This window comes from Mesoplodon densirostris, chromosome 6 (assembly GCF_025265405.1).
Source record: "Mesoplodon densirostris isolate mMesDen1 chromosome 6, mMesDen1 primary haplotype, whole genome shotgun sequence".
Lineage (NCBI taxonomy): Eukaryota > Metazoa > Chordata > Mammalia > Artiodactyla > Ziphiidae > Mesoplodon > Mesoplodon densirostris.
The window spans coordinates 93,772,957-93,845,045 of record NC_082666.1 but is presented as its reverse complement, the minus strand read 5'-3'; positions in this window follow the sequence as shown (position 1 = coordinate 93,845,045).

Sequence of the window (72,089 nt, the reverse complement as noted above, 5' to 3'; positions counted from 1 at the left end):
ACTCAAAGTGTGTCTTTTAAATCTTCTCAAAGAATATTCTTTGGACTTACTAAATCACCTCAATTTTATATGTTTGCTGTTGTATTAAGTTCTGCTCATATCTTTATTTTTCTTTTATCTATGTTCTCAGGGTATATTGGGTTGATCTTCTGATGTCAATTAAAACACTTGGTTATTCATTTTAATAAATATTTTTACTTATAAAAATTGTAACTTTTGAAGATTCCAGCTTACTTGTAAGCTTCTAAGGGTCAGGTCCTCTACATTGTTGCTGTCCTAAGGCTTAGTTCACCTATAGCAATGTATATATTGACAGATTTTCCCCTCGACTTTCTGTGATTCCCTACATAGCACCTTTCATTGCAGACAAGCCATTTGAAATACCGTTAACTTATTTCACAGCCAATAAGTCTTTGAAATAATGTGTATGTTTTAGATAAATCTTCTTATATAATTAGGCAGAAAATCTGACCTGGCATAGTTTTCAAAACAGCATAATTTCACTCTTCTCAATGATTAATCTGTTGGATTACACAACCTTTGAGTATTTAGCTTTATCAATGACATGTACTTTAAAAATGTTTTAGAGATCGTACCAGACTTTGAAAACATCCTTGTTTCTTGTTTCAGTTCCAGTTTTATGTATATATCCTGCCTTGCACCTGATTATTCCAACATCTGATGGATGGCCTTGGGAATCTAATTCTGGTATTGATTGTTTTTGCTGATTGTCTCCCCTTGTAGCTGATCTCTTCATTATTGTGTAAATTTAGATCATGAGCTCATGTTTAGCTAAACAGCTGACCTTGTAAGAGGCTTAGGTGTGAACGCTCCTAAGTTTCAGCAGAAAGTCGGCAAAGATTTATTTGTGTCCCTCCAATGAGTTGCCCGCGACGACACCTATTTCTAGAAGTGTTGGTACAATACTCCCTCCAGAGGCAGGGGACTCAGACAGGGCTGCTTTGCGGCCCCTGATCTGGGGCTGGGGCAGTGGGCGGCCTGTGGCCCGGGCAGGAGCCTCTCCACGTGTGTCCCAGGGACTCATATGCCTGCGAACTTCGGTCACCTGCCAGGAAGCTACGATGCCCAGACCTATGGTTAGCTGTGTAGCGAAGTGTACTGCGCGGACAGCTTCCAAACACACTTCAAGTAAGAGGGCGGCCTGAGTGGAAAGGTGAGAGTTTGGGCAGCTCTTCAGACAAAGAAGGCGCCCTTTGGTCTGGGCCTAAATGCTTGTGACACCACACTGGGCCTGCTGGGCTCTGAGGGCCGTTCCCTGGGACCCCTGCTCCCCTGCCATTGTTCAGTCACAGCAGAGATGGCCACACCCACTCCCTCAGTGAGGGCAGTGTTCCAACCACACTCAGCCCCGCCCCCTCTCCGCAGGTTACCATGGACTACAGATGCTGAATTCTGAGGCCAGGGCGTTCCGAGAATGCCAAGGGCAGACCTGATGACCTTAAATGATTTCCTCTTGTGTCAGTTTTGGTAAACTTTAGGAGCTAGGAAATGGTCCCCTTTACAGAAATATTCAAATTTACTGGCATTTCATATATTCTCTGCTATAACTTTGTCCTGTCTCTTTCTGGATATTCTTTACTTACGTTTTTGTTTTCCTTAATCAAAGTGTGTCTTCTCAATCTTTTCAAAGAATATTCTTTGGACTTACTAAATCACCTCAATTTTATACGTTTGCTGTTGTATTAAGTTCTGCTCATATCTTTATTTATCTTTTATCTATGTTCTCAGGGTTTATTGGTTTGATCTTCTGATGTCAATTAAAACACTTGGTTATTCATTTTAATAAATCTTTTTACTTATAAATATTGGAACTTTTGAAGATTCCAGCTTACTTGTAAGCTTCTAAGGGTCAGGTCCTCTACATTGTTGCTGTCCTAAGGCTTAGTTCAACCTATAGCAATGTATATATTGACATATTTTCCCCTCGACTTTCTGTGATTCCCTACATAGCACCTTTCATTGCAGACAAGCCATTTGAAATACCCTTAACTTATTTCACAGCCAATAAGTCTTTGAAATAATGTGTATGTTTTAGAGAAATCTTCTTATATAATTAGGAAGAAAATCTCACCTGCCATAATTTTCAAAACAGCATAATTTCACTCTTCTCAATGATTAATCTGTTGTATTACACAACCTTTGAGTATTTAGCTTTATCAATGACATGTACTTTAAAAATGTTTTAGAGATCGTACCAGAATTTGAAAACACCCTTGTTTCTTGTTTCAGTTCCAGTGTTATGTATATATCCTGCCTTGCACCTGATTATTCCAACATCTGATGGATGGCCTTTGGAATCTAATTCTGGTATTGATTGTTTTTGCTGATTGTCTCCCCTTGTAGCTGATCACTTCATTATTGTGTAAATTTCGATAATGAGCTCATGTTTAGCTAAAGAGCTGACCTTGTAAGAGGCTTTGGTGTGAACGCTCCTAAGTTTCAGCAGAAAGTCGGCAAAGATTTATTTCTGTCCCTCCAATGAGTTGCCCGTGAGGACCCCATTTTCTAGAAGTGTTGGTCCAATACTCCTTCTAGAGGCAGGAGACTCAGACAGGGCTGATTTTCGGCCGCTGAACTGGGGCTGGGGCAGTGGGCGGCCTGTGGCCCCGGCAGGAGCCTCTCCGTGTGTGTCCCAGGGACCCATCTTGCTTCGAACTTCGGTCACCTGGCAGAAAGCTACGATGCCCAGTCCTATGGTTAGCTGTGCAGCGAGGTGTACTGTGCGGACAGCTTCCACACGCACTTCAAGAAAGAGGGTGGCCTGAGTGGAAAGGTGAGAGTTTGGGCAGCTGTTCAGGCAAAGAAGGCACCCTTTGGCCTGGGCCTAAATGCTTGTGAAACCACACTGGGCCTGCTGGGCTCTGAGTGCCCTTCCCTGGGACCCCTGCTCCCCTGCACTTTGTTCAGTCACAGCAGAGATGGCCACACCCACTCCCTCAGTGAGGGCAGTGTTCCAAACTCCCTCAGCCCCGCCCCACCTCCGCAGGTTACCATGGACTACAGATGCTGCATTCTGAGGCCAGGGCGTTCTCAGAATGACAAGGGCAGGCATGAGGACCTTAAATGATTTCCTCTTGTCTCAGTTTTGGTAAACTTTAGGAGCTAGGAAATGGTCCCCTTTACAGAAATATTCAAATTTACTGGCATTACATATATTCTTTGCTATAACATTGTCCTGACTCTTTCTATATATTCTTTACTTATGTTTTTGTTTTCCTTACTCAAAGTGTGTCTTTTAAATCTTTTCAAAGAATATTCTTTGGACTTACTAAATCACCTCAATTTTATATGTTTGCTGTTGTATTAAGTTCTGCTCATATCTTTATTTTTCTTTTATCTATGTTCTCAGGGTATATTGGTTTGATCTTCTGATGTCAATTAAAACACTTGGTTATTCATTTTAATAAATATTTTTACTTATAAAAATTGTAACTTTTGAAGATTCCAGCTTACTTGTAAGCTTCTAAGGGTCAGGTCCTCTACATTGTTGCTGTCCTAAGGCTTAGTTCACCTATAGCAATGTATATATTGACACATTTTCCCAACGACTTTCTGTGATTCCCTACAAAGCACCTTTCATTGCAGACAAGCCATTTGAAATACCGTTAACTTATTTCACAGCCAATAAGTCTTTGAAATAATGTGTATGTTTTAGATAAATCTTCTTATATAATTAGGCAGAAAATCTGACCTGGCATAGTTTTCAAAACAGCATAATTTCACTCTTCTCAATGATTAATCTGTTGTATTACACAACCTTTGAGTATTTAGCTTTATCAATGACATGTACTTTAAAAATGTTTTAGAGATCGTACCAGACTTTGAAAACATCCTTGTTTCTTGTTTCAGTTCCAGTTTTATGTATATATCCTGCCTTGCACCTGATTATTCCAACATCTGATGGATGGCCTTGGGAATCTAATTCTGGTATTGATTGTTTTTGCTGATTGTCTCCCCTTGTAGCTGATCTCTTCATTATTGTGTAAATTTAGATCATGAGCTCATGTTTAGCTAAACAGCTGACCTTGTAAGAGGCTTAGGTGTGAACGCTCCTAAGTTTCAGCAGAAAGTCGGCAAAGATTTATTTGTGTCCCTCCAATGAGTTGCCCGCGACGACACCTATTTCTAGAAGTGTTGGTACAATACTCCCTCCAGAGGCAGGGGACTCAGACAGGGCTGCTTTGCGGCCCCTGATCTGGGGCTGGGGCAGTGGGCGGCCTGTGGCCCGGGCAGGAGCCTCTCCACGTGTGTCCCAGGGACTCATATGCCTGCGAACTTCGGTCACCTGCCAGGAAGCTACGATGCCCAGACCTATGGTTAGCTGTGTAGCGAAGTGTACTGCGCGGACAGCTTCCAAACACACTTAAAGTAAGAGGGCGGCCTGAGTGGAAAGGTGAGAGTTTGGGCAGCTCTTCAGACAAAGAAGGCGCCCTTTGGTCTGGGCCTAAATGCTTGTGACACCACACTGGGCCTGCTGGGCTCTGAGGGCCCTTCCCTGGGACCCATGCTCCCCTGCCATTGTTCAGTCACAGCAGAGATGGCCACACCCACTCCCTCAGTGAGGGCAGTGTTCCAAGCACACTCAGCCCCGCCCCCTCTCCGCAGGTTACCATGGACTACAGATGCTGAATTCTGAGGCCAGGGCGTTCCGAGAATGCCAAGGGCAGACCTGATGACCTTAAATGATTTCCTCTTGTGTCAGTTTTGGTAAACTTTAGGAGCTAGGAAATGGTCCCCTTTACAGAAATATTCAAATTTACTGGCATTTCATATATTCTCTGCTATAACTTTGTCCTGTCTCTTTCTGGATATTCTTTACTTACGTTTTTGTTTTCCTTAATCAAAGTGTGTCTTCTCAATCTTTTCAAAGAATATTCTTTGGACTTAATAAATCACCTCAATTTTATACGTTTGCTGTTGTATTAAGTTCTGCTCATATCTTTATTTATCTTTTATCTATGTTCTCAGGGTTTATTGGTTTGATCTTCTTATGTCAATTAAAACACTTGGTTATTCATTTTAATAAATCTTTTTACTTATAAATATTGGAACTTTTGAAGATTCCAGCTTACTTGTAAGCTTCTAAGGGTCAGGTCCTCTACATTGTTGCTGTCCTAAGGCTTAGTTCAACCTATAGCAATGTATATATTGACATATTTTCCCCTCGACTTTCTGTGATTCCCTACATAGCACCTTTCATTGCAGACAAGCCATTTGAAATACCCTTAACTTATTTCACAGCCAATAAGTCTTTGAAATAATGTGTATGTTTTAGATAAATCTTCTTATATAATTAGGCAGAAAATCTGACCTGCCATAGTTTTCAAAACAGCATAATTTCACTCTTCTCAATGATTAATCTGTTGTATTACACAAACTTTGAGTATTTAGCTTTATCAATGACATGTACTTTAAAAAGGTTTTAGAGATCCTACCAGACTTTGAAAACATCCTGGTTTCTTATTTCAGTTCCAGTTTTATGTATATATCCTGCCTTGCACCTGATTATTCCAACATCTGATGGATGGCCTTGGAAATCTAATTCTGGTATTGATTGTTTTTGCGGATTGTCTCCCCTTTTAGCTGATCTCTTCATTATTGTGTAAATTTAGATCATGAGCTCATGTTTAGCTAAACAGATGACCTTGTAAGAGGCTTAGGTGTGAATGCTCCTAAGTTTCAGCAGAAAGTCGGCAAAGATTTATTTGTGTCCCTCCAATGAGTTGCCCGCGAGGACTCCGTTTTCTAGAAATGTTGGTCCAATACTCCCTCTAGAGGGGGGGGACTCAGACAGGGCTGGTCTGTGGCCTCAATCTGGGGCTGGGGTAGTGGGCGGCCTGTGGCCCGGGCAGGAGCCTCTCCGCGTGTGTCCCAGGGACCCATCTACCTGCGAACTTCGGTCACCTGACAGGAAGCTACGATGCCCAGACCTATGGTTAGCTGTGCATCGAGGTGTACTGCGTGGACTGGTTCCACACACACTTCAAGTAAGAGGGCGGCCTGAGTGGAAAGGTGAGAGTTTGGGCAGCTGTTCAGACAAAGAAGGCGCCCTTTGGCCTGGGCCTAAATGCTTTTGAAACCACACTGGGCCTGCTGGGCTCTGAGTGCCCTTCCCTGGGACCCCTGCTCCCCTGCACTTTGTTCAGTCACAGCAGAGATGGCCACACCCACTCCCTCAGTGAGGGCAGTGTTCCAAACTCCCTCAGCCCCGCCCCACCTCCGCAGGTTACCATGGACTACAGATGCTGCATTCTGAGGCCAGGGCGTTCTCAGAATGACAAGGGCAGGCATGAGGACCTTAAATGATTTCCTCTTGTCTCAGTTTTGGTAAACTTTAGGAGCTAGGAAATGGTCCCCTTTACAGAAATATTCAAATTTACTGGCATTACATATATTCTTTGCTATAACATTGTCCTGACTCTTTCTATATATTCTTTACTTATGTTTTTGTTTTCCTTACTCAAAGTGTGTCTTTTAAATCTTCTCAAAGAATATTCTTTGGACTTACTAAATCACCTCAATTTTATATGTTTGCTGTTGTATTAAGTTCTGCTCATATCTTTATTTTTCTTTTATCTATGTTCTCAGGGTATATTGGTTTGATCTTCTGATGTCAATTAAAACACTTGGTTATTCATTTTAATAAATATTTTTACTTATAAAAATTGTAACTTTTGAAGATTCCAGCTTACTTGTAAGCTTCTAAGGGTCAGGTCCTCTACATTGTTGCTGTCCTAAGGCTTAGTTCACCTATAGCAATGTATATATTGACAGATTTTCCCCTCGACTTTCTGTGATTCCCTACATAGCACCTTTCATTGCAGACAAGCCATTTGAAATACCGTTAACTTATTTCACAGCCAATAAGTCTTTGAAATAATGTGTATGTTTTAGATAAATCTTCTTATATAATTAGGCAGAAAATCTGACCTGGCATAGTTTTCAAAACAGCATAATTTCACTCTTCTCAATGATTAATCTGTTGGATTACACAACCTTTGAGTATTTAGCTTTATCAATGACATGTACTTTAAAAATGTTTTAGAGATCGTACCAGACTTTGAAAACATCCTTGTTTCTTGTTTCAGTTCCAGTTTTATGTATATATCCTGCCTTGCACCTGATTATTCCAACATCTGATGGATGGCCTTGGGAATCTAATTCTGGTATTGATTGTTTTTGCTGATTGTCTCCCCTTGTAGCTGATCTCTTCATTATTGTGTAAATTTAGATCATGAGCTCATGTTTAGCTAAACAGCTGACCTTGTAAGAGGCTTAGGTGTGAACGCTCCTAAGTTTCAGCAGAAAGTCGGCAAAGATTTATTTGTGTCCCTCCAATGAGTTGCCCGCGACGACACCTATTTCTAGAAGTGTTGGTACAATACTCCCTCCAGAGGCAGGGGACTCAGACAGGGCTGCTTTGCGGCCCCTGATCTGGGGCTGGGGCAGTGGGCGGCCTGTGGCCCGGGCAGGAGCCTCTCCACGTGTGTCCCAGGGACTCATATGCCTGCGAACTTCGGTCACCTGCCAGGAAGCTACGATGCCCAGACCTATGGTTAGCTGTGTAGCGAAGTGTACTGCGCGGACAGCTTCCAAACACACTTCAAGTAAGAGGGCGGCCTGAGTGGAAAGGTGAGAGTTTGGGCAGCTCTTCAGACAAAGAAGGCGCCCTTTGGTCTGGGCCTAAATGCTTGTGACACCACACTGGGCCTGCTGGGCTCTGAGGGCCCTTCCCTGGGACCCATGCTCCCCTGCCATTGTTCAGTCACAGCAGAGATGGCCACACCCACTCCCTCAGTGAGGGCAGTGTTCCAACCACACTCAGCCCCGCCCCTTCTCCGCAGGTTACCATGGACTACAGATGCTGAATTCTGAGGCCAGGGCGTTCCGAGAATGCCAAGGGAAGACCTGATGACCTTAAATGATTTCCTCTTGTGTCAGTTTTGGTAAACTTTAGGAGCTAGGAAATGGTCCCCTTTACAGAAATATTCAAATTTACTGGCATTTCATATATTCTCTGCTATAACTTTGTCCTGTCTCTTTCTGGATATTCTTTACTTACGTTTTTGTTTTCCTTAATCAAAGTGTGTCTTCTCAATCATTTCAAAGAATATTCTTTGGACTTAATAAATCACCTCAATTTTATACGTTTGCTGTTGTATTAAGTTCTGCTCATATCTTTATTTATCTTTTATCTATGTTCTCAGGGTTTATTGGTTTGATCTTCTGATGTCAATTAAAACACTTGGTTATTCATTTTAATAAATCTTTTTACTTATAAATATTGGAACTTTTGAAGATTCCAGCTTACTTGTAAGCTTCTAAGGGTCAGGTCCTCTACATTGTTGCTGTCCTAAGGCTTAGTTCAACCTATAGCAATGTATATATTGACATATTTTCCCCTCGACTTTCTGTGATTCCCTACATAGCACCTTTCATTGCAGACAAGCCATTTGAAATACCCTTAACTTATTTCACAGCCAATAAGTCTTTGAAATAATGTGTATGTTTTAGATAAATCTTCTTATATAATTAGGCAGAAAATCTGACCTGCCATAGTTTTCAAAACAGCATAATTTCACTCTTCTCAATGATTAATCTGTTGTATTACACAAACTTTGAGTATTTAGCTTTATCAATGACATGTACTTTAAAAAGGTTTTAGAGATCCTACCAGACTTTGAAAACATCCTGGTTTCTTATTTCAGTTCCAGTTTTATGTATATATCCTGCCTTGCACCTGATTATTCCAACATCTGATGGATGGCCTTGGAAATCTAATTCTGGTATTGATTGTTTTTGCGGATTGTCTCCCCTTTTAGCTGATCTCTTCATTATTGTGTAAATTTAGATCATGAGCTCATGTTTAGCTAAACAGATGACCTTGTAAGACGCTTAGGTGTGAATGCTCCTAAGTTTCAGCAGAAAGTCGGCAAAGATTTATTTGTGTCCCTCCAATGAGTTGCCCGCGAGGACTCCGTTTTCTAGAAATGTTGGTCCAATACTCCCTCTAGAGGGGGGGGACTCAGACAGGGCTGCTCTGTGGCCTCAATCTGGGGCTGGGGTAGTGGGCGGCCTGTGGCCCGGGCAGGAGCCTCTCCGCATGTGTCCCAGGGACCCATCTACCTGCGAACTTCGGTCACCTGACAGGAAGCTACGATGCCCAGACCTATGGTTAGCTGTGCATCGAGGTGTACTGCGTGGACTGGTTCCACACACACTTCAAGTAAGAGGGCGGCCTGAGTGGAAAGGTGAGAGTTTGGGCAGCTGTTCAGACAAAGAAGGCGCCCTTTGGCCTGGGCCTAAATGCTTGTGACACCCCACAGGGTCTGCCGGGCTCTGAGGGCCCTGCCCTCGACCCCAAGCTCCCCTGCCCTTTGTTCAGTCACAGCAGAGATGGCCACACCCAGTCCCTCAGTGAGGGCAGTGTTCCAACCTCCCTCAGCCCCGCCGCCTCTCCGCAGGTTACCATGGACTACAGTTGCTGCATTCTGAGGCCAGGGCTTTCTGAGAATGCCAAGGGCAGACATGATGACCTTAAATGACTTCCTCTTGTGTCAGTTTTGGTAAACTTTAGGAGCTAGGAAATGGTCCCCTTTACAGAAATGTTCAAATTTACTGTCATTTCATATATTCTCTGCTATAACATTGTCCTGACTCTTTCTGTATATTCTTTACTTATGTTTTTGTTTTCCTTAATCAAAGTGTGTCTTTTAAATCTTTTCAAAGAATATTCTTTGGACTTACCAAATCACCTTAATTTTATACTTTTCCTGTTGTATTAAGTTCTGCTCATATCTTTATTTATCTTTTATCTATGTTCTCAGGGTTTATTGGTTTGATCTTCTGATGTCAATTAAAACACTTGGTTATTCATTTTAATAAATCTTTTTACTTATAAAGATTTGAACTTTTGAAGATTCTAGCTTACTTGCAAGTTTCTAAGTGTCAGGTGCTCTACATTGTTGCTGTCCTAAGGCTTAGTTCAACATATAGCAATGTATATATTGACATATTTTCCCCTCGACTTTCTGTGATTCCCTACATAGCACCTTTCTTTGCAGACAAGCCATTTGAAATACCCATAACTTATTTCACAGCCAATAAGTCTTTGAAATAATGTGTAGGTTTTAGATAAATCTTCTTATATAATTAGGCAGAAAATCTGACCTGCCATAGTTTTCAAAACAGCATAATTTAACTCTTCTCAATGATTAATCTGTTGTATTACACAACCTTTGAGTATTTAGCTTTATCAATGACATGTACTTTAAAAATGTTTTAGAGATCGTACTAGACTTTGAAAACATCCTTGTTTCTTCTTTCAGTTCCAGTTTTATGTATATATCCTGCCTTGCACCTGATTGTTCCAACATCTGATGGATGGCCTTGGGAATCTAATTCTGGTATTGATTGTTTTTGCTGATTTTCTCCTCTTTTAGCTGATCTCTTCATTATTGTGTAAATTTCGATCACGAGCTCATGTTTAGCTAAACAGCTGAGCTTGTAAGAGGCTTAGGTGTGAACGCTACAAAGTTTCAGCAGAAAGTCGGCAAAGATTTATTTGTGTCCCTCCAATGAGTTGCCCGCGAGGACCCCGTTTTCTAGATGTGTTGGTCCAATACTCCCTCTACAGGCAGAGGACTCAGACAGGGCTGCTGTGTGGCCCCCAATCTGGGGCTGGGGTAGTGGGCGGCCTGTGGCCCAGGCAGGAGCCTCTCCACGTGTGTCCCAGGGACCCATCTGCCTGCGAACTTCGGTCACCTGGCAGGAATCTACGATGCCCAGACCTATGGTTAGCTGTGCAGCGAGGTGTACTGCGTGAACAGGTTCCACACACACTTCAAGTAAGAGGGCGGCCTGAGTGGTAAGATGAGTGTTTGGGCAGCTGTTCAGACAAAGAAGGCGCCCTTTGGCCTGGGCGTAAAAGCTTGTGACACCCCACTGGGCCTGCCGGGCACTGAGGGCCCTGCCCTCGGCCACATGCTCCCCTGGCCTTTTTCAGTCACAGCAGAGCTGGCCACACCCACTCCCTCAGTGAGGGCAGTGTTCCAACCTCGCTCATCCCCGCCCCCTCTCCGCAGGTTACCATGGACTACAGATGCTGCATTCTGAGGCCAGGGCGTTCCGAGCATGCCAAGGGCAGACATGATGACCTTAAATGATTTCCTCTTGTGTCAGTTTTGGTAAACTTTAGGAGCTAGGAAATGGTCCCCTTTACAGAAATGTTCAAATTTACTGGCATTTCATATATTCTCTGCTATAACTTTGTCCTGACTCTTTCTTTATATTCTGTACTTACGTTTTTGTTTTCCTTAATCAAAGTGTGTCTTTTCAATCTTTTCAAAGAATATTCTTTGGACTTACTAAATCACCCCAATTTTATACGTTTGCTGTTGTATTAAGTTCTGCTCATATCTTTATTTATCTTTTATCTATGTTCTCAGGGTTTATTTGTTTGATCTTCTGGTGTCAATTAAAATACTTGGTTATTCATATTAATAAATATTTTTACATATAAATACTTGAACTTTTGAAGATTCCATCTTACTTGTAAGTTACTAAAAGTCAGGTCCTCTATATTGTTGCTGTCTTAAGGCTTAGTTCAACCTATAGCAATGTATATATTGACATATTTTCCCCTCGACTTTCTGTGATTCCCTACAAAGCACCTTTCAATGCAGACAAGCCATTTGAAATACCCTTAACTTATTTCACAGCCAATAAGTCTTTGAAATAATGTGTATGTTTTATAGAAATCTTTTTATATAATTAAGCACAAATCTGACCTGCAATAATTTTCAAAACAGCATAATTTCACTCTTCTCAATGATTAATCTGTTGTATTACACAACCTTTGAGTATTTAGCTTTATCAATGACATGTACTTTAATAATGTTTTAGAGATCCTACCAGACTTTGAAAACATCCTTGTTTCTTGTTTCAGTTCCAGTTTTATGTATATATCCTGCGTTGCACCTGATTATTCCAACTTCTGATGGATGGCCTTGGGAATCTAATTCTGGTATTGATTGTTTTTGCTGATTGTCTCCCCTTGTAGCTGATCTCTTCATTATTGTGTAAATTTAGATCATGAGCTCATGTTTAGCTAAACAGCTGACCGTGTAAGAGGCTTAGGTGTGAATGCTCCTAAGTTTCAGCAGAAAGTCGGCAAAGATTAATTTGTGTCCCTCCAATGAGTTGCGCGCGAGGACTCCGTTTTCTAGAAGTGTTGTTTAAATACTCCCTCTAGAGGGAGGGGACTCAGACAGGGCTGCTGTGCGGCACCAATCTGGGGCTGGTGTAGTGGGCGGCCTGTGGCCCGGGCAGGAGCCTCTCCGCGTGTGTCCCAGGGACCGATCTACCTGCGAACATCGGTCACCTGGCAGGAAGCTACGATGCCCAGACCTATGGTTAGCTATGCAGCGAGGTGTACTGCGTGGAGAGGTTCCACACACACTTCAAGTAAGAGGGCGGCCTGAGTGGAAAGGTGAGAGTTTGGGCAGCTGTTCAGACAAAGAAGGCGCCCTTTGGCCTGGGCCTAAATGCTTGTGACACCCCACAGGGCCTGCTGGGATCTGACGGACCTGCCCTCGGCCCCATGCTCCCCTTCCCTTTGTTCAGTCACAGCAGAGTTGGCCACACCCACTCCCTCAGTGAGGGCAGTGTTCCAACCAGCCTCAGCCCCGCCCCATCTCCTCAGGTTACCATGGACTACAGTTGCTGCATTCTGAGGCCAGGGCGTTCCGAGAATCCCAAGGGCAGACATGATGACCTTAAATGACTTCCTCTTGTGTCAGTTTTGGTAAACTTTAGGAGCTAGGAAATGGTCCCCTTTACAGAAATGTTCAAATTTACTGGCATTTCATATATTCTCTGCTATAACATTGTCCTGATTCTTTCTGTATATTCTTCACTTATGTTTTTGTTTTCCTTAATCAAAGTGTGTCTTTTCAATCTTTTCAAAGAATATTCTTTGGACTTACTAAATCACCTCAATTTTATACGTTTGCTGTTGTATTAAGTTCTGCTCATATCTTTATTTATCTTTTGTCTATGTTCTCAGGGTTTATTGGTTTGATCTTCTGATGTCAATTAAAACACTTGGTTATTCATTTAATAAATCTTTTTACTTATAAAGATTTGAACTTTTGAAGATTCCAGCTTACTTGCAAGTTTCTAAGTGTCAGGTCCTCTACATTGTTGCTGTCCTAAGGCTTAGTTCTACGTATAGCAATGTATATATTGACATATTTTCCCCTCGACTTTCTGTGATACCCTACATAGCACCTTTCATTGCAGACAAGCCATTTGAAATACCCTAACTTATTTCACAGCCAATAAGTCTTTGAAATAATGTGTATGTTTTAGAGAAATCTTCTTATATAATTAGGAAGAAAATCTCACCTGCCATAATTTTCAAAACAGCATAATTTCACTCTTCTCAATGATTAATCTGTTGGATTACACAACCTTTGAGTATTTAGCTTTATCAATGACATGTACTTTAAAAATGTTTTAGAGATCGTACCAGAATTTGAAAACACCCTTGTTTCTTGTTTCAGTTCCAGTGTTATGTATATATCCTGCCTTGCACCTGATTATTCCAACATCTGATGGATGGCCTTGGGAATCTAATTCTGGTATTGATTGTTTTTGCTGATTGTCTCCCCTTGTAGCTGATCACTTCATTATTGTGTAAATTTCGATAATGAGCTCATGTTTAGCTAAAGAGCTGACCTTGTAAGAGGCTTAGGTGTGACCGCTTCTAAGTTTCAGCAGAAAGTCGGCAAAGATTTATTTCTGTCCCTCCAATGAGTTGCCCGTGAGGACCCCATTTTCTAGAAGTGTTGGTCCAATACTCCTTCTAGAGGCAGGAGACTCAGACAGGGCTGGTTTTCGGCCACTGAACTGGGGCTGGGGCATTGGGGGGCCTGTGGCCCGGGCAGGAGCCTCTCCGTGTGGGTCCCAGGGACCCATCTTCCTGCGAACTTCGGTCACCTGGCAGGAAGCTATGATGCCCAGTCCTATAGTTAGCTGTGCAGCGAGGTGTACTGTGCGGACAGCTTCCACACACACTTCAAGAAAGAGGGTGGCCTGAGTGGAAAGGTGAGAGTTTGGGCAGCTTTTCAGGCAAAGAAGGCACCCTTTGGCCTGGGCCTAAATGCTTGTGAAACCACACTGGGCCTGCTGGGCTCTGAGTGCCCTTTCCTGGGACCCCTGCTCCCCTGCACTTTGTTCAGTCACAGCAGAGATGGCCACACCCACTCCCTCAGTGAGGGCAGTGTTCCAAACTCCCTCAGCCCCGCCCCCCCTCCGCAGGTTACCATGGACTACAGATGCTGCATTCTGAGGCCAGGGCGTTCTCAGAATGACAAGGGCAGGCATGAGGACCTTAAATGATTTCCTCTTGTCTCAGTTTTGGTAAACTTTAGGAGCTAGGAAATGGTCCCCTTTACAGAAATATTCAAATTTACTGGCATTTCATATATTCTTTGCTATAACATTGTCCTGACTCTTTCTATATATTCTTTACTTATGTTTTTGTTTTCCTTACTCAAAGTGTGTCTTTTAAATCTTTTCAAAGAATATTCTTTGGACTTACTAAATCACCTCAATTTTATACGTTTGCTGTTGTATTAAGTTCTGCTCATATCTTTATTTTTCTTTTATCTATGTTCTCAGGGTTTATTGGTTTGATCTTCTGATGTCAATTAAAACACTTGGTTATTCATTTTAATAAATATTTTTACTTATAAAAATTGTAACTTTTGAAGATTCCAGCTTACTTGTAAGCTTCTAAGGGTCAGGTCCTCTACATTGTTGCTGTCCTAAGGCTTAGTTCACCTATAGCAATGTATATATTGACAGATTTTCCCCTCGACTTTCTGTGATTCCCTACATAGCACCTTTCATTGCAGACAAGCCATTTGAAATACCCTTAACTTATTTCACAGCCAATAACTCTTTGAAATAATGTGTATGTTTTAGATAAATCTTCTTATATAATTAGGCAGAAAATCTGACCTGCCATAGTTTTCGAAACAGCAAAATTTCACTCTTCTCAATGATTAATCTGTTGTATTACACAACCTTTGAGTATTTAGCTTTATCAATGACATGTACTTTAATAATGTTTTAGAGATCCTACCAGACTTTGAAAACATCCTTGTTTCTTGTTTCAGTTCCAGTTTTATGTATATATCCTGCGTTGCACCTGATTATTCCAACTTCTGATGGATGGCCTTGGGAATCTAATTCTGGTATTGATTGTTTTTGCTGATTGTCTCCCCTTGTAGCTGATCTCTTCATTATTGTGTAAATTTAGATCATGAGCTCATGTTTAGCTAAACAGCTGACCGTGTAAGAGGCTTAGGTGTGAATGCTCCTAAGTTTCAGCAGAAAGTCGGCAAAGATTAATTTGTGTCCCTCCAATGAGTTGCGCGCGAGGACTCCGTTTTCTAGAAGTGTTGTTTAAATACTCCCTCTAGAGGGAGGGGATTCAGACAGGGCTGCTGTGCGGCACCAATCTGGGGCTGGGGTAGTGGGCGGCCTGTGGCCCGGGCAGGAGCCTCTCCGCGTGTGTCCCAGGGACCGATCTACCTGCGAACATCGGTCACCTGGCAGGAAGCTACGATGCCCAGACCTATGGTTAGCTGTGCAGCGAGGTGTACTGCGTGGAGAGGTTCCACACACACTTCAAGTAAGAGGGCGGCCTGAGTGGAAAGGTGAGAGTTTGGGCAGCTGTTCAGACAAAGAAGGCGCCCTTTGGCCTGGGCCTAAATGCTTGTGACACCCCACAGGGCCTGCCGGGCTCTGACGGCCCTGCCCTCGGCCCCATGCTCCCCTTCCCTTTGTTCAGTCACAGAAGAGTTGGCCACACCCACTCCCTCAGTGAGGGCAGTGTTCCAACCTGCCTCAGCCCCGCCCCCTCTCCTCAGGTTACCATGGACTACAGTTGCTGCATTCTGAGGCCAGGGCGTTCCGAGAATGCCAAGGGCAGACATGATGACCTTAAATGACTTCCTCTTGTGTCAGTTTTGGTAAACTTTAGGAGGTAGGAAATGGTCCCCTTTACAGAAATGTTCAAATTTACTGGCATTTCATATATTCTCTGCTATAACATTGTCCTGATTCTTTCTGTATATTCTTCACTTATGTTTTTGTTTTCCTTAATCAAAGTGTGTCTTTTCAATCTTTTCAAAGATTATTCTTTGGACTTACTAAATCACCTCAATTTTATACGTTTGCTGTTGTATTAAGTTCTGCTCATATCTTTATTTATCTTTTATCTATGTTCTCAGGGTTTATTGGTTTGATCTTCTGATGTCAATTAAAACACTTGGTTATTCATTTTAATAAATCTTTTTACTTATAAAGATTTGAACTTTTGAAGATTCCAGCTTACTTGCAAGTTTCTAAGTGTCAGGTCCTCTACATTGTTGCTGTCCTAAGGCTTAGTTCTACGTATAGCAATGTATATATTGACATATTTTCCCCTCGACTTTCTGTGATTCCCTACATAGCACCTTTCATTGCAGACAAGCCATTTGAAATACCCTAACTTATTTCACAGCCAATAAGTCTTTGAAATAATGTGTATGTTTTAGAGAAATCTTCTTATATAATTAGGAAGAAAATCTCACCTGCCATAATTTTCAAAACAGCATAATTTCACTCTCCTCAATGATTAATCTGTTGTATTACACAACCTTTGAGTATTTAGCTTTATCAATGACATGTACTTTAAAAATGTTTTAGAGATCGTACCAGAATTTGAAAACACCCTTGTTTCTTGTTTCAGTTCCAGTGTTATGTATATATCCTGCCTTGCACCTGATTATTCCAACATCTGATGGATGGCCTTGGGAATCTAATTCTGGTATTGATTATTTTTGCTGATTGTCTCCCCTTGTAGCTGATCACTTCATTATTGTGTAAATTTCGATAATGAGCTCATGTTTAGCTAAAGAGCTGACCTTGTAAGAGGCTTAGGTGTGAACGCTCCTAAGTTTCAGCAGAAAGTCGGCAAAGATTTATTTCTGTCCCTCCAATGAGTTGCCCGTGAGGATCCCATTTTCTAGAAGTGTTGGTCCAATACTCCTTCTAGAGGCAGGAGACTCAGACAGGGCTGGTTTTCGGCCGCTGAACTGGGGCTGGGGCAGTGGGCGGCCTGTGGCCCGGGCAGGAGCCTCTCCGTGTGTGTCCCAGGGACCCATCTTCCTGCGAACTTCGGTCACCTGGCAGGAAGCTACGATGCCCAGTCCTATGGTTAGCTGTGCAGCGAGGTGTACTGCGTGGACAGCTTCCACACACACTTCAAGAAAGAGGGTGGCCTGAGTGGAAAGGTGAGAGTTTGGGCAGCTGTTCAGGCAAAGAAGGCACCCTTTGGCCTGGGCCTAAATGCTTGTGAAACCACACTGGGCCTGCTGGGCTCTGAGTGCCCTTCCCTGGGACCCCTGCTCCCCTGCACTTTGTTCAGTCACAGCAGAGATGGCCACACCCACTCCCTCAGTGAGGGCAGTGTTCCAAACTCCCTCAGTCCCGCCCCCCCTCCGCAGGTTACCATGGACTACAGATGCTGCATTCTGAGGCCAGGGCGTTCTCAGAATGACAAGGGCAGGCATGAGGACCTTAAATGATTTCCTCTTGTCTCAGTTTTGGTAAACTTTAGGAGCTAGGAAATGGTCCCCTTTACAGAAATATTCAAATTTACTGGCATTTCATATATTCTTTGCTATAACATTGTCCTGACTCTTTCTATATATTCTTTACTTATGTTTTTGTTTTCCTTACTCAAAGTGTGTCTTTTAAATCTTTTCAAAGAATATTCTTTGGACTTACTAAATCACCTCAATTTTATACGTTTGCTGTTGTATTAAGTTCTGCTCATATCTTTATTTTTCTTTTATCTATGTTCTCAGGGTATATTGGTTTGATCTTCTGATGTCAATTAAAACACTTGGTTATTCATTTTAATAAATATTTTTACTTATAAAAATTGTAACTTTTGAAGATTCCAGCTTACTTGTAAGCTTCTAAGGGTCAGGTTCTCTACATTGTTGCTGTCCTAAGGCTTAGTTCACCTATAGCAATGTATATATTGACACATTTTCCCCTCGACTTTCTGTGATTCCCTACATAGCACCTTTCATTGCAGACAAGCCATTTGAAATACCCTTAACTTATTTCACAGCCAATAACTCTTTGAAATAATGTGTATGTTTTAGATAAATCTTCTTATATAATTAGGCAGAAAATCTGACCAGCCATAGTTTTCGAAACAGCATAATTTCACTCTTCTCAATGATTAATCTGTTGGATTACACAACCTTTGAGTATTTAGCTTTATCAATGACATGTACTTTAAAAATGTTTTAGAGATCGTACCAGACTTTGAAAACATCCTTGTTTCTTGTTTCAGTTCCAGTTTTATGTATATATCCTGCCTTGCACCTGTTTATTCCAACATCTGATGGATGGCCTTGGGAATCTAATTCTGGTATTGATTGTTTTTGCTGATTGTCTCCCCTTGTAGCTGATCTCTTCATTATTGTGTAAATTTAGATCATGAGCTCATGTTTAGCTAAACAGCTGACCTTGTAAGAGGCTTAGGTGTGAACGCTCCTAAGTTTCAGCAGAAAGTCGGCAAAGATTTATTTGTGTCCCTCCAATGAGTTGCCCGCGACGACACCTATTTCTAGAAGTGTTGGTACAATACTCCCTCCAGAGGCAGGGGACTCAGACAGGGCTGCTTTGCGGCCCCTGATCTGGGGCTGGGGCAGTGGGCGGCCTGTGGCCCGGGCAGGAGCCTCTCCGCGTGTGTCCCAGGGACTCATATGCCTGCGAACTTCGGTCACCTGCCAGGAAGCTACGATGCCCATACCTATCGTTAGCTGTGTAGCGAAGTGTACTGCGCGGACAGCTTCCAAACACACTTCAAGTAGGAGCGCGGCCTGAGTGGAAAGGTGAGAGTTTGGGCAGCTCTTCAGACAAAGAAGGCGCCCTTTGGTCTGGGCCTAAATGCTTGTGACACCACACTGGGCCTGCTGGGCTCTGAGGGCCGTTCCCGGGGACCCCTGCTCCCCTGCCATTGTTCAGTCACAGCAGAGATGGCCACACCCACTCCCTCAGTGAGGGCAGTGTTCCAACCACACTCAGCCCCGCCCCCTCTCCGCAGGTTACCATGGACTACAGATGCTGAATTCTGAGGCCAGGGCGTTCCGAGAATGCCAAGGGCAGACCTGATGACCTTAAATGATTTCCTCTTGTGTCAGTTTTGGTAAACTTTAGGAGCTAGGAAATGGTCCCCTTTACAGAAATATTCAAATTTACTGGCATTTCATATATTCTCTCCTATAACTTTGTCCTGTCTCTTTCTGGATATTCTTTACTCACGTTTATGTTTTCCTTAATCAAAGTGTGTCTTCTCAATCATTTCAAAGAATATTCTTTGGACTTACTAAATCACCTCAATTTTATACGTTTGCTGTTGTATTAAGTTCTGCTAATATCTTTATTTATCTTTTATCTATGTTCTCAGGGTTTATTGGTTTGATCTTCTGATGTCAATTAAAACACTTGGTTATTCATTTTAATAAATTTTTTTACTTATAAATATTGGAACTTTTGAAGATTCCAGCTTACTTGTAAGCTTCTAAGGGTCAGGTCCTCTACATTGTTGCTGTCCTAAGGCTTAGTTTAACCTATAGCAATGTATATATTGACATATTTTCCCCTCGACTTTCTGTGATTCCCTACATAGCACCTTTCATTGCAGACAAGCCATTTGAAATACCCTTAACTTATTTCACAGCCAATAAGTCTTTGAAATAATGTGTATGTTTTAGATAAATCTTCTTATATAATTAGGCAGAAAATCTGACCTGCCATAGTTTTCAAAACAGCATAATTACACTCTTCTCAATGATTAATCTGTTGTATTACACAAACTTTGAGTATTTAGCTTTATCAATGACATGTACTTTAAAAATGTTTTAGAGATCCTACCAGACTTTGAAAACATCCTTGTTTCTTCTTTCAGTTTCAGTTTTATGTATATATCCTGCCTTGCACCTGATTATTCCAACATCTGATGGATGGCCTTGGAAATCTAATTCTGGTATTGATTGTTTTTGCGGATTGTCTCCCCTTTTAGCTGATCTCTTCATTATTGTGTAAATTTAGATCATGAGCTCATGTTTAGCTAAACAGATGACCTTGTAAGAGGCTTAGGTGTGAATGCTCCTAAGTTTCAGCAGAAAGTCGGCAAAGATTTATTTGTGTCCCTCCCATGAGTTGCCCGCGAGGACTCCGTTTTCTAGAAATGTTGGTCCAATACTCCCTCTAGAGGGAGGGGACTCAGACAGGGCTGCTCTGTGGCCTCAATCTGGGGCTGGGGTAGTGGCCGGCCTGTGGCCCGGGCAGGAGCCTCTCCGCGTGTGTCCCAGGGACCCATCTACCTGCGAACATTGGTCACCTGACAGGAATCTACGATGCCCAGACCTATGGTTAGCTGTGCAGCGAGGTGTACTGCGTGGACAGGTTCCACACACACTTCAAGTAAGAGGGCGGCCTGAGTGGTAAGATGAGTGTTTGGGCAGCTGTTCAGACAAAGAAGGCGCCTTTTGGCCTGGGCGTAAAAGCTTGTGACACCCCACTGGGCCTGCCGGGCACTGAGGGCCCTGCCGTCGGCCACATGCTCCCCTGGCCTTTGTCAGTCACAGCAGAGCTGGCCACACCCACTCCCTCAGTGAGGGCAGTGTTCCAACCTCGCTCATCCCCGCCCCCTCTCCGCAGGTTACCATGGACTACAGATGCTGCATTCTGAGGCCAGGGCGTTCCGAGCATGCCAAGGGCAGACATGATGACCTTAAATAATTTCATCTTGTGTCAGTTTTGGTAAACTTTAGGAGCTAGGAAATGGTCCCCTTTACAGAAATGTTCAAATTTACTGGCATTTCATATATTCTCTGCTATAACTTTGTCCTGACTCTTTCTGTATATTCTTTACTTACATTTTTGTTTTCCTTAATCAAAGTGTGTCTTTTCAATCTTTTCAAAGAATATTCTTTGGACTTACTAAATCACCCCAATTTTATACGTTTGCTGTTGTATTAAGTTCTGCTCATATCTTTATTTATCTTTTATCTATGTTCTCAGGGTTTATTTGTTTGATCTTCTGATGTCAATTAAAACACTTGGTTATTCATTTTAATAAATCTTTTTACTTATAAAGATTGGAACTTTTGAAGATTCCAGCTTACTTGTAAGTTTCTAAGGGTCAGGTCCTCTACATTGTTGCTGTCCTAAGGCTTACTTTAACCTATAGCAATGTATATATTGACATATTTTCCCCTCGAGTTTCTGTGATACCCTACATAGCACCTTTCATGGCAGACAAGCCATTTGAAATACCCTTAAGTTATTTCACAGCCAATAACTCTTTGAAATCATGTGTATGTTTTAGAGAAATCTTCTTATATAATTAGGCAGAAAATCTGACCTGCCATAGTTTTCGAAACAGCATAATTTCACTCTTCTCAATGATTAATCTGTTGTATTACACAACCTTTGAGTAGTTAGCTTTATCAATGACATGTACTTTAAAAATGTTTTAGAGATCCTACCAGACTTTGAAAACATCCTTGTTTCTTGTTTCAGTTCCAGTTTTCTGTATATATCCTGCCTTGCACCTGATTATTCCAACATCTGATGGATGGCTTTGGGAATCTAATTCTGGTATTGATTGTTTTTGCTGATTGTCTCCCCTTGTAGCTGATCTCTTCATTATTGTGTAAATTTAGATCATGAGCTCATGTTTAGCTAAACAGCTGACCGTGTAAGAGGCTTAGGTGTGAATGCTCCTAAGTTTCAGCAGAAAGTCGGCAAAGATTAATTTGTGTGCCTCCAATGAGTTGCGCGCGAGGACTCCGTTTTCTAGAAGTGTTGTTTAAATACTCCCTCTAGAGGGAGGGGACTCAGACAGGGCTGCTGTGCGGCACCAAACTGGGGCTGGGGTAGTGGGCGGCCTGTGGCCCGGGCAGGAGCCTCTCCGCGTGTGTCCCAGGGACCGAGCTACCTGCGAACATCGGTCACCTGGCAGGAAGCTACGATGCCCAGACCTATGGTTAGCTGTGCAGCGAGGTGTACTGCGTGGAGAGGTTCCACACACACTTCAAGTAAGAGGGCGGCCTGAGTGGAAAGGTGAGAGTTTGGGCAGCTGTTCAGACAAAGAAGGCGCCCTTTGGCCTGGGCCTAAATGCTTGTGACACCCCACTGGGCCTGCCGGGCTCTGACGGCCCTGCCCTCGGCCCCATGCTCCCCTTCCCTTTGTTCAGTCACAGCAGAGATGGCCACACCCACTCCCTCAGTGAGGGCAGTGTTCCAACCTGCCTCAGCTCCGCCCCCTATCCTCAGGTTACCATGGACTACAGTTGCTGCATTCTGAGGCCAGGGCGTTCCGAGAATGCCAAGGGCAGACAGGATGACCTTAAATGACTTCCTCTTGTGTCAGTTTTGGTAAACTTTAGGAGCTAGGAAATGGTCCCCTTTACAGAAATGTTCAAATTTACTGGCATTTCATATATTCTCTGCTATAACATTGTCCTGATTCTTTCTGTATATTCTTCACTTATGTTTTTGTTTTCCTTAATCAAAGTGTGTCTTTTCAATCTTTTCAAAGAATATTCTTTGGACTTACTAAATCACCTCAATTTTATACGTTTGCTGTTGTATTAAGTTCTGCTCATATCTTTATTTATCTTTTATCTATGTTCTCAGGGTTTATTGGTTTGATCTTCTGATGTCAATTAAAACACTTGGTTATTCATTTTAATAAATCTTTTTACTTATAAATATTGTAACTTTTGAAGATTCCAGCTTACTTGTAAGCTTCTAAGGGTCAGGTCCTCTACATTGTTGCTGTCCTAAGGCTTAGTTCAACCTATAGCAATGTATATATTGACATATTTTCCCCTCGACTTTCTGTGATTCCCTACATAGCACCTTTCATTGCAGACAAGCCATTTGAAATACCCTAACTTATTTCACAGCCAATAAGTCTTTGAAATAATGTGTATGTTTTAGAGAAATCTTCTTATATAATTAGGAAGAAAATCTCACCTGCCATAATTTTCAAAACAGCATAATTTCACTCTCCTCAATGATTAATCTGTTGTATTACACAACCTTTGAGTATTTAGCTTTATCAATGACATGTACTTTAAAAATGTTTTAGAGATCGTACCAGAATTTGAAAACACCCTTGTTTCTTGTTTCAGTTCCAGTGTTATGTATATATCCTGCCTTGCACCTGATTATTCCAACATCTGATGGATGGCCTTGGGAATCTAATTCTGGTATTGATTGTTTTTGCTGATTGTCTCCCCTTGTAGCTGATCACTTCATTATTGTGTAAATTTCGATAATGAGCTCATGTTTAGCTAAAGAGCTGACCTTGTAAGAGGCTTTGGTGTGATCGCTCCTAAGTTTCAGCAGAAAGTCGGCAAAGATTTATTTCTGTCCCTCCAATGAGTTGCCCGTGAGGACCCCATTTTCTAGAAGTGTTGGTCCAATACTCCTTCTAGAGGCAGGAGACTCAGACAGGGCTGATTTTCGGCCGCTGAACTGGGGCTGGGGCAGTGGGCGGCCTGTGGCCCGGGCAGGAGCCTCTCCGTGTGTGTCCCAGGGACCCATCTTCCTGCGAACTTCGGTCACCTGGCAGGAAGCTACGATGCCCAGTCCTATGGTTAGCTGTGCAGCGAGGTGTACTGCGCGGACAGCTTCCACACACACTTCAAGAAAGAGGGTGGCCTGAGAGGAAAGGTGAGAGTTTGGGCAGCTGTTCAGGCAAAGAAGGCACCCTTTGGCCTGGGCCTAAATGCTTGTGAAACCACACTGGGCCTGCTGGGCTCTGAGTGCCCTTGCCTGGGACCCCTGCTCCCCTGCACTTTGTTCAGTCACAGCAGAGATGGCCACACCCACTCCCTCAGTGAGGGCAGTGTTCCAAACTCCCTCAGCCCCGCCCCACCTCCGCAGGTTACCATGGACTACAGATGCTGCATTCTGAGGCCAGTTCATTCTCAGAATGACAAGGGCAGGCATGAGGACCTTAAATGATTTCCTCTTGTCTCAGTTTTGGTAAACTTTAGGAGCTAGGAAATGGTCCCCTTTACAGAAATATTCAAATTTACTGGCATTTCATATATTCTTTGCTATAACATTGTCCTGACTCTTTCTATATATTCTTTACTTATGTTTTTGTTTTCCTTACTCAAAGTGTGTCTTTTAAATCTTTTCAAAGAATATTCTTTGGACTTACTAAATCACCTCAATTTTATACGTTTGCTGTTGTATTAAGTTCTGCTCATATCTTTATTTTTCTTTTATCTATGTTCTCAGGGTTTATTGGTTTGATCTTCTGATGTCAATTAAAACACTTGGTTATTCATTTTAATAAATATTTTTACTTATAAAAATTGTAACTTTTGAAGATTCCAGCTTACTTGTAAGCTTCTAAGGGTCAGGTTCTCTACATTGTTGCTGTCCTAAGGCTTAGTTCACCTATAGCAATGTATATATTGACACATTTTCCCCTCGACTTTCTGTGATTCCCTACATAGCACCTTTCATTGCAGACAAGCCATTTGAAATACCCTTAACTTATTTCACAGCCAATAACTCTTTGAAATAATGTGTATGTTTTAGATAAATCTTCTTATATAATTAGGCAGAAAATCTGACCAGCCATAGTTTTCGAAACAGCATAATTTCACTCTTCTCAATGATTAATCTGTTGGATTACACAACCTTTGAGTATTTAGCTTTATCAATGACATGTACTTTAAAAATGTTTTAGAGATCGTACCAGACTTTGAAAACATCCTTGTTTCTTGTTTCAGTTCCAGTTTTATGTATATATCCTGCCTTGCACCTGTTTATTCCAACATCTGATGGATGGCCTTGGGAATCTAATTCTGGTATTGATTGTTTTTGCTGATTGTCTCCCCTTGTAGCTGATCTCTTCATTATTGTGTAAATTTAGATCATGAGCTCATGTTTAGCTAAACAGCTGACCTTGTAAGAGGCTTAGGTGTGAACGCTCCTAAGTTTCAGCAGAAAGTCGGCAAAGATTTATTTGTGTCCCTCCAATGAGTTGCCCGCGACGACACCTATTTCTAGAAGTGTTGGTACAATACTCCCTCCAGAGGCAGGGGACTCAGACAGGGCTGCTTTGCGGCCCCTGATCTGGGGCTGGGGCAGTGGGCGGCCTGTGGCCCGGGCAGGAGCCTCTCCGCGTGTGTCCCAGGGACTCATATGCCTGCGAACTTCGGTCACCTGCCAGGAAGCTACGATGCCCATACCTATCGTTAGCTGTGTAGCGAAGTGTACTGCGCGGACAGCTTCCAAACACACTTCAAGTAGGAGCGCGGCCTTAGTGGAAAGGTGAGAGTTTGGGCAGCTCTTCAGACAAAGAAGGCGCCCTTTGGTCTGGGCCTAAATGCTTGTGACACCACACTGGGCCTGCTGGGCTCTGAGGGCCGTTCCCGGGGACCCCTGCTCCCCTGCCATTGTTCAGTCACAGCAGAGATGGCCACACCCACTCCCTCAGTGAGGGCAGTGTTCCAACCACACTCAGCCCCGCCCCCTCTCCGCAGGTTACCATGGACTACAGATGCTGAATTCTGAGGCCAGGGCGTTCCGAGAATGCCAAGGGCAGACCTGATGACCTTAAATGATTTCCTCTTGTGTCAGTTTTGGTAAACTTTAGGAGCTAGGAAATGGTCCCCTTTACAGAAATATTCAAATTTACTGGCATTTCATATATTCTCTGCTATAACTTTGTCCTGTCTCTTTCTGGATATTCTTTACTCACGTTTTTGTTTTCCTTAATCAAAGTGTGTCTTCTCAATCATTTCAAAGAATATTCTTTGGACTTACTAAATCACCTCAATTTTATACGTTTGCTGTTGTATTAAGTTCTGCTCATATCTTTATTTATCTTTTATCTATGTTCTCAGGGTTTATTGGTTTGATCTTCTGATGTCAATTAAAACACTTGGTTATTCATTTTAATAAATTTTTTTACTTATAAATATTGGAACTTTTGAAGATTCCAGCTTACTTGTAAGCTTCTAAGGGTCAGGTCCTCTACATTGTTGCTGTCCTAAGGCTTAGTTTAACCTATAGCAATGTATATATTGACATATTTTCCCCTCGACTTTCTGTGATTCCCTACATAGCACCTTTCATTGCAGACAAGCCATTTGAAATACCCTTAACTTATTTCACAGCCAATAAGTCTTTGAAATAATGTGTATGTTTTAGATAAATCTTCTTATATAATTAGGCAGAAAATCTGACCTGCCATAGTTTTCAAAACAGCATAATTACACTCTTCTCAATGATTAATCTGTTGTATTACACAAACTTTGAGTATTTAGCTTTATCAATGACATGTACTTTAAAAATGTTTTAGAGATCCTACCAGACTTTGAAAACATCCTTGTTTCTTCTTTCAGTTCCAGTTTTATGTATATATCCTGCCTTGCACCTGATTATTCCAACATCTGATGGATGGCCTTGGAAATCTAATTCTGGTATTGATTGTTTTTGCGGATTGTCTCCCCTTTTAGCTGATCTCTTCATTATTGTGTAAATTTAGATCATGAGCTCATGTTTAGCTAAACAGATGACCTTGTAAGAGGCTTAGGTGTGAATGCTCCTAAGTTTCAGCAGAAAGTCGGCAAAGATTTATTTGTGTCCCTCCCATGAGTTGCCCGCGAGGACTCCGTTTTCTAGAAATGTTGGTCCAATACTCCCTCTAGAGGGAGGGGACTCAGACAGGGCTGCTCTGTGGCCTCAATCTGGGGCTGGGGTAGTGGCCGGCCTGTGGCCCGGGCAGGAGCCTCTCCGCGTGTGTCCCAGGGACCCATCTACCTGCGAACATTGGTCACCTGACAGGAAGCTACGATGCCCAGACCTATGGTTAGCTGTGCAGCGAGGTGTACTGCGTGGACTGGTTCCACACACACTTCAAGTAAGAGGGCGGCCTGAGTGGAAAGGTGAGAGTTTGGGCAGCTGTTCAGACAAAGAAGGCGCCCTTTGGCCTGGGCCTAAATGCTTTTGACACCCCACTGGGCCTGCCGGGCTCTGAGGGCCCTGCCCTCGGCCCCAAGCTCCCCTGCCCTTTGTTCAGTCACAGCATAGATGGCCACACCCAGTCCCTCAGTGAGGGCAGTGTTCCAACCTCCCTCAGCCCCGCCCCCTCTCCGCAGGTTACCATGGACTACAGTTGCTGCATTCTGAGGCCAGGGCGTTCCGAGAATGCCAAGGGCAGACATGATGACCTTAAATGACTTCCTCTTGTGTCAGTTTTGGTAAACTTTAGGAGCTAGGAAATGGTCCCCTTTACAGAAATGTTCAAATTTACTGGCATTTCATATATTCTCTGCTATAACATTGTCCTGATTCTTTCTGTATATTCTTCACTTATGTTTTTGTTTGCCTTAATCAAAGTGTGTCTTTTCAAACTTTCAAAGAATATTCTTTGGACTTACTAAATCACCTCAATTTTATACGTTTGCTGTTGTATTAAGTTCTGCTCATATCTTTATTTATCTTTTATCTATGTTCTCAGGGTTTATTGGTTTGATCTTCTGATGTCAATTAAAACACTTGGTTATTCATTTTAATAAATCTTTTTACTTATAAATATTGGAACTTTTGAAGATTCCAGCTTACTTGTAAGCTTCTAAGGGTCAGGTCCTCTACATTGTTGCTGTCCTAAGGCTTAGTTCAACCTATAGCAATGTATATATTGACATATTTTCCCCTCGACTTTCTGTGATTCCCTACATAGCACCTTTCATTGCAGACAAGCCATTTGAAATACCCTTAACTTATTTCACAGCCAATAAGTCTTTGAAATAATGTGTATGTTTTAGATAAATCTTCTTATATAATTAGGCAGAAAATCTGACCTGCCATAGTTTTCAAATCAGCATAATTTCACTCTTCTCAATGATTAATCTGTTGTATTACACAAACTTTGAGTATTTAGCTTTATCAATGACATGTACTTTAAAAATGTTTTAGAGATCGTACTAGACTTTGAAAACATCCTTGTTTCTTCTTTCAGTTCCAGTTTTATGTATATATCCTGCCTTGCACCTGATTGTTCCAACATCTGATGGATGGCCTTGGGAATCTAATTCTGGTATTGATTGTTTTTGCTTATTTTCTCCCCTTGTAGCTTATCTCTTCATTATTGTGTAAATTTCGATCACGAGATCATGTTTAGCTAAACAGCTGAGCTTCTAAGAGGCTTAGGTGTGAACGCTCCAAAGTTTCAGCAGAAAGTCGGCAAAGATTTATTTGTGTCCCTCCAATGAGTTGCCCGCGAGGACCCCGTTTTCTAGATGTGTTGGTCCAATACTCCCTCTACAGTCAGAGGACTCAGACAGGGCTGCTGTGTGGCCCCCAATCTGGGGCTGGGGTAGTGGGCGGCCTGTGGCCCAGGCAGGAGCCTCTCCGCGTGTGTCCCAGGGACCCATCTGCCTGCGAAGTTCGGTCACCTGGCAGGAATCTACGATGCCCAGACCTATGGTTAGCTGTGCAGCGAGGTGTACTGCGTGGACAGGTTCCACACACACTTCAAGTAAGAGGGCCGCCTGAGTGGTAAGATGAGTGTTTGGGCAGCTGTTCAGATAAAGAAGGCGCCTTTTGGCCTGGGCGTAAAAGCTTGTGACACCCCACTGGGCCTGCCGGGCACTGAGGGCCCTGCCCTCGGCCACATGCTCCCCTGGACTTTGTCAGTCACAGCAGAGCTGGCCACACCCACTCCCTCAGTGAGGGCAGTGTTCCAACCTCGCTGAGCCCCGCCCCCTCTCCGCAGGTTACCATGGACTACAGTTGCTGCATTCTGAGGCCAGGGCGTTCCGAGAATGCCAAGGGCAGACATGATGACCTTAAATGACTTCCTCTTGTGTCAGTTTTGGTAAACTTTAGGAGCTAGGAAATGGTCCCCTTTACAGAAATGTTCAAATTTACTGGCATTTCATATATTCTCTGCTATAACATTGTCCTGATTCTTTCTGTATATTCTTCACTTATGTTTTTGTTTGCCTTAATCAAAGTGTGTCTTTTCAAACTTTCAAAGAATATTCTTTGGACTTACTAAATCACCTCAATTTTATACGTTTGCTGTTGTATTAAGTTCTGCTCATATCTTTATTTATCTTTTATCTATGTTCTCAGGGTTTATTGGTTTGATCTTCTGATGTCAATTAAAACACTTGGTTATTCATTTTAATAAATCTTTTTACTTATAAATATTGGAACTTTTGAAGATTCCAGCTTACTTGTAAGCTTCTAAGGGTCAGGTCCTCTACATTGTTGCTGTCCTAAGGCTTAGTTCAACCTATAGCAATGTATATATTGACATATTTTCCCCTCGACTTTCTGTGATTCCCTACATAGCACCTTTCATTGCAGACAAGCCATTTGAAATACCCTTAACTTATTTCACAGCCAATAAGTCTTTGAAATAATGTGTATGTTTTAGATAAATCTTCTTATATAATTAAGCAGAAAATCTGACCTGCCATAGTTTTCAAAACAGCATAATTTCACTCTTCTCAATGATTAATCTGTTGTATTACACAAACTTTGAGTATTTAGCTTTATCAATGACATGTACTTTAAAAATGTTTTAGAGATCGTACTAGACTTTGAAAACATCCTTGTTTCTTCTTTCAGTTCCAGTTTTATGTATATATCCTGCCTTGCACCTGATTGTTCCAACATCTGATGAATGGCCTTGGGAATCTAATTCTGGTATTGATTGTTTTTGCTTATTTTCTCCCCTTGTAGCTTATCTCTTCATTATTGTGTAAATTTCGATCACGAGATCATGTTTAGCTAAACAGCTGAGCTTCTAAGAGGCTTAGGTGTGAACGCTCCAAAGTTTCAGCAGAAAGTCGGCAAAGATTTATTTGTGTCCCTCCAATGAGTTGCCCGCGAGGACCCCGTTTTCTAGATGTGTTGGTCCAATACTCCCTCTACAGTCAGAGGACTCAGACAGGGCTGCTGTGTGGCCCCCAATCTGGGGCTGGGGTAGTGGGCGGCCTGTGGCCCAGGCAGGAGCCTCTCCGCGTGTGTCCCAGGGACCCATCTGCCTGCGAAGTTCGGTCACCTGGCAGGAATCTACGATGCCCAGACCTATGGTTAGCTGTGCAGCGAGGTGTACTGCGTGGACAGGTTCCACACACACTTCAAGTAAGAGGGCCGCCTGAGTGGTAAGATGAGTGTTTGGGCAGCTGTTCAGATAAAGAAGGCGCCTTTTGGCCTGGGCGTAAAAGCTTGTGACACCCCACTGGGCCTGCCGGGCACTGAGGGCCCTGCCCTCGGCCACATGCTCCCCTGGACTTTGTCAGTCACAGCAGAGCTGGCCACACCCACTCCCTCAGTGAGGGCAGTGTTCCAACCTCGCTGAGCCCCGCCCCCTCTCCGCAGGTTACCATGGACTACAGTTGCTGCATTCTGAGGCCAGGGCGTTCCGAGAATGCCAAGGGCAGACATGATGACCTTAAATGACTTCCTCTTGTGTCAGTTTTGGTAAACTTTAGGAGCTAGGAAATGGTCCCCTTTACAGAAATGTTCAAATTTACTGGCATTTCATATATTCTCTGCTATAACATTGTCCTGATTCTTTCTGTATATTCTTCACTTATGTTTTTGTTTGCCTTAATCAAAGTGTGTCTTTTCAAACTTTCAAAGAATATTCTTTGGACTTACTAAATCACCTCAATTTTATACGTTTGCTGTTGTATTAAGTTCTGCTCATATCTTTATTTATCTTTTATCTATGTTCTCAGGGTTTATTGGTTTGATCTTCTGATGTCAATTAAAACACTTGGTTATTCCTTTTAATAAATCTTTTTACTTATAAATATTGGAACTTTTGAAGATTCCAGCTTACTTGTAAGCTTCTAAGGGTCAGGTCCTCTACATTGTTGCTGTCCTAAGGCTTAGTTCAACCTATAGCAATGTATATATTGACATATTTTCCCCTCGACTTTCTGTGATTCCCTACATAGCACCTTTCATTGCAGACAAGCCATTTGAAATACCCTTAACTTATTTCACAGCCAATAAGTCTTTGAAATAATGTGTATGTTTTAGATAAATCTTCTTATATAATTAGGCAGAAAATCTGACCTGCCATAGTTTTCAAAACAGCATAATTACACTCTTCTCAATGATTAATCTGTTGTATTACACAAACTTTGAGTATTTAGCTTTATCAATGACATGTACTTTAAAAATGTTTTAGAGATCCTACCAGACTTTGAAAACATGTGGTTTCTTATTTCAGTTCCAGTTTTATGTATATATCCTGCCTTGCACCTGATTATTCCAACATCTGATGGATGGCCTTGGAAATCTAATTCTGGTATTGATTGTTTTTGCGGATTGTCTCCCCTTTTAGCTGATCTCTTCATTATTGTGTAAATTTAGATCATGAGCTCATGTTTAGCTAAACAGATGACCTTGTAAGAGGCTTAGGTGTGAATGCTCCTAAGTTTCAGCAGAAAGTCGGCAAAGATTTATTTGTGTCCCTCCAATGAGTTGCCCGCGAGGACTCCGTTTTCTAGAAATGTTGGTCCAATACTCCCTCTAGAGGGAGGGGACTCAGACAGGGCTGCTCTGTGGCCTCAATCTGGGGCTGGGGTAGTGGGCGGCCTGTGGCCCGGGCAGGAGCCTCTCCGCGTGTGTCCCAGGGACCCATCTACCTGCGAACTTCGGTCACCTGACAGGAAGCTACGATGCCCAGACCTATGGTTAGCTGTGCAGCGAGGTGTACTGCGTGGACGGGTTCCACACACACTTCAAGTAAGAGGGCGGCCTGAGTGGAAAGGTGAGAGTTTGGGCAGCTGTTCAGACAAAGAAGGCGCCCTTTGGCCTGGGCCTAAATGCTTTTGACACCCCACTGGGCCTGCCGGGCTCTGAGGGCCCTGCCCTTGGCCCCAAGCTCCCCTGCCCTTTGTTCAGTCACAGCATAGATGGCCACACCCAGTCCCTCAGTGAGGGCAGTGTTCCAACCTCCCTCAGCCCCGCCCCCTCTCCGCAGGTTACCATGGACTACAGTTGCTGCATTCTGAGGCCCGGGCGTTCCGAGAATGCCAAGGGCAGACATGATGACCTTAAATGACTTCCTCTTGTGTCAGTTTTGGTAAACTTTAGGAGCTAGGAAATGGTCCCCTTTACAGAAATGTTCAAATTTACTGTCATTTCATATATTCTCTGCTATAACATTGTCCTGACTCTTTCTGTATATTCTTTACTTATGTTTTTGTTTTCCTTAATCAAAGTGTGTCTTTTCAATCTTTTCAAAGAATATTCTTTGGACTTACCAAATCACCTCAATTTTATACTTTTCCTGTTGTATTAAGTTCTGCTCATATCTTTATTTATCTTTTATCTATGTTCTCAGGGTTTATTTGTTTGATCTTCTGATGTCAATTAAAACACTTGGTTATTCATTTTAATAAATCTTTTTACTTATAAAGATTTGAACTTTTGAAGATTCTAGCTTACTTGCAAGTTCCTAAGTGTCAGGTGCTCTACATTGTTGCTGTCCTAATGCTTAGTTCAACATATAGCAATGTATATATTGACATATTTTCCCCTCGACTTTCTGTGATTCCCTAGATAGTACCTTTCATTGCAGACAAGCCATTTGAAATACCCTTAACTTATTTCACAGCCAATAAGTCTTTGAAATAATGTGTAGGTTTTAGATAAATCTTCTTATATAATTAGGCAGAAAATCTGACCTGCCATAGTTTTCAAAACAGCATAATTTCACTCTTCTCAATGATTAATCTGTTGTATTACACAACCTTTGAGTATTTAGCTTTATCAATGACATGTACTTTAAAAATGTTTTAGAGATCGTATTAGACTTTGAAAACATCCTGGTTTCTTCTTTCAGTTCCAGTTTTATGTATATATCCTGCCTTGCACCTGATTGTTCCAACATCTGATGGATGGCCTTGGGAATCTAATTCTGGTATTGATTGTTTTTGCTGATTTTCTCCCCTTGTAGCTTATCTCTTCATTATTGTGTAAATTTCGATCACGAGATCATGTTTAGCTAAACAGCTGAGCTTGTAAGAGGCTTAGGTGTGAACGCTCCAAAGTTTCAGCAGAAAGTCGGCAAAGATTTATTTGTGTCCCTCCAATGAGTTGCCCGCGAGGACCCCGTTTTCTAGATGTGTTGGTCCAATACTCCCTCTACAGTCAGAGGACTCAGACAGGGCTGCTGTGTGGCCCCCAATCTGGGGCTGGGGTAGTTGGCGGCCTGTGGCCCAGGCAGGAGCCTCTCCGCGTGTGTCCCAGGGAACCATCTGCCTGCGAACTTCGGTCACCTGGCAGGAATCTACGATGCCCAGACCTATGGTTAGCTGTGCAGCGAGGTGTACTGCGTGGACAGGTTCCACACACACTTCAAGTAAGAGGGCGGCCTGAGTGGTAAGATGAGTGTTTGGGCAGCTGTACAGACAAAGAAGGCGCCTTTTGGCCTGGGCGTAAAAGCTTGTGACACCCCACTGGGCCTGCCGGGCACTGAGGGCCCTGCCCTTGGCCACATGCTCCCCTGGACTTTGTCAGTCACAGCAGAGCTGGCCACACCCACTCCCTCAGTGAGGGCAGTGTTCCAAACTCGCTCAGCCCCGCCCCCTCTCCGCAGGTTACCATGGACTACAGTTGCTGCATTCTGAGGCCAGGGCGTTCCGAGAATGCCAAGGGTAGACATGATGACCTTAAATGACTTCCTCTTGTGTCAGTTTTGGTAAACTTTAGGAGCTAGGAAATGGTCCCCTTTACAGAAATGTTCAAATTTACTGGCATTTCATATATTCTCTGCTATAACATTGTCCTGATTCTTTCTGTATATTCTTCACTTATGTTTTTGTTTGCCTTAATCAAAGTGTGTCTTTTCAAACTTTCAAAGAATATTCTTTGGACTTACTAAATCACCTCAATTTCATACGTTTGCTGTTGTATTAAGTTCTGCTCATATCTTTATTTATCTTTTATCTATGTTCTCAGGGTTTATTGGTTTGATCTTCTGATGTCAATTAAAACACTTGGTTATTCATTTTAATAAATCTTTTTACTTATAAATATTTGAACTTTTGAAGATTCCAGCTTACTTGCAAGTTTCTAAGTGTCAGGTCCTCTACATTGTTGCTGTCCTAAGGCTTAGTTCTACGTATAGCAATGTATATATTGACATATTTTCCCCTTGACTTTCTGTGATTCCCTACATAGCACCTTTCATTGCAGACAAGCCATTTGAAATACCGTTAACTTATTTCACAGCCAATAAGTCTTTGAAATAATGTGTATGTTTTAGATAAATCTTCTTATATAATTAGGCAGAAAATCTGACCTGCCATAGTTTTCAAAACAGCATAATTTCACTCTTCTCAATGATTAATCTGTTGGATTACACAACCTTTGAGTATTTAGCTTTATCAATGACATGTACTTTAAAAATGTTTTAGAGATCGTACCAGACTTTGAAAACATCCTTGTTTCTTGTTTCAGTTCCAGTTTTATGTATATATCCTGCCTTGCACCTGATTATTCCAACATCTGATGGATGGCCTTGGGAATCTAATTCTGGTATTGATTGTTTTTGCTGATTGTCTCCCCTTGTAGCTGATCTCTTCATTATTGTGTAAATTTAGATCATGAGCTCATGTTTAGCTAAACAGCTGACCTTGTAAGAGGCTTAGGTGTGAACGCTCCAAAGTTTCAGCAGAAAGTCGGCAAAGATTTATTTGTGTCCCTCCAATGAGTTGCCCGCGACGACACCTATTTCTAGAAGTGTTGGTACAATACTCCCTCCAGAGGCAGGGGACTCAGACAGGGCTGCTTTGCGGCCCCTGATCTGGGGCTGGGGCAGTGGGCGGCCTGTGGCCCGGGCAGGAGCCTCTCCGCGTGGGTCCCAGGGACTCATATGCCTGCGAACTTCGGTCACCTGCCAGGAAGCTACGATGCCCAGACCTATGGTTAGCTGTGTAGCGAAGTGTACTGCGCGGACAGCTTCCAAACACACTTCAAGTAAGAGGGCGGCCTGAGTGGAAAGGTGAGAGTTTGGGCAGCTCTTCAGACAAAGAAGGCGCCCTTTGGTTTGGGCCTAAATGCTTGTGACACCACACTGGGCCTGCTGGGCTCTGAGGGCCGTTCCCTGGGACCCCTGCTCCCCTGCCATTGTTCAGTCACAGCAGAGATGGCCACACCCACTCCCTCAGTGAGGGCAGTGTTCCAACCACACTCAGCCCCGCCCCCTCTCCGCAGGTTACCATGGACTACAGATGGTGAATTCTGAGGCCAGGGCGTTCCGAGAATGCCAAGGGCAGACCTGATGACCTTAAATGATTTCCTCTTGTGTCAGTTTTGGTAAACTTTAGGAGCTAGGAAATGGTCCCCTTTACAGAAATATTCAAATTTACTGGCATTTCATATATTCTCTGCTATAACTTTGTCCTGTCTCTTTCTGGATATTCTTTACTTACGTTTTTGTTTTCCTTAATCAAAGTGTGTCTTCTCAATCTTTTCAAAGAATATTCTTTGGACTTACTAAATCACCTCAATTTTATACGTTTGCTGTTGTATTAAGTTCTGCTCATATCTTTATTTATCTTTTATCTATGTTCTCAGGGTTTATTGGTTTGATCTTCTGATGTCAATTAAAACACTTGGTTATTCATTTTAATAAATCTTTTTACTTATAAATATTGGAACTTTTGAAGATTCCAGCTTACTTGTAAGCTTCTAAGGGTATGGTCCAATACATTGTTGCTGTCCTAAGGCTTAGTTCAACCTATAGCAATGTATATATTGACATATTTTCCCCTCGACTTTCTGTGATTCCCTACATAGCACCTTTCATTGCAGACAAGCCATTTGAAATACCCTTAACTTATTTCACAGCCAATAAGTCTTTGAAATAATGTGTATGTTTTAGATAAATCTTCTTATATAATTAGGCAGAAAATCTGACCTGCCATAGTTTTCAAAACAGCATAATTACACTCTTCTCAATGATTAATCTGTTGTATTACACAAACTTTGAGTATTTAGCTTTATCAATGACATGTACTTTAAAAATGTTTTAGAGATCCTACCAGACTTTGAAAACATCCTGGTTTCTTATTTCAGTTCCAGTTTTATGTATATATCCTGCCTTGCACCTGATTATTCCAACATCTGATGGATGGCCTTGGAAATCTAATTCTGGTATTGATTGTTTTTGCGGATTGTCTCCCCTTTTAGCTGATCTCTTCATTATTGTGTAAATTTAGATCATGAGCTCATGTTTAGCTAAACAGATGACCTTTTAAGAGGCTTAGGTGTGAATGCTCCTAAGTTTCAGCAGAAAGTCGGCAAAGATTAATTTGTGTCCCTCCAATGAGTTGCCCGCGAGGACTCCGTTTTCTAGAAATGTTGGTCCAATACTCCCTCTAGAGGGAGGGGACTCAGACTGGGCTGCTCTGTGGCCTCAATCTGGGCATGGGGTAGTGGGTGGCCTGTGGACCGGGCAGGAGCCTCTCCGCGTGTTTCCCAGGGACCCATCTACCTGCGAACTTCGGTCACCTGACAGGAAGCTACGATGCCCAGACCTATGGTTAGCTGTGCATCGAGGTGTACTGCTTGGACTGGTTCCACACACACTTCAAGTAAGAGGGCGGCCTGAGTGGAAAGGTGAGAGTTTGGGCAGCTGTTCAGACAAAGAAGGCGCCCTTTGGCCTGGGCCTAAATGCTTGTGACACCCCACTGGGCCTGCCGGGCTCTGAGGGCCCTGCCCTCGGCCCCATGCTCCCCTTCCCTTTGTTCAGTCACAGCAGAGATGGCCACACCCAGTCCCTCAGTGAGGGCAGTGTTCCAACCTCCCTCAGCCCCGCCCCCTCTCCGCAGGTTACCATGGACTACAGTTGCTGCATTCTGAGGCCAGGGCGTTCCGAGAATGCCAAGGGCAGACATGATGACCTTAAATGACTTCCACTTGTGTCAGTTTTGGTAAACTTTAGGAGCTAGGAAATGGTCCCCTTTACAGAAATGTTCAAATTTACTGTCATTTCATATATTCTCTGCTATAACATTGTCCTGACTCTTTCTGTATATTCTTTACTTATGTTTTTGTTTTCCTTAATCAAAGTGTGTCTTTTCAATCTTTTCAAAGAATATTCTTTGGACTTACCAATTCACCTCAATTTTATACTTTTCCTGTTGTATTAAGTTCTGCTCATATCTTTATTTATCTTTTATCTATGTTCTCAGGGTTTATTTGTTTGATCTTCTGATGTCAATTAAAACACTTGGTTATTCATTTTAATAAATCTTTTTACTTATAAAGATTTGAACTTTTGAAGATTCTAGCTTACTTGCAAGTTTCTAAGTGTCAGGTGCTCTACATTGTTGCTGTCCTAAGGCTTAGTTCAACATATAGCAATGTATATATTGACATATTTTCCCCTCGACTTTCTGTGATTCCCTACATAGCACCTTTCATTGCAGACAAGCCATTTGAAATACCCTTAACTTATTTCACAGCCAATAAGTCTTTGAAATAATGTGTAGGTTTTAGATAAATCTTCTTATATAATTAGGCAGAAAATCTGACCTGCCATAGTTTTCAAAACAGCATAATTTCACTCTTCTCAATGATTAATCTGTTGTATTACACAACCTTTGAGTATTTAGCTTTATCAATGACATGTACTTTAAAAATGTTTTAGAGATCGTATTAGACTTTGAAAACATCCTGGTTTCTTCTTTCAGTTCCAGTTTTATGTATATATCCTGCCTTGCACCTGATTGTTCCAACATCTGATGGATGGCCTTGGGAATCTAATTCTGGTATTGATTGTTTTTGCTGATTTTCTCCCCTTGTAGCTGATCTCTTCATTATTGTGTAAATTTCGATCACGAGATCATGTTTACCTAAACAGCTGAGCTTGTAAGAGGCTTAGGTGTGAACGCTCCAAAGTTTCAGCAGAAAGTCGGCAAAGATTTATTTGTGTCCCTCCAATGAGTTGCCCGCGAGGACCCCGTTTTCTAGATGTGTTGGTCCAATACTCCCTCTACAGTCAGAGGACTCAGACAGGGCTGCTGTGTGGCCCCCAATCTGGGGCTGGGGTAGTTGGCGGCCTGTGGCCCAGGCAGGAGCCTCTCCGCGTGTGTCCCAGGGAACCATCTGCCTGCGAACTTCGGTCACCTGGCAGGAATCTACGATGCCCAGACCTATGGTTAGCTGTGCAGCGAGGTGTACTGCGTGGACAGGTTCCACACACACTTCAAGTAAGAGGGCGGCCTGAGTGGTAAGATGAGTGTTTGGGCAGCTGTACAGACAAAGAAGGCGCCTTTTGGCCTGGGCGTAAAAGCTTGTGACACCCCACTGGGCCTGCCGGGCACTGAGGGCCCTGCCCTCGGCCACATGCTCCCCTGGACTTTGTCAGTCACAGCAGAGCTGGCCACACCCACTCCCTCAGTGAGGGCAGTGTTCCAACCTCGCTCAGCCCCGCCCCCTCTCCGCAGGTTACCATGGACTACAGTTGCTGCATTCTGAGGCCAGGGCGTTCCGAGAATGCCAAGGGTAGACATGATGACCTTAAATGACTTCCTCTTGTGTCAGTTTTGGTAAACTTTAGGAGCTAGGAAATGGTCCCCTTTACAGAAATGTTCAAATTTACTGGCATTTCATATATTCTCTGCTATAACATTGTCCTGATTCTTTCTGTATATTCTTCACTTATGTTTTTGTTTGCCTTAATCAAAGTGTGTCTTTTCAAACTTTCAAAGAATATTCTTTGGACTTACTAAATCACCTCAATTTCATACGTTTGCTGTTGTATTAAGTTCTGCTCATATCTTTATTTATCTTTTATCTATGTTCTCAGGGTTTATTGGTTTGATCTTCTGATGTCAATTAAAACACTTGGTTATTCATTTTAATAAATCTTTTTACTTATAAATATTTGAACTTTTGAAGATTCCAGCTTACTTGCAAGTTTCTAAGTGTCAGGTCCTCTACATTGTTGCTGTCCTAAGGCTTAGTTCTACGTATAGCAATGTATATATTGACATATTTTCCCCTTGACTTTCTGTGATTCCCTACATAGCACCTTTCATTGCAGACAAGCCATTTGAAATACCGTTAACTTATTTCACAGCCAATAAGTCTTTGAAATAATGTGTATGTTTTAGATAAATCTTCTTATATAATTAGGCAGAAAATCTGACCTGCCATAGTTTTCAAAACAGCATAATTTCACTCTTCTCAATGATTAATCTGTTGGATTACACAACCTTTGAGTATTTAGCTTTATCAATGACATGTACTTTAAAAATGTTTTAGAGATCGTACCAGACTTTGAAAACATCCTTGTTTCTTGTTTCAGTTCCAGTTTTATGTATATATCCTGCCTTGCACCTGATTATTCCAACATCTGATGGATGGCCTTGGGAATCTAATTCTGGTATTGATTGTTTTTGCTGATTGTCTCCCCTTGTAGCTGATCTCTTCATTATTGTGTAAATTTAGATCATGAGCTCATGTTTAGCTAAACAGCTGACCTTGTAAGAGGCTTAGGTGTGAACGCTCCAAAGTTTCAGCAGAAAGTCGGCAAAGATTTATTTGTGTCCCTCCAATGAGTTGCCCGCGACGACACCTATTTCTAGAAGTGTTGGTACAATACTCCCTCCAGAGGCAGGGGACTCAGACAGGGCTGCTTTGCGGCCCCTGATCTGGGGCTGGGGCAGTGGGCGGCCTGTGGCCCGGGCAGGAGCCTCTCCGCGTGGGTCCCAGGGACTCATATGCCTGCGAACTTCGGTCACCTGCCAGGAAGCTACGATGCCCAGACCTATGGTTAGCTGTGTAGCGAAGTGTACTGCGCGGACAGCTTCCAAACACACTTCAAGTAAGAGGGCGGCCTGAGTGGAAAGGTGAGAGTTTGGGCAGCTCTTCAGACAAAGAAGGCGCCCTTTGGTTTGGGCCTAAATGCTTGTGACACCACACTGGGCCTGCTGGGCTCTGAGGGCCGTTCCCTGGGACCCCTGCTCCCCTGCCATTGTTCAGTCACAGCAGAGATGGCCACACCCACTCCCTCAGTGCGGGCAGTGTTCCAACCTCACTCAGCCCCGCTCCCTCTCCGCAGGTTACCATGGACTACAGATGGTGAATTCTGAGGCCAGGGCGTTCCGAGAATGCCAAGGGCAGACCTGATGACCTTAAATGATTTCCTCTTGTGTCAGTTTTGGTAAACTTTAGGAGCTAGGAAATGGTCCCCTTTACAGAAATATTCAAATTTACTGGCATTTCATATATTCTCTGCTATAACTTTGTCCTGTCTCTTTCTGGATATTCTTTACTTACGTTTTTGTTTTCCTTAATCAAAGTGTGTCTTCTCAATCTTTTCAAAGAATATTCTTTGGACTTACTAAATCACCTCAATTTTATACGTTTGCTGTTGTATTAAGTTCTGCTCATATCTTTATTTATCTTTTATCTATGTTCTCAGGGTTTATTGGTTTGATCTTCTGATGTCAATTAAAACACTTGGTTATTCATTTAATAAATCTTTTTACTTATAAAGATTTGAACTTTTGAAGATTCCAGCTTACTTGCAAGTTTCTAAGTGTCAGGTCCTCTACATTGTTGCTGTCCTAAGGCTTAGTTCTACGTATAGCAATGTATATATTGACATATTTTCCCCTCGACTTTCTGTGATACCCTACATAGCACCTTTCATTGCAGACAAGCCATTTGAAATACCCTAACTTATTTCACAGCCAATAAGTCTTTGAAATAATGTGTATGTTTTAGAGAAATCTTCTTATATAATTAGGAAGAAAATCTCACCTGCCATAATTTTCAAAACAGCATAATTTCACTCTTCTCAATGATTAATCTGTTGGATTACACAACCTTTGAGTATTTAGCTTTATCAATGACATGTACTTTAAAAATGTTTTAGAGATCGTACCAGAATTTGAAAACACCCTTGTTTCTTGTTTCAGTTCCAGTGTTATGTATATATCCTGCCTTGCACCTGATTATTCCAACATCTGATGGATGGCCTTGGGAATCTAATTCTGGTATTGATTGTTTTTGCTGATTGTCTCCCCTTGTAGCTGATCACTTCATTATTGTGTAAATTTCGATAATGAGCTCATGTTTAGCTAAAGAGCTGACCTTGTAAGAGGCTTAGGTGTGACCGCTTCTAAGTTTCAGCAGAAAGTCGGCAAAGATTTATTTCTGTCCCTCCAATGAGTTGCCCGTGAGGACCCCATTTTCTAGAAGTGTTGGTCCAATACTCCTTCTAGAGGCAGGAGACTCAGACAGGGCTGGTTTTCGGCCACTGAACTGGGGCTGGGGCAGTGGGGGGCCTGTGGCCCGGGCAGGAGCCTCTCCGTGTGTGTCCCAGGGACCCATCTTCCTGCGAACTTCGGTCACCTGGCAGGAAGCTATGATGCCCAGTCCTATAGTTAGCTGTGCAGCGAGGTGTACTGTGCGGACAGCTTCCACACACACTTCAAGAAAGAGGGTGGCCTGAGTGGAAAGGTGAGAGTTTGGGCAGCTTTTCAGGCAAAGAAGGCACCCTTTGGCCTGGGCCTAAATGCTTGTGAAACCACACTGGGCCTGCTGGGCTCTGAGTGCCCTTTCCTGGGACCCCTGCTCCCCTGCACTTTGTTCAGTCACAGCAGAGATGGCCACACCCACTCCCTCAGTGAGGGCAGTGTTCCAAACTCCCTCAGCCCCGCCCCCCCTCCGCAGGTTACCATGGACTACAGATGCTGCATTCTGAGGCCAGGGCGTTCTCAGAATGACAAGGGCAGGCATGAGGACCTTAAATGATTTCCTCTTGTCTCAGTTTTGGTAAACTTTAGGAGCTAGGAAATGGTCCCCTTTACAGAAATATTCAAATTTACTGGCATTTCATATATTCTTTGCTATAACATTGTCCTGACTCTTTCTATATATTCTTTACTTATGTTTTTGTTTTCCTTACTCAAAGTGTGTCTTTTAAATCTTTTCAAAGAATATTCTTTGGACTTACTAAATCACCTCAATTTTATACGTTTGCTGTTGTATTAAGTTCTGCTCATATCTTTATTTTTCTTTTATCTATGTTCTCAGGGTATATTGGTTTGATCTTCTGATGTCAATTAAAACACTTGGTTATTCATTTTAATAAATATTTTTACTTATAAAAATTGTAACTTTTGAAGATTCCAGCTTACTTGTAAGCTTCTAAGGGTCAGGTCCTCTACATTGTTGCTCTCCTAAGGCTTAGTTCACCTATAGCAATGTATATATTGACACATTTTCCCCTCGACTTTCTGTGATTCCCTACATAGCACCTTTCATTGCAGACAAGCCATTTGAAATACCCTTAAGTTATTTCACAGCCAATAACTCTTTGAAATAATGTGTATGTTTTAGATAAATCTTCTTATATAATTAGGCAGAAAATCTGACCTGCCATAGTTTTCGAAACAGCAAAATTTCACTCTTCTCAATGATTAATCTGTTGTATTACACAACCTTTGAGTATTTAGCTTTATCAATGACATGTACTTTAATAATGTTTTAGAGATCCTACCAGACTTTGAAAACATCCTTGTTTCTTGTTTCAGTTCCAGTTTTATGTATATATCCTGCGTTGCACCTGATTATTCCAACTTCTGATGGATGGCCTTGGGAATCTAATTCTGGTATTGATTGTTTTTGCTGATTGTCTCCCCTTGTAGCTGATCTCTTCATTATTGTGTAAATTTAGATCATGAGCTCATGTTTAGCTAAACAGCTGACCGTGTAAGAGGCTTAGGTGTGAATGCTCCTAAGTTTCAGCAGAAAGTCGGCAAAGATTAATTTGTGTCCCTCCAATGAGTTGCGCGCGAGGACTCCGTTTTCTAGAAGTGTTGTTTAAATACTCCCTCTAGAGGGAGGGGATTCAGACAGGGCTGCTGTGCGGCACCAATCTGGGGCTGGGGTAGTGGGCGGCCTGTGGCCCGGGCAGGAGCCTCTCCGCGTGTGTCCCAGGGACCGATCTACCTGCGAACATCGGTCACCTGGCAGGAAGCTACGATGCCCAGACCTATGGTTAGCTGTGCAGCGAGGTGTACTGCGTGGAGAGGTTCCACACACACTTCAAGTAAGAGGGCGGCCTGAGTGGAAAGGTGAGAGTTTGGGCAGCTGTTCAGACAAAGAAGGCGCCCTTTGGCCTGGGCCTAAATGCTTGTGACACCCCACAGGGCCTGCCGGGCTCTGACGGCCCTGCCCTCGGCCCCATGCTCCCCTTCCCTTTGTTCAGTCACAGAAGAGTTGGCCACACCCACTCCCTCAGTGAGGGCAGTGTTCCAACCTGCCTCAGCCCCGCCCCCTCTCCTCAGGTTACCATGGACTACAGTTGCTGCATTCTGAGGCCAGGGCGTTCCGAGAATGCCAAGGGCAGACATGATGACCTTAAATGACTTCCTCTTGTGTCAGTTTTGGTAAACTTTAGGAGGTAGGAAATGGTCCCCTTTACAGAAATGTTCAAATTTACTGGCATTTCATATATTCTCTGCTATAACATTGTCCTGATTCTTTCTGTATATTCTTCACTTATGTTTTTGTTTTCCTTAATCAAAGTGTGTCTTTTCAATCTTTTCAAAGATTATTCTTTGGACTTACTAAATCACCTCAATTTTATACGTTTGCTGTTGTATTAAGTTCTGCTCATATCTTTATTTATCTTTTATCTATGTTCTCAGGGTTTATTGGTTTGATCTTCTGATGTCAATTAAAACACTTGGTTATTCATTTTAATAAATCTTTTTACTTATAAAGATTTGAACTTTTGAAGATTCCAGCTTACTTGCAAGTTTCTAAGTGTCAGGTCCTCTACATTGTTGCTGTCCTAAGGCTTAGTTCTACGTATAGCAATGTATATATTGACATATTTTCCCCTCGACTTTCTGTGATTCCCTACATAGCACCTTTCATTGCAGACAAGTCATTTGAAATACCCTAACTTATTTCACAGCCAATAAGTCTTTGAAATAATGTGTATGTTTTAGAGAAATCTTCTTATATAATTAGGAAGAAAATCTCACCTGCCATAATTTTCAAAACAGCATAATTTCACTCTTCTCAATGATTAATCTGTTGTATTACACAACCTTTGAGTATTTAGCTTTATCAATGACATGTACTTTAAAAATGTTTTAGAGATCGTACCAGAATTTGAAAACACCCTTGTTTCTTGTTTCAGTTCCAGTGTTATGTATATATCCTGCCTTGCACCTGATTATTCCAACATCTGATGGATGGCCTTGGGAATCTAATTCTGGTATTGATTATTTTTGCTGATTGTCTCCCCTTGTAGCTGATCACTTCATTATTGTGTAAATTTCGATAATGAGCTCATGTTTAGCTAAAGAGCTGACCTTGTAAGAGGCTTAGGTGTGAACGCTCCTAAGTTTCAGCAGAAAGTCGGCAAAGATTTATTTCTGTCCCTCCAATGAGTTGCCCGTGAGGATCCCATTTTCTAGAAGTGTTGGTCCAATACTCCTTCTAGAGGCAGGAGACTCAGACAGGGCTGGTTTTCGGCCGCTGAACTGGGGCTGGGGCAGTGGGCGGCCTGTGGCCCGGGCAGGAGCCTCTCCGTGTGTGTCCCAGGGACCCATCTTCCTGCGAACTTCGGTCACCTGGCAGGAAGCTACGATGCCCAGTCCTATGGTTAGCTGTGCAGCGAGGTGTACTGCGTGGACAGCTTCCACACACACTTCAAGAAAGAGGGTGGCCTGAGTGGAAAGGTGAGAGTTTGGGCAGCTGTTCAGGCAAAGAAGGCACCCTTTGGCCTGGGCCTAAATGCTTGTGAAACCACACTGGGCCTGCTGGGCTCTGAGTGCCCTTCCCTGGGACCCCTGCTCCCCTGCACTTTGTTCAGTCACAGCAGAGATGGCCACACCCACTCCCTCAGTGAGGGCAGTGTTCCAAACTCCCTCAGTCCCGACCCCCCTCCGCAGGTTACCATGGACTACAGATGCTGCATTCTGAGGCCAGGGCGTTCTCAGAATGACAAGGGCAGGCATGAGGACCTTAAATGATTTCCTCTTGTCTCAGTTTTGGTAAACTTTAGGAGCTAGGAAATGGTCCCCTTTACAGAAATATTCAAATTTACTGGCATTTCATATATTCTTTGCTATAACATTGTCCTGACTCTTTCTATATATTCTTTACTTATGTTTTTGTTTTCCTTACTCAAAGTGTGTCTTTTAAATCTTTTCAAAGAATATTCTTTGGACTTACTAAATCACCTCAATTTTATACGTTTGCTGTTGTATTAAGTTCTGCTCATATCTTTATTTTTCTTTTATCTATGTTCTCAGGGTATATTGGTTTGATCTTCTGATGTCAATTAAAACACTTGGTTATTCATTTTAATAAATATTTTTACTTATAAAAATTGTAACTTTTGAAGATTCCAGCTTACTTGTAAGCTTCTAAGGGTCAGGTTCTCTACATTGTTGCTGTCCTAAGGCTTAGTTCACCTATAGCAATGTATATATTGACACATTTTCCCCTCGACTTTCTGTGATTCCCTACATAGCACCTTTCATTGCAGACAAGCCATTTGAAATACCCTTAACTTATTTCACAGCCAATAACTCTTTGAAATAATGTGTATGTTTTAGATAAATCTTCTTATATAATTAGGCAGAAAATCTGACCAGCCATAGTTTTCGAAACAGCATAATTTCACTCTTCTCAATGATTAATCTGTTGGATTACACAACCTTTGAGTATTTAGCTTTATCAATGACATGTACTTTAAAAATGTTTTAGAGATCGTACCAGACTTTGAAAACATCCTTGTTTCTTGTTTCAGTTCCAGTTTTATGTATATATCCTGCCTTGCACCTGTTTATTCCAACATCTGATGGATGGCCTTGGGAATCTAATTCTGGTATTAATTGTTTTTGCTGATTGTCTCCCCTTGTAGCTGATCTCTTCATTATTGTGTAAATTTAGATCATGAGCTCATGTTTAGCTAAACAGCTGACCTTGTAAGAGGCTTAGGTGTGAACGCTCCTAAGTTTCAGCAGAAAGTCGGCAAAGATTTATTTGTGTCCCTCCAATGAGTTGCCCGCGACGACACCTATTTCTAGAAGTGTTGGTACAATACTCCCTCCAGAGGCAGGGGATTCAGACAGGGCTGCTTTGCGGCCCCTGATCTGGGGCTGGGGCAGTGGGCGGCCTGTGGCCCGGGCAGGATCCTCTCCGCGTGTGTCCCAGGGACTCATATGCCTGCGAACTTCGGTCACCTGCCAGGAAGCTACGATGCCCAGACCTATCGTTAGCTGTGTAGCGAAGTGTACTGCGCGGACAGCTTCCAAACACACTTCAAGTAGGAGGGCGGCCTGAGTGGAAAGGTGAGAGTTTGGGCAGCTCTTCAGACAAAGAAGGCGCCCTTTGGCCTGGGCCTAAATGCTTTTGACACCCCACTGGGCCTGCCGGGCTCTGAGGGCCCTGCCCTCGGCCCCAAGCTCCCCTGCCCTTTGTTCAGTCACAGCATAGATGGCCACACCCAGTCCCTCAGTGAGGGCAGTGTTCCAACCTCCCTCAGCCCCGCCCCCTCTCCGCAGGTTACCATGGACTACAGTTGCTGCATTCTGAGGCCAGGGCGTTCCGAGAATGCCAAGGGCAGACATGATGACCTTAAATGACTTCCTCTTGTGTCAGTTTTGGTAAACTTTAGGAGCTAGGAAATGGTCCCCTTTACATAAATGTTCAAATTTACTGTCATTTCATATATTCTCTGCTATAACATTGTCCTGACTCTTTCTGTATATTCTTTACTTATTTTTTTGTTTTCCTTAATCAAAGTGTGTCTTTTCAATCTTTTCAAAGAATATTCTTTGGACTTACCAAATCACCTCAATTTTATACTTTTCCTGTTGTATTAAGTTCTGCTCATATCTTTATTTATCTTTTATCTATGTTCTCAGGGTTTATTTGTTTGATCTTCTGATGTCAATTAAAACACTTGGTTATTCATTTTAATAAATCTTTTTACTTATAAAGATTTGAACTTTTGAAGATTCTAGCTTACTTGCAAGTTCCTAAGTGTCAGGTGCTCTACATTGTTGCTGTCCTAAGGCTTAGTTCAACCTATAGCAATGTATATATTGACATATTTTCCCCTCGACTTTCTGTGATTCCCTACATAGCACCTTTCATTGCAGACAAGCCATTTGAAATACCCTTAACTTATTTCACAGCCAATAAGTCTTTGAAATAATGTGTAGGTTTTAGATAAATCTTCTTATATAATTAGGCAGAAAATCTGACCTGCCATAGTTTTCAAAACAGCATAATTTCACTCTTCTCAATGATTAATCTGTTGTATTACACAACCTTTGAGTATTTAGCTTTATCAAAGACATGTACTTTAAAAATGTTTTAGAGATCGTACTAGACTTTGAAAACATCCTTGTTTCTTCTTTCAGTTCCAGTTTTATGTATATATCCTGCCTTGCACCTGATTGTTCCAACATCTGATGGATGGCCTTGGGAATCTAATTCTGGTATTGATTGTTTTTGCTTATTTTCTCCCCTTGTAGCTTATCTCTTCATTATTGTGTAAATTTCGATCACGAGATCATGTTTAGCTAAACAGCTGAGCTTCTAAGAGGCTTAGGTGTGAACGCTCCAAAGTTTCAGCAGAAAGTCGGCAAAGATTTATTTGTGTCCCTCCAATGAGTTGCCCGCGAGGACCCCGTTTTCTAGATGTGTTGGTCCAATACTCCCTCTACAGTCAGAGGACTCAGACAGGGCTTCTGTGTGGCCCCCAATCTGGGGCTGGGGTAGTGGGCGGCCTGTGGCCCAGGCAGGAGCCTCTCCGCGTGTGTCCCAGGGACCCATCTGCCTGCGAACTTCGGTCACCTGGCAGGAATCTACGATGCCCAGACCTATGGTTAGCTGTGCAGCGAGGTGTACTGCGTGGACAGGTTCCACACACACTTCAAGTAAGAGGGCGGCCTGAGTGGTAAGATGAGTGTTTGGGCAGCTGTTCAGATAAAGAAGGCGCCTTTTGGCCTGGGCGTAAAAGCTTGTGACACCCCACTGGGCCTGCCGGGCACTGAGGGCCCTGCCCTCGGCCACATGCTCCCCTGGACTTTGTCAGTCACAGCAGAGCTGGCCACACCCACTCCCTCAGTGAGGGCAGTGTTCCAACCTCGCTGAGCCCCGCCCCCTCTCCGCAGGTTACCATGGACTACAGTTGCTGCATTCTGAGGCCAGGGCGTTCCGAGAATGCCAAGGGCAGACATGATGACCTTAAATGACTTCCTCTTGTGTCAGTTTTGGTAAACTTTAGGAGCTAGGAAATGGTCCCCTTTACAGAAATGTTCAAATTTACTGGCATTTCATATATTCTCTGCTATAACATTGTCCTGATTCTTTCTGTATATTCTTCACTTATGTTTTTGTTTGCCTTAATCAAAGTGTGTCTTTTCAAACTTTCAAAGAATATTCTTTGGACTTACTAAATCACCTCAATTTTATACGTTTGCTGTTGTATTAAGTTCTGCTCATATCTTTATTTATCTTTTATCTATGTTCTCAGGGTTTATTGGTTTGATCTTCTGATGTCAATTAAAACACTTGGTTATTCATTTTAATAAATCTTTTTACTTATAAATATTGGAACTTTTGAAGATTCCAGCTTACTTGTAAGCTTCTAAGGGTCAGGTCCTCTACATTGTTGCTGTCCTAAGGCTTAGTTCAACCTATAGCAATGTATATATTGACATATTTTCCCCTCGACTTTCTGTGATTCCCTACATAGCACCTTTCATTGCAGACAAGCCATTTGAAATACCCTTAACTTATTTCACAGCCAATAAGTCTTTGAAATAATGTGTATGTTTTAGATAAATCTTCTTATATAATTAGGCAGAAAATCTGACCTGCCATAGTTTTCAAAACAGCATAATTACACTCTTCTCAATGATTAATCTGTTGTATTACACAAACTTTGAGTATTTAGCTTTATCAATGACATGTACTTTAAAAATGTTTTAGAGATCCTACCAGACTTTGAAAACATGTGGATTCTTATTTCAGTTCCAGTTTTATGTATATATCCTGCCTTGCACCTGATTATTCCAACATCTGATGGATGGCCTTGGAAATCTAATTCTGGTATTGATTGTTTTTGCGGATTGTCTCCCCTTTTAGCTGATCTCTTCATTATTGTGTAAATTTAGATCATGAGCTCATGTTTAGCTAAACAGATGACCTTGTAAGAGGCTTAGGTGTGAATGCTCCTAAGTTTCAGCAGAAAGTCGGCAAAGATTTATTTGTGTCCCTCCAATGAGTTGCCCGCGAGGACTCCGTTTTCTAGAAATGTTGGTCCAATACTCCCTCTAGAGGGAGGGGACTCAGACAGGGCTGCTCTGTGGCCTCAATCTGGGGCTGGGGTAGTAGGCGGCCTGTGGCCCGGGCAGGAGCCTCTCCGCGTGTGTCCCAGGGACCCATCTACCTGCGAACTTCGGTCACCTGACAGGAAGCTACGATGCCCAGACCTATGGTTAGCTGTGCAGCGAGGTGTACTGCGTGGACGGGTTCCACACACACTTCAAGTAAGAGGGCGGCCTGAGTGGAAAGGTGAGAGTTTGGGCAGCTGTTCAGACAAAGAAGGCGCCCTTTGGCCTGGGCCTAAATGCTTTTGACACCCCACTGGGCCTGCCGGGCTCTGAGGGCCCTGCCCTTGGCCCCAAGCTCCCCTGCCCTTTGTTCAGTCACAGCATAGATGGCCACACCCAGTCCCTCAGTGAGGGCAGTGTTCCAACCTCCCTCAGCCCCGCCCCCTCTCCGCAGGTTACCATGGACTACAGTTGCTGCATTCTGAGGCCAGGGCGTTCCGAGAATGCCAAGGGCAGACATGATGACCTTAAATGACTTCCTCTTGTGTCAGTTTTGGTAAACTTTAGGAGCTAGGAAATGGTCCCCTTTACAGAAATGTTCAAATTTACTGTCATTTCATATATTCTCTGCTATAACATTGTCCTGACTCTTTCTGTATATTCTTTACTTATTTTTTTGTTTTCCTTAATCAAAGTGTGTCTTTTCAATCTTTTCAAAGAATATTCTTTGGACTTACCAAATCACCTCAATTTTATACTTTTCCTGTTGTATTAAGTTCTGCTCATATCTTTATTTATCTTTTATCTATGTTCTCAGGGTTTATTTGTTTGATCTTCTGATGTCAATTAAAACACTTGGTTATTCATTTTAATAAATCTTTTTACTTATAAAGATTTGAACTTTTGAAGATTCTAGCTTACTTGCAAGTTCCTAAGTGTCAGGTGCTCTACATTGTTGCTGTCCTAAGGCTTAGTTCAACATATAGCAATGTATATATTGACATATTTTCCCCTCGACTTTCTGTGATTCCCTAGATAGTACCTTTCATTGCAGACAAGCCATTTGAAATACCCTTAACTTATTTCACAGCCAATAAGTCTTTGAAATAATGTGTAGGTTTTAGATAAATCTTCTTATATAATTAGGCAGAAAATCTGACCTGCCATAGTTTTCAAAACAGCATAATTTCACTCTTCTCAATGATTAATCTGTTGTATTACACAACCTTTGAGTATTTAGCTTTATCAAAGACATGTACTTTAAAAATGTTTTAGAGATCGTATTAGACTTTGAAAACATCCTTGTTTCTTCTTTCAGTTCCAGTTTTATGTATATATCCTGCCTTGCACCTGATTGTTCCAACATCTGATGGATGGCCTTGGGAATCTAATTCTGGTATTGATTGTTTTTGCTTATTTTCTCCCCTTGTAGCTTGTCTCTTCATTATTGTGTAAATTTCGATCACGAGATCATGTTTAGCTAAACAGCTGAGCTTCTAAGAGGCTTAGGTGTGAACGCTCCAAAGTTTCAGCAGAAAGTCGGCAAAGATTTATTTGTGTCCCTCCAATGAGTTGCCCGCGAGGACCCCGTTTTCTAGATGTGTTGGTCCAATACTCCCTCTACAGTCAGAGGACTCAGACAGGGCTTCTGTGTGGCCCCCAATCTGGGGCTGGGGTAGTTGGCGGCCTGTGGCCCAGGCAGGAGCCTCTCCGCGTGTGTCCCAGGGACCCATCTGCCTGCGAACTTCGGTCACCTGGCAGGAATCTACGATGCCCAGACCTATGGTTAGCTGTGCAGCGAGGTGTACTGCGTGGACAGGTTCCACACACACTTCAAGTAAGAGGGCGGCCTGAGTGGTAAGATGAGTGTTTGGGCAGCTGTTCAGATAAAGAAGGCGCCTTTTGGCCTGGGCGTAAAAGCTTGTGACACCCCACTGGGCCTGCCGGGCACTGAGGGCCCTGCCCTCGGCCACATGCTCCCCTGGACTTTATCAGTCACAGCAGAGCTGGCCACACCCACTCCCTCAGTGAGGGCAGTGTTCCAACCTCGCTCAGCCCCGCCCCCTCTCCGCAGGTTACCATGGACTACAGTTGCTGCATTCTGAGGCCAGGGCGTTCCGAGAATGCCAAGGGCAGACATGAGGACCTTAAATGACTTCCTCTTGTGTCAGTTTTGGTAAACTTTAGGAGCTAGGAAATGGTCCCCTTTACAGAAATGTTCAAATTTACTGGCATTTCATATATTCTCTGCTATAACATTGTCCTGATTCTTTCTGTATATTCTTCACTTATGTTTTTGTTTGCCTTAATCAAAGTGTGTCTTTTCAAACTTTCAAAGAATATTCTTTGGACTTACTAAATCACCTCAATTTTATACGTTTGCTGTTGTATTAAGTTCTGCTCATATCTTTATTTATCTTTTATCTATGTTCTCAGGGTTTATTGGTTTGATCTTCTGATGTCAATTAAAACACTTGGTTATTCATTTTAATAAATCTTTTTACTTATAAATATTGGAACTTTTGAAGATTCCAGCTTACTTGTAAGCTTCTAAGGGTCAGGTCCTCTACATTGTTGCTGTCCTAAGGCTTAGTTCAACCTATAGCAATGTATATATTGACATATTTTCCCCTCGACTTTCTGTGATTCCCTACATAGCACCTTTCATTGCAGACAAGCCATTTGAAATACCCTTAACTTATTTCACAGCCAATAAGTCTTTGAAATAATGTGTATGTTTTAGATAAATCTTCTTATATAATTAGGCAGAAAATCTGACCTGCCATAGTTTTCAAAACAGCATAATTACACTCTTCTCAATGATTAATCTGTTGTATTACACAAACTTTGAGTATTTAGCTTTATCAATGACATGTACTTTAAAAATGTTTTAGAGATCCTACCAGACTTTGAAAACATGTGGTTTCTTATTTCAGTTCCAGTTTTATGTATATATCCTGCCTTGCACCTGATTATTCCAACATCTGATGGATGGCCTTGGAAATCTAATTCTGGTATTGATTGTTTTTGCGGATTGTCTCCCCTTTTAGCTGATCTCTTCATTATTGTGTAAATTTAGATCATGAGCTCATGTTTAGCTAAACAGATGACCTTGTAAGAGGCTTAGGTGTGAATGCTCCTAAGTTTCAGCAGAAAGTCGGCAAAGATTTATTTGTGTCCCTCCAATGAGTTGCCCGCGAGGACTCCGTTTTCTAGAAATGTTGGTCCAATACTCCCTCTAGAGGGAGGGGACTCAGACAGGGCTGCTCTGTGGCCTCAATCTGGGGCTGGGGTAGTGGGCGGCCTGTGGCCCGGGCAGGAGCCTCTCCGCGTGTGTCCCAGGGACCCATCTACCTGCGAACTTCGGTCACCTGACAGGAAGCTACGATGCCCAGACCTATGGTTAGCTGTGCAGCGAGGTGTACTGCGTGGACGGGTTCCACACACACTTCAAGTAAGAGGGCGGCCTGAGTGGAAAGGTGAGAGTTTGGGCAGCTGTTCAGACAAAGAAGGCGCCCTTTGGCCTGGGCCTAAATGCTTTTGACACCCCACTGGGCCTGCCGGGCTCTGAGGGCCCTGCCCTTGGCCCCAAGCTCCCCTGCCCTTTGTTCAGTCACAGCATAGATGGCCACACCCAGTCCCTCAGTGAGGGCAGTGTTCCAACCTCCCTCAGCCCCGCCCCCTCTCCGCAGGTTACCATGGACTACAGTTGCTGCATTCTGAGGCCCGGGCGTTCCGAGAATGCCAAGGGCAGACATGATGACCTTAAATGACTTCCTCTTGTGTCAGTTTTGGTAAACTTTAGGAGCTAGGAAATGGTCCCCTTTACAGAAATGTTCAAATTTACTGTCATTTCATATATTCTCTGCTATAACATTGTCCTGACTCTTTCTGTATATTCTTTACTTATGTTTTTGTTTTCCTTAATCAAAGTGTGTCTTTTCAATCTTTTCAAAGAATATTCTTTGGACTTACCAAATCACCTCAATTTTATACTTTTCCTGTTGTATTAAGTTCTGCTCATATCTTTATTTATCTTTTATCTATGTTCTCAGGGTTTATTTGTTTGATCTTCTGATGTCAATTAAAACACTTGGTTATTCATTTTAATAAATCTTTTTACTTATAAAGATTTGAACTTTTGAAGATTCTAGCTTACTTGCAAGTTCCTAAGTGTCAGGTGCTCTACATTGTTGCTGTCCTAAGGCTTAGTTCAACATATAGCAATGTATATATTGACATATTTTCCCCTCGACTTTCTGTGATTTCCTAGATAGTACCTTTCATTGCAGACAAGCCATTTGAAATACCCTTAACTTATTTCACAGCCAATAAGTCTTTGAAATAATGTGTAGGTTTTAGATAAATCTTCTTATATAATTAGGCAGAAAATCTGACCTGCCATAGTTTTCAAAACAGCATAATTTCACTCTTCTCAATGATTAATCTGTTGTATTACACAACCTTTGAGTATTTAGCTTTATCAATGACATGTACTTTAAAAATGTTTTAGAGATCATACTAGACTTTGAAAACATCCTGGTTTCTTCTTTCAGTTCCAGTTTTATGTATATATCCTGCCTTGCACCTGATTGTTCCAACATCTGATGGATGGCCTTGGGAATCTAATTCTGGTATTGATTGTTTTTGCTTATTTTCTCCCCTTGTAGCTTATCTCTTCATTATTGTGTAAATTTCGATCACGAGATCATGTTTAGCTAAACAGCTGAGCTTGTAAGAGGCTTAGGTGTGAACGCTCCAAAGTTTCAGCAGAAAGTCGGCAAAGATTTATTTGTGTCCCTCCAATGAGTTGCCCGCGAGGACCCCGTTTTCTAGATGTGTTGGTCCAATACTCCCTCTACAGTCAGAGGACTCAGACAGGGCTGCTGTGTGGCCCCCAATCTGGGGCTGGGGTAGTTTTCGGCCTGTGGCCCAGGCAGGAGCCTCTCCGCGTGTGTCCCAGGGAACCATCTGCCTGCGAACTTCGGTCACCTGGCAGGAATCTACGATGCCCAGACCTATGGTTAGCTGTGCAGCGAGGTGTACTGCGTGGACAGGTTCCACACACACTTCAAGTAAGAGGGCGGCCTGAGTGGTAAGATGAGTGTTTGGGCAGCTGTACAGACAAAGAAGGCGCCTTTTGGCCTGGGCGTAAAAGCTTGTGACACCCCACTGGGCCTGCCGGGCACTGAGGGCCCTGCCCTCGGCCACATGCTCCCCTGGACTTTGTCAGTCACAGCAGAGCTGGCCACACCCACTCCCTCAGTGAGGGCAGTGTTCCAACCTCGCTCAGCCCCGCCCCCTCTCCGCAGGCTACCATGGACTACAGTTGCTGCATTCTGAGGCCAGGGCGTTCCGAGAATGCCAAGGGTAGACATGATGACCTTAAATGACTTCCTCTTGTGTCAGTTTTGGTAAACTTTAGGAGCTAGGAAATGGTCCCCTTTACAGAAATGTTCAAATTTACTGGCATTTCATATATTCTCTGCTATAACATTGTCCTGATTCTTTCTGTATATTCTTCACTTATGTTTTTGTTTGCCTTAATCAAAGTGTGTCTTTTCAAACTTTCAAAGAATATTCTTTGGACTTACTAAATCACCTCAATTTCATACGTTTGCTGTTGTATTAAGTTCTGCTCATATCTTTATTTATCTTTTATCTATGTTCTCAGGGTTTATTGGTTTGATCTTCTGATGTCAATTAAAACACTTGGTTATTCATTTTAATAAATCTTTTTACTTATAAATATTTGAACTTTTGAAGATTCCAGCTTACTTGCAAGTTTCTAAGTGTCAGGTCCTCTACATTGTTGCTGTCCTAAGGCTTAGTTCTACGTATAGCAATGTATATATTGACATATTTTCCCCTTGACTTTCTGTGATTCCCTACATAGCACCTTTCATTGCAGACAAGCCATTTGAAATACCGTTAACTTATTTCACAGCCAATAAGTCTTTGAAATAATGTGTATGTTTTAGATAAATCTTCTTATATAATTAGGCAGAAAATCTGACCTGCCATAGTTTTCAAAACAGCATAATTTCACTCTTCTCAATGATTAATCTGTTGGATTACACAACCTTTGAGTATTTAGCTTTATCAATGACATGTACTTTAAAAATGTTTTAGAGATCGTACCAGACTTTGAAAACATCCTTGTTTCTTGTTTCAGTTCCAGTTTTATGTATATATCCTGCCTTGCACCTGATTATTCCAACATCTGATGGATGGCCTTGGGAATCTAATTCTGGTATTGATTGTTTTTGCTGATTGTCTCCCCTTGTAGCTGATCTCTTCATTATTGTGTAAATTTAGATCATGAGCTCATGTTTAGCTAAACAGCTGACCTTGTAAGAGGCTTAGGTGTGAACGCTCCTAAGTTTCAGCAGAAAGTCGGCAAAGATTTATTTGTGTCCCTCCAATGAGTTGCCCGCGACGACACCTATTTCTAGAAGTGTTGGTACAATACTCCCTCCAGAGGCAGGGGACTCAGACAGGGCTGCTTTGCGGCCCCTGATCTGGGGCTGGGGCAGTGGGCGGCCTGTGGCCCGGGCAGGAGCCTCTCCGCGTGGGTCCCAGGGACTCATATGCCTGCGAACTTCGGTCACCTGCCAGGAAGCTACGATGCCCAGACCTATGGTTAGCTGTGTAGCGAAGTGTACTGCGCGGACAGCTTCCAAACACACTTCAAGTAAGAGGGCGGCCTGAGTGGAAAGGTGAGAGTTTGGGCAGCTCTTCAGACAAAGAAGGCGCCCTTTGGTTTGGGCCTAAATGCTTGTGACACCACACTGGGCCTGCTGGGCTCTGAGGGCCGTTCCCTGGGACCCCTGCTCCCCTGCCATTGTTCAGTCACAGCAGAGATGGCCACACCCACTCCCTCAGTGAGGGCAGTGTTCCAACCTCACTCAGCCCCGCTCCCTCTCCGCAGGTTACCATGGACTACAGATGGTGAATTCTGAGGCCAGGGCGTTCCGAGAATGCCAAGGGCAGACCTGATGACCTTAAATGATTTCCTCTTGTGTCAGTTTTGGTAAACTTTAGGAGCTAGGAAATGGTCCCCTTTACAGAAATATTCAAATTTACTGGCATTTTATATATTCTCTGCTATAACTTTGTCCTGTCTCTTTCTGGATATTCTTTACTTACGTTTTTGTTTTCCTTAATCAAAGTGTGTCTTCTCAATCTTTTCAAAGAATATTCTTTGGACTTACTAAATCACCTCAATTTTATACGTTTGCTGTTGTATTAAGTTCTGCTCATATCTTTATTTATCTTTTATCTATGTTCTCAGGGTTTATTGGTTTGATCTTCTGATGTCAATTAAAACACTTGGTTATTCATTTTAATAAATCTTTTTACTTATAAATATTGGAACTTTTGAAGATTCCAGCTTACTTGTAAGCTTCTAAGGGTATGGTCCAATACATTGTTGCTGTCCTAAGGCTTAGTTCAACCTATAGCAATGTATATATTGACATATTTTCCCCTCGACTTTCTGTGATTCCCTACATAGCACCTTTCATTGCAGACAAGCCATTTGAAATACCCTTAACTTATTTCACAGCCAATAAGTCTTTGAAATAATGTGTATGTTTTAGATAAATCTTCTTATATAATTAGGCAGAAAATCTGACCTGCCATAGTTTTCAAAACAGCATAATTACACTCTTCTCAATGATTAATCTGTTGTATTACACAAACTTTGAGTATTTAGCTTTATCAATGACATGTACTTTAAAAATGTTTTAGAGATCCTACCAGACTTTGAAAACATCCTGGTTTCTTATTTCAGTTCCAGTTTTATGTATATATCCTGCCTTGCACCTGATTATTCCAACATCTGATGGATGGCCTTGGAAATCTAATTCTGGTATTGATTGTTTTTGCGGATTGTCTCCCCTTTTAGCTGATCTCTTCATTATTGTGTAAATTTAGATCATGAGCTCATGTTTAGCTAAACAGATGACCTTTTAAGAGGCTTAGGTGTGAATGCTCCTAAGTTTCAGCAGAAAGTCGGCAAAGATTAATTTGTGTCCCTCCAATGAGTTGCCCGCGAGGACTCCGTTTTCTAGAAATGTTGGTCCAATACTCCCTCTAGAGGGAGGGGACTCAGACTGGGCTGCTCTGTGGCCTCAATCTGGGCCTGGGGTAGTGGGTGGCCTGTGGACCGGGCAGGAGCCTCTCCGCGTGTTTCCCAGGGACCCATCTACCTGCGAACTTCGGTCACCTGACAGGAAGCTACGATGCCCAGACCTATGGTTAGCTGTGCATCGAGGTGTACTGCTTGGACTGGTTCCACACACACTTCAAGTAAGAGGGCGGCCTGAGTGGAAAGGTGAGAGTTTGGGCAGCTGTTCAGACAAAGAAGGCACCCTTTGGCCTGGGCCTAAATGCTTGTGACACCCCACTGGGCCTGCCGGGCTCTGAGGGCCCTGCCCTCGGCCCCATGCTCCCCTTCCCTTTGTTCAGTCACAGCAGAGATGGCCACACCCAGTCCCTCAGTGAGGGCAGTGTTCCAACCTCCCTCAGCCCCGCCCCCTCTCCGCAGGTTACCATGGACTACAGTTGCTGCATTCTGAGGCCAGGAAGTTCCGAGAATGCCAAGGGCAGACATGATGACCTTAAATGACTTCCACTTGTGTCAGTTTTGGTAAACTTTAGGAGCTAGGAAATGGTCCCCTTTACAGAAATGTTCAAATTTACTGTCATTTCATATATTCTCTGCTATAACATTGTCCTGACTCTTTCTGTATATTCTTTACTTATGTTTTTGTTTTCCTTAATCAAAGTGTGTCTTTTCAATCTTTTCAAAGAATATTCTTTGGACTTACCAATTCACCTCAATTTTATACTTTTCCTGTTGTATTAAGTTCTGCTCATATCTTTATTTATCTTTTATCTATGTTCTCAGGGTTTATTTGTTTGATCTTCTGATGTCAATTAAAACACTTGGTTATTCATTTTAATAAATCTTTTTACTTATAAAGATTTGAACTTTTGAAGATTCTAGCTTACTTGCAAGTTTCTAAGTGTCAGGTGCTCTACATTGTTGCTGTCCTAAGGCTTAGTTCAACATATAGCAATGTATATATTGACATATTTTCCCCTCGACTTTCTGTGATTCCCTACATAGCACCTTTCATTGCAGACAAGCCATTTGAAATACCCTTAACTTATTTCACAGCCAATAAGTCTTTGAAATAATGTGTAGGTTTTAGATAAATCTTCTTATATAATTAGGCAGAAAATCTGACCTGCCATAGTTTTCAAAACAGCATAATTTCACTCTTCTCAATGATTAATCTGTTGTATTACACAACCTTTGAGTATTTAGCTTTATCAATGACATGTACTTTAAAAATGTTTTAGAGATCGTACTAGACTTTGAAAACATCCTTGTTTCTTCTTTCAGTTCCAGTTTTATGTATATATCCTGCCTTGCACCTGATTGTTCCAACATCTGATGGATGGCCTTGGGAATCTAATTCTGGTATTGATTGTTTTTGCTGATTTTCTCCCCTTGTAGCTGATCTCTTCATTATTGTGTAAATTTCGATCACGAGATCATGTTTAGCTAAACAGCTGAGCTTGTAAGGGGCTTAGGTGTGAACGCTCCAAAGTTTCAGCAGAAAGTCGGCAAAGATTTATTTGTGTCCCTCCAATGAGTTGCCCGCGAGGACCCCGTTTTCTAGATGTGTTGGTCCAATACTCCCTCTACAGGCAGAGGACTCAGACAGGGCTGCTGCGCGGCCCCCAATCTGGGGCTGGGGTAGTGGGCGGCCTGTGGCCCAGGCAGGAGCCTCTCAGCGTGTGTCCCAGGGACACATCTGCCTGCGAACTTCGGTCACCTGGCAGGAATCTACGATGCCCAGACCTATGGTTAGCTGTGCAGCGAGGTGTACTGCGTGGACAGGTTCCACACACACTTCAAGTAAGAGGGCGGCCTGAGTGGTAAGATGAGTGTTTGGGCAGCTGTTCAGACAAAGAAGGCGCCCTTTGGCCTGGGCGTAAAAGCTTGTGACACCCCACTGGGCCTGCCGGGCACTGAGGGCCCTGCCCTCGGCCACATGCTCCCCTGGCCTTTGTTCAGTCACAGCAGAGCTGGCCACACCCACTCCCTCAGTGAGGGCAGTGTTCCAACCTCGCTGAGCCCCGCCCCCTCTCCGCAGGTTACCATGGACTACAGATGCTGCATTCTGAGGCCAGGGCGTTCCGAGCATGCCAAGGACAGACATGATGACCTTAAATGATTTCCTCTTGTGTCAGTTTTGGTAAACTTTAGGAGCTAGGAAATGGTCCCCTTTACAGAAATGTTCAAATTTACTGGCATTTCATATATTCTCTGCCATAACTTTGTCCTGACTCTTTCTGTATATTCTTTACTTACGTTTTTGTTTTCCTTAATCAAAGTGTGTCTTTTCAATCTTTTCAAAGAATATTCTTTGGACTTACTAAATCACCCCAATTTTATACGTTTGCTGTTGTATTAAGTTCTGCTCATATCTTTATTTATCTTTTAACTATGTTCTCAGGGTTTATTTGTTTGATCTTCTGATGTCAATTAAAACACTTGGTTATTCATTTTAATAAATCTTTTTACTTATAAAGATTGGAACTTTTGAAGATTCCAGCTTACTTGTAAGTTTCTAAGGGTCAGGTCCTCTACATTGTTGCTGTCCTAAGGCTTACTTTAACCTATAGCAATGTATATATTGACATATTTTCCCCTCGACTTTCTGTGATTCCCTACATAGCACCTTTCATTGCAGACAAGCCATTTGAAATACCCTTAAGTTATTTCACAGCCAATAACTCTTTGAAATAATGTGTATGTTTTAGAGAAATCTTCTTATATAATTAGGCAGAAAATCTGACCTGCCATAGTTTTCGAAACAGCATAATTTCACTCTTCTCAATGATTAATCTGTTGTATTACACAACCTTTGAGTAGTTAGCTTTATCAATGACATGTACTTTAAAAATGTTTTAGAGATCCTACCAGACTTTGAAAACATCCTTGTTTCTTGTTTCAGTTCCAGTTTTCTGTATATATCCTGCCTTGCACCTGATTATTCCAACATCTGATGGATGGCTTTGGGAATCTAATTATGGTATTGATTGTTTTTGCTGATTGTCTCCCCTTGTAGCTGATCTCTTCATTATTGTGTAAATTTAGATCATGAGCTCATGTTTAGCTAAACAGCTGACCTTGTAAGAGGGTTAGTTGTGAACGCTCCTAAGTTTCAGCAGAATGTCGGCAAAGATTTATTTGTGTCCCTCAAATGAGTTTCCTGCGAGGACCCCATTTTCTAGAAGTGTTGGTCCAATACTCCCTCTAGAGGCAGGGGACTCAGACAGGGCTGTTTTGCGGACCCCGATCTGCGGCTGGGGCAGTGGGCGGCCTGTGGCCCGGGCAGGAGCCTCTCCGCGTGTGTCCCAGGGACCGATCTACCTGCGAACTTCGGTCACCTGGCAGGAAGCTACGATGCCCATTCCTATGGTTAGCTGTGCAGCGAGGTGTACTGCGCGGACAGCTTCCACACACTCTTCAAGTAAGAGGGCGGCCTGAGTGGAAAGGTGAGAGATTGGGCAGCAGCTCAGACAAAGAAGGCACCCTTTGCCCTGGGCCTAAATGCTTGTGACAACCCACTGGGCCTGCCGTGCTCTGAGGGCCCTGCCTTGGGCCCCCTGCTCCACTGCCTTTGTTCAGTCACAGCAGAGATGGCCACACCCACTCCCTCAGTGAGGGCAGTGTTCCAACCTCCCTCAGCCCCACCCCCTCTCCGCAGTTTACCATGGACTACAGATGCTGCATTCTGAGGCCAGGGCGTTCCGAGAATGCCAAGGGCAGACATGATGACCTTAAATTACTTCCTCTTGTGTCAATTTTGGTAAACTTTAGGAGCTAGGAAATGGTCCCCTTTACAGAAATGTTCAAATTTACTGGCATTTCATATATTCTCTGCTATAACATTGTTCTGACTCTTTCTGTATATTCTTTAGTTATGTTTTTGTTTTCTTAATCAAAGTGTGTCTTTTCAATCTTTTCAAAGAATATTCTTTGGACTTACTAAATCACCTCAATTTTATACGTTTGCTGTTGTATTAAGTTCTGCTCATATCTTTATTTATCTTTTATCTATGTTCTCAGGGTTTATTGGTTTGATCTTCTGATGTCAAATAAAACACTTGGTTATTCATTTTAATAAATCTTTTTACTTATAAAGATTTGAACTTTTGAAGATTCCATCTTACTTGTAAGCTTCTAAGGGTCAGGTCCTCTACATTGTTGCTGTCCTAAGGCTTAGTTCACCTATAGCAATGTATATATTGACATATTTTCCCCTCGACTTTCTGTGATTCCCTACATAGCACCTTTCATTGCAGACAAGCCATTTGAAATACCCTTAACTTATTTCACAGCCAATAAGTCTTTAAAATATTGTGTATGTTTTAGATAAATCTTCTTAGATAATAAGGCAGAAAATCTGACCTGCCATAGTTTTCAAAACAGCATAATTTCACTCTTCTCAATGATTAATCTGTTGGATTACACAACCTTTGAGTATTTAGCTTTATCAATGACATGTACTTTAAAAATGTTTTAGAGATCGTACCAGACTTTGAAAACATCCTTGTTTCTTGTTTCAGTTCCAGTTTTATGTATATATCCTGCCTTGCACCTGATTATTCCAACATCTGATGGATGGCCTTGGGAATCTAATTCTGGTATTGATTGTTTGTGCTGATTGTCTCCCCTTGTAGCTGATCTCTTCATTATTGTGTAAATTTAGATCATGAGCTCATGTTTAGCTAAACAGCTGACCTTGTAAGAGGCTTAGGTGTGAACGCTCCTAAGTTTCAGCAGAAAGTCGGCAAAGATTTATTTGTGTCCCTCCAATGAGTTGCCCGCGAAGACACCTATTTCTAGAAGTGTTGGTACAATACTCCCTCCAGAGGCAGGGGACTCAGACAGGGCTGCTTTGCGGCCCCTGATCTGGGGCTGTGGCAGTGGGCGGCCTGTGGCCCGGGCAGGATCCTCTCCGCGTGTGTCCCAGGGACTCATATGCCTGCGAACTTCGGTCACCTGCCAGGAAGCTATGATGCCCAGACCTATGGTTAGCTGTGTAGCGAAGTGTACTGCGCGGACAGCTTCCAAACACACTTCAAGTAAGAGGGCGGCCTGAGTGGAAAGGTGAGAGTTTGGGCAGCTCTTCAGACAAAGAAGGCGCCCTTTGGTCTGGGCCTAAATGCTTGTGACACCACACTGGGCCTGCTGGGCTCTGAGGGCCCTTCCCTGGGACCCCTGCTCCCCTGCCATTGTTCAGTCACAGCAGAGATGGCCACACCCACTCCCTCAGTGAGGGCAGTGTTCCAACCACACTCAGACCCGCCCCCTCTCCGCAGGTTACCATGGACTACAGATGCTGAATTCTGAGGCCAGGGCGTTCCGAGAATGCCAAGGGCAGACCTGATGACCTTAAATGATTTCCTCTTGTGTCAGTTTTGGTAAACTTTAGGAGCTAGGAAATGATCCCCTTTACAGAAATATTCAAATTTACTGGCATTTCATATATTCTCTGCTATAACTTTGTCCTGTCTCTTTCTGGATATTCTTTACTTACGTTTTTGTTTTCCTTAATCAAAGTGTGTCTTCTCAATCTTTTCAAAGAATATTCTTTGGACTTACTAAATCACCTCAATTTTATACGTTTGCTGTTGTATTAAGTTCTGCTCATATCTTTATTTATCTTTTATCTATGTTCTCAGGGTTTATTGGTTTGATCTTCTGATGTCAATTAAAACACTTGGTTATTCATTTTAATAAATCTTTTTACTTATAAATATTGGAACTTTTGAAGATTCCAGCTTACTTGTAAGCTTCTAAGGGTCAGGTCCTCTACATTGTTGCTGTCCTAAGGCTTAGTTCAACCTATATCAATGTATATATTGACATATTTTCCCCTCGACTTTCTGTGATTCCCTACATAGCACCTTTCATTGCAGACAAGCCATTTGAAATACCCTTAACTTATTTCACAGCCAATAAGTCTTTGAAATAATGTGTATGTTTTAGATAAATCTTCTTATATAATTAGGCAGAAAATCTGACCTGCCATAGTTTTCAAAACAGCATAATTACACTCTTCTCAATGATTAATCTGTTGTATTACACAAACATTGAGTATTTAGCTTTATCAATGACATGTACTTTAAAAATGTTTTAGAGATCGTACCAACTTTGAAAACATCCTTGTTTCTTGATTCAGTTCCTGTTTTATGTATATATCCTGCGTTGCACCTGATTATTCCAACATCTGATGGATGGCATTGGGAATCTAATTCTGGTATTGATTGTTTTTGCTGATTGTCTCCCCTTGTAGCTGATCTCTTAATTATTGTGTAAATTTCGATCACGAGCTCATGTTTAGCTAAACAGCTGACCTTGTAAGAGGCTTAGGTGTGAATGGGCCTAAGTTTCAGCAGAAAGTCGGCAAAGATTTATTTGTGTCCCTCCAATTAGTTGCCCGGTAGGACAACTATTTCTAGAAGTGTTGTTCCAATATTCCCTCTAGAGGCAGGGGACTTAGACAGGGCTGCTTTGCGGCCCCCGATCTGGGGGTGGGGCAGTGGGCAGCCTGTGGCCCGGGCAGGAGTCTCTCCGCGTGTGTCCCAGGGACCCATCTGCCTGCGAACTTCAGTCAACTGGCAGGAAGCTACGATGCCCAGACCTATGGTTAGCTGTGCAGCGAGGTGTACTGCATGGACAGGTTCCACACACACTTCAAGTAAGAGGGCGGCCTGAGTGGAAAGGTGAGAGTTTGGGTAGCTGTTCAGACAAAGAAAGTGCCCTTTGACCTGGGCCTAAATGCTTGTGACACCCCACTGGGCCTGCCGGGACCTGAGGGCCCTGCCCTGGACCCCCTGCTCCCTTTCCCTTTGTTCAGTCACAGCAGAGATGGCCACACTCACTCCCTCTGTGAGGGCAGTGTTCCAACCTACCTCAGCCCCGCCCCCTCTCCGCAGGTTACCATATACTACAGATGCTACATTCTGAGGCCAGGGCGTTCCGAGAATGCCAAGGGCAGACCTGATGACCTTAAATGTTTTCCTCTTGTGTCAGTTTTGGTAAAGTTTAGGAGCTAGGAAATGGTCCCCTTTACAGAAATGTTCAAATTTACTGGCATTTCATATATTCTCTGCTATAGCATTGTCCTGACTCTTTCTGTATATTCTTTACTTATGTTTTTGTTTTCCTTAATCAAAGTGTGTCTTTTCAATCTTTTCAAAGAATATTCTTTGGACTTACTAAGTCACCTCAATTTTATACGTTTGCTATTTTATTAAGTTCTGCCCATATTTTTATTTATCTTTTATCTATGTTCTCAGGGTCTATTGGTTTGATCTTCTGATGTCAATTAAAACACTTGGTTATTCATTTTAATAAAACTTTTTACATATAAAGACTTGAACTTTTGAAGATTCCAGCTTACTTGTAAGTTTCTAAGTGTCAGGTCCTCTACATGGTTGCTGTCCTAAGGCTTAGTTCAACCTATAGCAATGTATATGTTGACATATTTTCCCCTCGACTTTCTGTGATTCCCTACAAAGCACATTTCAATGCAGACAGGCCATTTGAAATACCCTTAACTTATTTCACAGCCAATAAGTCTTTGAAATAATGTGTATGTTTTAGAGAAATCTTCTTATATAATTAGGAAGAAAATCTCACCTGCCATAATTTTCAAAACAGCATAATTTCACTCTTCTCAATGATTAATCTGTTGTATTACACAACCTTTGAGTATTTAGCTTTATCAATGACATGTACTTTAAAAATGTTTTAGAGATCGTACCAGAATTTGAAAACACCCTTGTTTCTTGTTTCAGTTCCAGTGTTATGTATATATCCTGCCTTGCACCTGATTATTCCAACATCTGATGGATGGCCTTGGGAATCTAATTCTGGTATTGATTGTTTTTGCTGATTGTCTCCCCTTGTAGCTGATCACTTCATTATTGTGTAAATTTCGATAATGAGCTCATGTTTAGCTAAAGAGCTGACCTTGTAAGAGGCTTAGGTGTGAACGCTCCTAAGTTTCAGCAGAAAGTCGGCAAAGATTTATTTCTGTCCCTCCAATGAGTTGCCCGTGAGGACCCCATTTTCTAGAAGTGTTGGTCCAATACTCCTTCTAGAGGCAGGAGACTCAGACAGGGCTGATTTTCGGCCGCTGAACTGGGGCTGGGGCAGTGGGCGGCCTGTGGCCCGGGCAGGAGCCTCTCTGTGTGTGTCCCAGGGACCCATCATCCTGCGAACTTCGGTCACATGGCAGGAAGCTACGATGCCCAGACCTATGGTTAGCTGTGTAGCGAAGTGTACTGCGTGGACAGCTTCCAAACACACTTCAAGTAAGAGGGCGGCCTGAGTGGAAAGGTGAGAGTTTGGGCAGCTCTTCAGACAAAGAAGGCGCCCTTTGGTCTGGGCCTAAATGCTTGTGACACCACACTGGGCCTGCTGGGCTCTGAGGGCCCTTCCCTGGGACCCCTGCTACCCTGCCATTGTTCAGTCACAGCAGAGATGGCCACACCCACTCCCTCAGTGAGGGCAGTGTTCCAACCACACTCAGACCCGCCCCCTCTCCGCAGGTTACCATGGACTACAGATGCTGAATTCTGAGGCCAGGGCGTTCCGAGAATGCCAAGGGCAGACCTGATGACCTTAAATTATTTCCTCTTGTGTCAGTTTTGGTAAACTTTAGGAGCTAGGAAATGGTCCCCTTTACAGAAATATTCAAATTTACTGGCATTTCATATATTCTCTGCTATAACTTTGTCCTGTCTCTTTCTGGATATTCTTTACTTACGTTTTTGTTTTCCTTAATCAAAGTGTGTCTTCTCAATCTTTTCAAAGAATATTCTTTGGACTTACTAAATCACCTCAATTTTATACGTTTGCTGTTTTATTAATTTCTGCTCATATGTTTATTTATATTTTATCTATGTTCTCAGGGTTTATTGGTTTGATCTTCTGATGTCAATTAAAACACTTGGTTATTCATTTTAATAAATCTTTTTACTTATAAATATTGGAACTTTTGAAGATTCCAGCTTACTTGTAAGCTTCTAAGGGTCAGGTCCTCTACATTGTTGCTGTCAAAAGGCTTAGTTCAACCTATATCAATGTATATATTGACATATTTTCCCCTCGACTTTCTGTGATTCCCTACATAGCACCTTTCATTGCAGACAAGCCATTTGAAATACCCTTAACTTATTTCACAGCCAATAAGTCTTTGAAATAATGTGTATGTTTTAGATAAATCTTCTTATATAATTAGGCAGAAAATCTGACCTGCCATAGTTTTCAAAACAGCATAATTACACTCTTCTCAATGATTAATCTGTTGTATTACACAAACTTTGAGTATTTAGCTTTATCAATGACATGTACTTTAAAAATGTTTTAGAGATCATACCAACTTTGAAAACATCCTTGTTTCTTGTTTCAGTTCCAGTTTTTTGTATATATCCTGCGTTGCACCTGATTATTCCAACATCTGATGGATGGCCTTGGGAATCTAAATCTGGTATTGATTGTTTTTGCTGATTGTCTCCCCTTGTAGCTGATCTCTTAATTATTGTGTAAATTTCCATCACGAGCTCATTTTTAGCTAAACAGCTGACCTTGTAAGAGGCTTAGGTGTGAATGCTCCTAAGTTTCAGCAGAAAGTCGGCAAAGATTTATTTGTGTCCCTCCAATTAGTTGCCCGGGAGGACAACTGTTTCTAGAAGTGTTGGTCCAATATTCCCTCTAGAGGCAGGGGACTTAGACAGGGATGCTTTGCGGTCCCCGATCTGGGGGTGGGGCAGTGGGCAGCCTGTGGCCCGGGCAGGAGTCTCTCCGCGTGTGTCCCAGGGACCCATCTGCCTGTGAACTTCGGTCAACTGGCAGGAAGCTACGATGCCCAGACCTATGGTTAGCTGTGCAGCGAGGTGTACTGCATGGACAAGTTCCACACACACTTCAAGTAAGAGGGCGGCCTGAGTGGAAAGGTGAGAGTTTGGGCAGCTGTTCAGACAAAGAAAGCGCCCTTTGGCCTGGGCCTAAATGCTTGTGACACCCCACTGGGCCTGCCGGGACCTGAGGGCCCTGCCCTGGACCCCCTGCTCCCTTTCCCTTTGTTCAGTCACAGCAGAGATGGCCACACTCACTCCCTCTGTGAGGGCAGTGTTCCAACCTACCTCAGCCCCGCCCCCTCTCCGCAGGTTACCATATACTACAGATGCTGCATTCTGAGGCCAGGGCGTTCCGAGAATGCCAAGGGCAGACCTGATGACCTTAAATGATTTCCTCTTGTGTCAGTTTTGGTAAAGTTTAGGAGCTAGGAAATGGTCCCCTTTACAGAAATGTTCAAATTTACTGGCATTTCATATATTCTCTGCTATAGCATTGTCCTGACTCTTTCTGTATATTCTTTACTTATGTTTTTGTTTTCCTTAATCAAAGTGTGTCTTTTCAATCTTTTCAAAGAATATTCTTTGGACTTACTAAATCACCTCAATTTTATACGTTTGCTATTTTATTAAGTTCTGCTCATATCTTTATTTATCTTTTATCTATGTTCTCAGGGTATATTGGTTTGATCTTCTGATGTCAATTAAAACACTTGGTTATTCATTTTAATAAAACTTTTTACATATAAAGACTTGAACTTTTGAAGATTACAGCTTACATGTAAGCTTCTAAGTGTCAGGTCCTCTACATTGTTGCTGTCTTAAGGCTTAGTTCAACCTATAGCAATGTATATATTGACATATTTTCCCCTCGACTTTCTGTGATTCCCTACAAAGCACATTTCAATGCAGACAGGCCATTTGAAATACCCTTAACTTATTTCACAGCCAATAAGTCTTTGAAATAATGTGTATGTTTTAGAGAAATCTTCTTATATAATTAGGCAGAAAATCTGACCTGCCATAGTTTTCAAAACAGCATAATTTCACTCTTCTCAATGATTAATCTGTTGTATTACACAACCTTTGAGTATTTAGCTTTATCAATGACATGTACTTTAAAAATGTTTGAGAGATCCTACCAGACTTTGAAAACATCCTTGTTTCTTGTTTCAGTTCCAGTTTTCTGTATATATCCTGCGTTGCACCTGATTATTCCCACATCTGATTGATGGCCTTGGGAATCTAATTCTGGTATTGATTGTTTTTGCTGATTGTCTCCGCTTGTAGCTGATCTCTTCATTATTGTGTAAATTTCGATCACGAGCTCATGTTTAGCTAAACAGCTGACCTTGTAAGAGGCTTAGGTGTGAATGCTCCTAAGTTTCAGCAGAAAGTCGGCAAAGATTTATTTGCGTCCCTCCAATGAGTTGCCCGCGAGGACCCCGTTTTCTAGAAGTGTTGGTCCAATACTCCCTTTACAGGGAGGGGACTCAGACAGGGCTGCTGTGCGTCCCCCAATCTGGAGCTGGGGTAGTGGGCGGCGTGTGGCCCGGGCAGGAGCCTCTCCGCGTGTGTCCCAGGGACCTATCTGCCTGCGAACTTCGGTCAACTGGCAAGAATCTACGATGCCCAGACCTATGGATAGCTGTGCAGTGAGGTAGGTGTACTGCGCAGACAGGTTCCACACACACTTCAAGTAAGAGGGCTGCCTGAGTGGAAAGATGAGTGTTTGGGCAGCTGTTCAGACAAAGAAGGCGCCCTTTGGCCTGGGCGTAAAAGCTTGTGACACCCCACTGGGCCTGCCGGGTTCTGAGGGCCCTGCCATCGGCCCCATGCTCCCCTGCCCATTGGTCAGTCACAGCAGAGATGGCCACACCCACTCAAGCAGTGAGGGCAGTGTTCCAACCTCGCTCAGCCCCGCCCCCTCTCCACAGTTTACCATGGACTACAGATGCTGCTTTCTGAGGCCAGGGCGTTCCGAGCATGCCAAGGGCAGACATGATGACCTTAAATGATTTCCTCTTCTGTCAGTTTTGGTAAACTTTAGGAGCTAGGAAATGGTCCCCTTTACAGAAATGTTCAAATTTACTGGCATTTCATATATTCTCTGCTATAACATTGAACTGACTCTTTCTGTATATTCGTTACTTACGTTTTTGTTTTCCTTAATCAAAGTGTGTCTTCTGAATCTATTCAAAGAATATTCTTTGGACTTACTAAATCACCTCAATTTTATACGTTTGCTGTTGTATTAAGTTCTGCTCATATCTTTATTTATCTTTTTTCTATGTTCTCAGGGTTTATTGGTTTGATCTTCTGATGTCAATTAAAACACTTGGTTATTCATTTTAATAAATCTTTTTACTTATAAAGATTGGAAGTTTTGAAGATTCCAGCTTACTTTTAAGTTTCTAAGGGTCAGCTCCTCTACATTGTTGCTGTCCTAAGGATTAGTTTAACCTATAGCAATGTATATATTGACATATTTTCCCCTCGACTTTCTGTGATTCCCTACATAGCACCTTTCATTGCAGACAAGCCATTTGAAATACCGTTAACTTATTTCACAGCCAATAAGTCTTTGAAATAATGTGTATGTTTTAGAGAATTCTTCTTATATAATTAGGCAGAAAATCTGACCTGCCATAGTTTTCAAAACAGCATAATTTCACTCTTCTCAATGATTAATCTGTTGTATTACACAACCTTTGAGTATTTAGCTTTATCAATGACATGTACTTTAAAAATGTTTGAGAGATCCTACCAGACTTTGAAAACATCCTTGTTTCTTGTTTCAGTTCCAGTTTTTTGTATATATCCTGTCTTGCACCTGATTATTCCAACATCTGATGGATGGCCTTGGGAATCTAATTCTGGTATTGATTGTTTTTGCTGATTGTCTCCCCTTGTAGCTGATCTCTTCATTATTGTGTAAATTTCGATCACGAGCTCATGTTTAGCTAAACAGCTGACCTTGTAAGAGGCTTAGGTGTGAATGCTCCTAAGTTTCAGCAGAAAGTCGGCAAAGATTTATTTGCGTCCCTCCAATGAGTTGCCCGCGAGGACCCCGTTTTCTAGAAGTGTTGGTCCAATACTCCCTTTACAGGGAGGGGACTCAGACAGGGCTGCTGTGCGTCCCCCAATCTGGAGCTGGGGTAGTGGGCGGCCTGTGGCCCGGGCAGGAGCCTCTCCGCGTGTGTCCCAGGGACCCATCTACCTGCGAACTTCGGTCACCTGACAGGAAGCTACGATGCCCAGACCTATGGTTAGCTGTGCATCGAGGTGTACTGCTTGGACTGGTTCCACACACACTTCAAGTAAGAGGGCGGCCTGAGTGGAAAGGTGAGAGTTTGGGCAGCTGTTCAGACAAAGAAGGCGCCCTTTGGCCTGGGCCTAAATGCTTGTGACACCCCACTGGGCCTGCCGGGCTCTGAGGGCCCTGCCCTCGGCCCCCTGCTCCCCTGCCCATTGGTCAGTCACAGCAGAGATGGCCACACCCACTCAAGCAGTGAGGGCAGTGTTCCAACCTCGCTCAGCCCCGCCCCCTCTCCACAGTTTACCATGGACTACAGATGCTGCTTTCTGAGGCCAGGGCATTCCGAGCATGCCAAGGGCAGACATGATGACCTTAAATGATTTCCTCTTTTGTCAGTTTTGGTAAACTTTAGGAGCTAGGAAATGGTCCCCTTTACAGAAATGTTCAAATTTACTGGCATTTCATATATTCTCTGCTGTAACATTGAACTGACTCTTTCTGTATATTCGTTACTTACGTTTTTGTTTTCCTTAATCAAAGTGTGTCTTCTGAATCTATTCAAAGAATATTCTTTGGACTTACTAAATCACCTCAATTTTATACGTTTGCTGTTGTATTAAGTTCTGCTCATATCTTTATTTATTTTTTATCTATGTTCTCAGGGTTTATTGGTTTGATCTTCTGATGTCAATTAAAACACTTGGTTATTCATTTTAATAAATCTTTTTACTTATAAAGATTGGAAGTTTTGAAGTTTCCAGCTTACTTGTAAGTTTCTAAGGGTCAGCTCCTCTACATTGTTGCTGTCCTAAGGCTTAGTTTAACCTATAGCAATGTATATATTGACATATTTTCCCCTCGACTTTCTGTGATTCCCTACATAGCACCTTTCATTGCAGACAAGCCATTTGAAATACCCTTAACTTATTTCACAGCCAATAAGTCTTTGAAGGAATGTGTATGTTTTAGATAAATCTTCTTATATAACTAGGCAGAAAATCACACCTGCCATAGTTTTCAAAACAGCATAATTTCACTCTTCTCAATGATTAATCTGTTGGATTACACAACCTTTGAGTATTTAGCTTTATCAATGACATGTACTTTAAAAATGTTTTAGAGATCGTACCAGACTTTGAAAACATCCTTGTTTCTTGTTTCAGTTCCAGTTTTATGTATATATCCTGCCTTGCACCTGATTATTCCAACATCTGATGGATGGCCTTGGGAATCTAATTCTGGTATTGATTGTTTGTGCTGATTGTCTCCCCTTGTAGCTGATCTCTTCATTATTGTGTAAATTTAGATCATGAGCTCATGTTTAGCTAAACAGCTGACCTTGTAAGAGGCTTAGGTG